General features: G+C 56.0%; 5 protein-coding genes across 5 annotated transcripts in view; 3 read left to right on the top strand and 2 right to left on the bottom strand.

Annotated features, from left to right (window-relative positions):
- Positions 1-5,757, top strand: part of VOLCADRAFT_88099 (uncharacterized protein) — a gene marked incomplete at both ends in the record, with an annotated part of 36,483 nt that extends 30,726 nt beyond the window's left edge. The window contains 3 exons of the mRNA XM_002947775.1: positions 1,528-1,574; positions 1,664-2,340; positions 2,473-5,757. Of these exons, the coding sequence (XP_002947821.1) occupies positions 1,528-1,574; positions 1,664-2,340; positions 2,473-5,757 (4,009 nt within the window). The remainder of the gene's footprint in view (positions 1-1,527; positions 1,575-1,663; positions 2,341-2,472) is intronic.
- A 6,297-nt stretch (positions 5,758-12,054) lies between these two features.
- VOLCADRAFT_103602 (uncharacterized protein) lies at positions 12,055-35,812 on the top strand (the record flags this gene model as incomplete). The annotated part of the gene is made up of 29 exons (XM_002947774.1): positions 12,055-12,534; positions 13,178-13,266; positions 13,392-13,423; positions 14,230-14,339; positions 14,889-15,282; positions 15,797-15,896; positions 16,560-16,681; positions 17,004-17,515; positions 17,758-17,910; positions 18,461-18,535; positions 18,924-18,980; positions 19,187-19,249; positions 19,855-19,872; positions 20,478-20,519; positions 20,936-21,025; positions 21,402-21,557; positions 23,257-23,311; positions 26,104-26,648; positions 26,947-27,026; positions 27,514-28,628; positions 28,750-28,862; positions 29,121-29,215; positions 29,557-29,695; positions 31,335-31,439; positions 31,729-31,833; positions 32,394-32,522; positions 32,932-33,125; positions 33,647-33,800; positions 34,037-35,812. The coding sequence occupies 29 exons, from the start codon at positions 12,055-12,057 to the stop codon at positions 34,121-34,123; spliced, it is 5,409 nt and encodes a 1,802-aa protein (XP_002947820.1). The 3' UTR covers positions 34,124-35,812.
- A 1,535-nt stretch (positions 35,813-37,347) lies between these two features.
- On the top strand, positions 37,348-43,895 carry VOLCADRAFT_57336 (uncharacterized protein; the record flags this gene model as incomplete). Its single annotated transcript, XM_002947773.1, has 12 exons — positions 37,348-37,470; positions 37,538-37,595; positions 37,677-37,858; positions 38,458-38,604; positions 39,429-39,501; positions 39,956-40,023; positions 40,295-40,405; positions 40,876-41,143; positions 41,821-41,928; positions 42,314-42,438; positions 42,892-43,007; positions 43,625-43,895. The coding sequence occupies 12 exons, from the start codon at positions 37,348-37,350 to the stop codon at positions 43,893-43,895; spliced, it is 1,650 nt and encodes a 549-aa protein (XP_002947819.1).
- Positions 43,896-49,249: 5,354 nt separating this feature from the next.
- VOLCADRAFT_79832 (uncharacterized protein) lies at positions 49,250-55,444 on the bottom strand (the record flags this gene model as incomplete). Its single annotated transcript, XM_002947651.1, has 13 exons — positions 49,250-49,591; positions 49,679-49,820; positions 49,970-50,139; positions 51,475-51,625; positions 52,118-52,276; positions 52,480-52,525; positions 52,778-52,922; positions 53,374-53,438; positions 53,742-53,843; positions 54,196-54,301; positions 54,807-54,868; positions 55,219-55,252; positions 55,364-55,444. The coding sequence occupies 13 exons, from the start codon at positions 55,442-55,444 to the stop codon at positions 49,250-49,252; spliced, it is 1,605 nt and encodes a 534-aa protein (XP_002947697.1).
- A 10,848-nt stretch (positions 55,445-66,292) lies between these two features.
- VOLCADRAFT_79831 (uncharacterized protein) overlaps positions 66,293-69,807 on the bottom strand; it is a 9,150-nt gene continuing 5,635 nt past the window's right edge. The window contains exons 12-16 of the mRNA XM_002947650.1: positions 69,062-69,231; positions 68,798-68,939; positions 67,747-68,016; positions 67,481-67,545; positions 66,293-67,360 (exon numbers count right to left, since the gene is read on the bottom strand). Of these exons, the coding sequence (XP_002947696.1) occupies positions 67,042-67,360; positions 67,481-67,545; positions 67,747-68,016; positions 68,798-68,939; positions 69,062-69,231 (966 nt within the window). The 3' untranslated portion in view covers positions 66,293-67,041. The remainder of the gene's footprint in view (positions 67,361-67,480; positions 67,546-67,746; positions 68,017-68,797; positions 68,940-69,061; positions 69,232-69,807) is intronic.

The following is a 69,807-nucleotide window of genomic DNA, read 5'->3' as shown; positions in this document are numbered from 1 at the left end:
GGGTATAACAGCTGCAGGTGAGGAGGGAGAAACTTCAGAAATGGCCCCAAGGAAATGCATTGGTGCTGCTGCTTTCGTGTGCTGAGTGCGGTGGTTCTAATGGGGTTGGGAATATCCCCAGAGGATGCTTCAGTCGAACATTGCGAGAGGGTGGCTGGGTATGGGTTGGCATGCTGACTATGGATAACACTGTGAAGTGATGTGTGTCTGTGTGTGTGTGTGTGTGTGTGTGTGTGTGTGTGCGCGTGTGTGATGCAGTGGGGATGGAAGCTCAGTGAAAGTAATGGGGAAAGAAAGCGCCCAAAACCGTCGTGCCTTCATGGAATCGATGGACGTGAGGCTCACTAACGTTTTGCGGCGATGAGATGGAAATAACTGGCCTTGAGCATATAGAGTCGAGAAAAAGCGCGGCTCTAAGAAGGTAGAGCTGAGGTTAAAGTGTTCAGTACGGTACGCGGTACACTTCTCGTGCTAGAATTATTCTTGCTGAGTCCAGGACAAGTTTCGGGCTTGTAACTCATATGAAATATCCTTAGGCTGGCACTGCATTGGAAGGGCTCTGCAGACTGGGTCGGTCAGGCAGGGGTTTCTGTTACACATTCGTTGGTCAACAAACATGCTACTTTTCACTATAAATCGGCAGGTTTAAAGATCTAGTTGGGAAGGCGTGCTAATCCAAAATGTAGGGACGGCGCCAGGTGAGGAAAAAGCCGAATTCGGACGTTTGAATAACCCTTATTATGGTAACATATGTGAGCGCATGATAATAAAAGCTATTACTTGCTGAGACAGCGAGACGCATACAACTCAGCCAGCACATAACATTTTCCTACACCTGTGGGTTACCCTGTCGAATGTGTATGCTGGCAGGACACCAATTATAATATTACCATGGAAACCCCTTAAAAGCTGAGGAGCTCATCATGCAATTTGCGGTCAGCCGTACGTATTTGTCACCAGTCCCTACTCTTTGGCGTCAAAGCACAACTGAGGCGTACAAACAGCTGTCATCGCTTTCATGGCTCCTTACGACCGGACAATATACTTGCGAAAGATATTTTGTACAGCTGAGTAGATAAGCTGCCTTGCACATAACATTATGAGCTGTTATCCATAAATAACGTTGTCAGTATGGGCAACTCGTGGACTTCTTGGCTGTGGCAAGTATTTTATCCCTGAAGCGGAAATCGTTACGTCAGGAAGGGCGCTTTTGCAATCAGTTAAAATTTTATTTCATTGGATGTCTCTAGGTAAGCACCCACGACTTGCGGGATTGCCGGGATGTTAGGTAAACTACTCGCCATCGCCGTTCTACTCACGACTTCGCTACCGCGGTGCAACAATGCTCCTGCCCTGTGCACCTCAGCAGCTTCACTAGGCAAAGGGTTCCGCATGCCTTAAGCTGCCGTATTGCTATGCCGCGTCGACTCGCTCTAGTAATGTCGCCTGCGATGTCGCCTTGCAGTGCCCGAGGCCGCGAGGGCCAGCGGACTCCTGCTGACAGATGTGACCGGGCGGCGCGCGTAGGCTCCTGTACCTGTGCACGACGGTGACAACCGACGACGACACCGCCGGTAGGCTCCTCCATCTATCTCCCTCTTCTCGCTCGTCGCCGCGACCTAGTTATCACAGACTGCCCAACCGGTCCCATCGCATCCAACAGGCCACATGTCCCTAACGGGTCGATCGGAGGGACCACAAACGGGCGAACCACCCCACAGCGGAACGTTGGACGCGCTCAGCAGCGAGGCCACCAGCGGCGGGGAGCCCTCCGAGGAAGGTTTAAAACGCGCCAATCTTAGCAGCAGCTGCGGCTGTAGCAACAGTCAAGTTTGCCAATGCTGTTGCTGTTGCAGCTGTGGCGGTGACGCAACCCATATGATCGACGGCGGCGCTGGTGGCGGTGAGGGATGCATCGGCAGCAGCGGCGGCGGCGCTGGTAGCCCATGCTGCACCTGCGGCCGCCGGCACCGCGCGCGGCGTAACGGCATCTTGTCCATCCGCCGCCGCCGTAACGGCTTTCTCTCCATTCGGCGTCGACGCAACGGCGTGCTGGCGGTGGAGGAGGACGGCGGGGACGGCTCCTGGGACGGCGCCGCAAAGCGGCCGGCGTCTGGTCTAGCATGCCGAACTCAAGGACCGTTTGACGTGCCCGACGGCACAAGGTGTTGCTACTGCGCTGGCTGCTGCCGCGGCGGCGTCTTGAGTGACGGCGGTGAGGCCGAGGACGGCGGCGCCGCAGCTGACGGTGGTTCGCCGTGTTCTGCGACCCGCGGGCTGCTGTTATCCGGCGGCGGCGGGGGAATCAGGACGGATCGCCTGGTTGGTGCCGTCCCGACGGTGGGTGGGAGGCAGCCGCTGGGTGATAGCGGAGGAGGCGGAAAAGGCGGCACCCGCAGCAGTAGCAGTAGCAGCCCCCCGGCGGGGCAGCCACCACCACAACCATCTCCTCCGCTTCCGCTGCCGTCGCAGCTGCCGTCGCCGCAACAGAAGCCAACCGCACGGGAGTCCAGGCAGAGCGATGAAGCGGCGGCCGCCAGGGTACCGCGCCGCGGCACCGTCCCGATTATGCTGCCTGGCCCCCCGCCGCCGTCACCGGCCCTACAACAACAACAACAACAACAACAACAACAACAACAACAACAACAACAACAAGACCAACATCAACAACGACAACAGCTGCAGACGGTTGGAAGCCATTCAAAACCGTACCCAAATCCAGATCTAAATTCAAACCCAAATCTGATTTTAGTTTCAAACCCGAACGCGTGCATTGTCCAGCAACGACTGGAGGAAGGACCCCCGGGGCGGAAGGGCGCTCTAGGCCCGACGTCGCCGCCACAGCAGCTACAGCAGCGGCAGCAGCAGCAAGAGGAGCATGAGTTGCTTCAGGAGGGTTTGAGCTCTTGTCCCGTCGCAGATGCTACAGCCGGGGAGGTGGGCGAGTACGGCGGCGCCGCCACAAGCGCCGTTGTCGAGATAGGGTCACGTGGCGACATTGGCGTGTACGACATCTACAGCTACCCGCGGTCCTGCCTAAGCTCACCTGTCGTACGGCCGCATCCCCCCGTTTTTGGATCGTCAGTTAGTGGAAGAGTGTTGGCGCAACCGCAGCTTGGAAAGAGCACATTTCCAGGCGCGGCGCAACAACTCAGCGTTCCCGGAAGCACGCAACCTGGCGGCGCTGTATCGACGCCATCCCTGTACCGGTACGACATGGGATCGCGATGCAGCTCCCAGGGCGGGAGCGATGCGGCCTTGGGAGTCGTCGTCACGATTGCTGGCGGCGGCGGCGGCGGCGGAGGAGGAGCGGAAACGGCGCCGCCACCGTCGCCGCCACCGCCACGGCCGCCGCAGCACCACAGTCACCTGGAGTCAGGACCGGTCGTACGACATGCTCCCGGCGCCGCCGCGACCGCTGTGATCTGCAACCCCCGCGGAAGCGGCGGCGGCAGCAGCAGTAGCAGCAGCAGCTGTAGCACGGCCACGGCCACCATGATGATCGGCACCCCGAACAGCAGTAGCAGCCACGTCGGTGGTGTGTTGGGGGCCCACCCTGCCGGCGGCAACCAAGTGGGGTCATCTGGAAAGCCCCATCGTCCCAGATCCCCGCAGTTAGCGACAGCAAGTGCAGGTACGGCGACAGCCGGTACAGCGGCGTCAACAGCTACAGCGGCGGCGCCAGTATTCAAGGCGATAAGCCCCGGTGCCGCGAACGGCGCTGGGTTACTGAGGTTGTGTACCAATCCAGAGCAGGCAGCACCCAATCGGGCGGCACCCGCGGCAGGAGCGCCCGCAGGCATCACCGCGGCTGCCTCATCGCCGTACATTTCGAGCCAATCGTCGTACACGCCCGGCTACCACCGTAAGCTCATGCCATCAGCCAGCCAGTGCGAGCACCTCAGACAGCCCGAGTCCATTACGGCATATCCCGCCGCTGCCGCCGCCGCGAGCAACGGCAGCGGCGGTGCTACGGTGGGGGCGTCGTCCGTCGCGACGCCCAGTATCGCGTCTACGACTGCTGGCGCCGGCGCCACCGCCGCCGCCGCCGCCGCCGCCGCCACTGCGACCGTATTGGTGGCCGCGCCGTGCAAAGTGTCGCATAGGCCGCTGCCGCGGCGCGCACGCAGCCTCGCAACGCTGGCGGCGCCGCCGCACGTGCACCCCGCACGGCAGCCGCTGCCGGGGCCTGCACACGTTGGGTTGGCGGCCCACGTGTCGCTGCTGCCGCTGCTGCACTCGCCCTGCCAGAGCACTACAGCGGACTGGGCGGGTGGAGCGATGCGTGCACGCGGACCTGGCAGCAGCCCCAAAGACAGGCCGCGTCGCAGCGTCAGCACATTGACCGCCGTCGGTTACCAAATATCCCTGGAGCCGCCGCCGCTGGGTGCTGCTGCTGCCGCCGCCGCTGCTGCTGCCAGCTCTGCCGGCCGTCCCCAGGGCGCTCTGCAACTCGTAGGCGTCTTCGGCGTGGCGGTGGGAGCCCCGCCAGGCGGGAGCGGGTGGATGGGGGCCAGCAGCAGCACCACCAGCGGCCCGCCGCCGCCGCCGCGGCCGCGCCGGCCTTCCTTGTGGTCCTCCGCCACGTCGTCGGCTGTGCCAGAAGTTGAGGTGGAGGACGGTGTGGGCGGCGGCGATGACGTGAATCATGATGCTAGTGTTGGGAAAGCGGATGTTGCGGAGGAGCTGGGGAGCCGCCTGCACCCGCAGTTGTACGGGTTCGCTGACCGTGGCGCTCGGAGCGCCGCCAGCCCCAGCAACCTCGGCGGTAATGGCGGTGGTGGTGGCGGTGGTGTTGGTGGTGATAGCGGCGGTAGTGAGATCCCGGTGCCTGATTGGAGCGGTACGGCTTGCGGCGGCGGGGGCGCCATTGAAGCGATGCACCTCTCCCCGGGTGCTGATCGGCAGCAGCAGCAACCGCGACAGCAGCCGTCGCCGTCGCCGCCGACGCAGCAACAGCTGCAGCAGCAGCAGTACCTTGCGGCTGTAACCGCTACAACCTTGGCCCCTCCACTGTCGTACAGGTCCAGCGGGGTCCCCCGGGCGCTCTCGGGTCCCGAACCGGTTAACGGGTACGGCATCCGAGGCCCCGCTTTTGGCAGCTTAATGGCGGCAGGCCCTGCCGCTGCCGCTGCCGCTGCTTCTTCTGTCGGCGGTGGTGCTGTCGGCGGCGGTATGCACAGCACGCTCCCGCTCGCGACGACGCCTTCGACGCCGCCGTCGTCACAGCAGCACCAGCACCAGCAGCACCCCCGGATGTCAGTAGCGGCGCCGTCGCCGCTGTCGCCGCGAGGCAACAGTACGGTCACGCAGGGCGCTAGGCTGAGCCGCTGGGTACAGCCGCTACGCCAGCTTATGCGATCCTCAGCTGGCAGCGGACAATCCGCCAAAGCGCCGTCGCCGCCGTCGTCGCCGTCAACGTCTGACATCTCACGGCAGCTAGACGGCAGGGCTGATAGTGGTAGCGCTGGCAGCGGCGGCGGCGTAGCGTCGTCGCCGCCGCCGCCGCCGCCACCGCCGCTATCACCTTCAGGGCCTGTTAACGAGCGCACGTTGAAGCACCGTCGGCCGTGGACCAGCGCAACGCCACCGCCGTTGGCATCAGCGTCGGCATCGGCGGCGGCAGCAGCGTCCGGCGGCGCAGCAGCGTCGCCGCGTCGGGAGCTGCAACAGCCGACTTCCATCAGCCTGCCCCCCATCTGGAACAGCAGTAGCAGTAGCAACCCGTCGTCACCACAAGTCACGGGGCCGCGATAGTAGCTCGGTAGCTTTGTACGGCAGGTGTGCACGGCGGGAGTCAACCTCTCTGAAGTTGGTTGGTTGTGGAGGGAGGGGAGGGAAAAAGCGTCTACGTGTGGTGACCTGGCTCGGTCCCTCTGGGCAGGCAGTGCGGATTCGAATGCGAGGGCGGTGCGAGAGAGAAATGCACGGCGGGAGAATGGAGCGGCTCTATTGAAAAAATTTGAAAAAAACCCTACGTATTAGAAGTACGGAAGCACGGGATGGTGTTTGGAGTTTTGTGGGTGTATGGCTGGGCGGTCCTGACGGCGGCGGTGGCGGCGGCGGCGGCGGGGGGGAGGGGGGGCCGGCGGCGGCGGCGGGGGGATTCGGGACTTGGACCTGGAAAGGGAGGGCGCCGCCGCGCTGGGAAGATCCTCTATGAGGTTGCTCATGAGGTCAGTCAGGATATCACGTGAGGATATCACGTCACATACACACATACAGACCTATTTGCGACACCGCATCGATGTTAGCGCGCAGTTTGCCTCGTGCATGCTTGCCTTCCTTGCGTCCTTCCTTCCTTCCTTCCTTCCACGGGTGGTGGCCGTCCTCGCGCCCGTCGTTGCGCGTTTGCCTGTTTCAGGTTTGTTGTTACGGTTGTGGTTGCAATTGCGGTTATGGTCGTTGTTAGTTGCCGCGCCAATGCCGTTACTGATGACCTTTGCTGGAGCCGCTTTTCGTTGCGTATGTGTGTGTTTGCGTGTGTGAGAGAGGACGTGGAGAGGACAATTTGGCGAAGTTCTTTTGGTGGTAATGGTGGTGGTCATGATAATGGCGGCGGTGGTGCTGCTGCTGAGTGTGTGTGTGTGTGTGGGGGGGAAGGTGGCTTCTAGGGGGTTTGACACGGGGTGTTCGTGCGGCGGGTGCCGTACCGGCGCTTGTGACGGCAGAGCCCCTGCAGCGGTGGGAGCAGGAGTAGCAGCCGCAGCTGGAGCGGCTCGGGGAGCCCCCTTCCCCCTCCCCGTCGTGTGTGGTTCGTCTTTCCCCCCTCCCCTTCCCCCCTCCCCCCTTCCCCCGGGTGAACGCGGCGGTCTATGCTGTGGCGACGCATGACATGGCTTACACATGCACTCGCTACGCAATGCCGGGCCAACCCCAGTTGCCGTTCCGCTCCATCGAACGGAGTCTGTCCTGTCCTGGTCTGGGCAGTACAGGGCAGTACAGGGCAGGGCTGCGGCCTCGGGCGTTAGGCGACGAGCAGATGATGGGCGGGCGGGCGGGCGGGCAGGGGTGGGCACTGAAGATTATCATTCTCAACAGTCGTTATTATTGTTGGTTAGCTTCAGATGCGATGTTGAAAACCCTGAGTTGAATAGAGGATCCTGACGTACGTGTCAATGTAGATGTAGACAGGACAGATGCAGCACACGGCCATTGGCGCATGTTTGGAACACAAAGACGTCGACGTCGACGACACCTGGAGCCCCCGTGCACGTGACCTGGTGAGGTGGCCCCCGACATGTATCTCCTCGCATGGAAAGAGCTGTCACGGTAGTGGGTAGCGAGCTTCACTTTCCATTCCTCGTGCGTGTGTATGTATGTATGTATGTGTGTATGTGTGTAAGGGAAGGGAGAGGTCTTCAGGTGTGGTGGGAGCTGCGCTCTGGGGTAGAGTCGTTCGTCTGCTGCTGGCCCCCGGCAATGTACGTCTGTATGTACGTCTGTATGTGTGTCTCCGCGTATATACACATATTTGAGAGCAAGCAGCGGCAAATGGCGGTGGCTTCGGCGGCGGCGGCGGCATCTGGACATGGTGGCAAATCATTTCCCGCCTGGAAGACAAAACAGCAATACACGAAGACCCGCTTTGGGGTTATGCACGCGTGAGGGGGAACGGAAGGGGGAAGCTCTCGATGGCGATGGTGGGTCATTTTGCTGATTTGATCGAAAGATATGCCTCTCGGGAGGACGGAGTCTAAAAGGGTGGTGAGGCCGGGGGGCGCACCACATGTTCTAATTCCACAATCACATTCCTTAATTGCATTGCTGACTAACCGTAAAGAGCCAGTGTGTATGTGTGTGCATATGTATGTGTACGTGCTTGCTCCGTGTACATTCTGTGTACCACAACCTGCACGAGAAGAAAAAATAGAGAAAACACCAACGACGCGGGAGGAAAAAGATCAAGCAGGGCTTGGAGCATGCGCACCAGCCCACCGAGAGCGGGGATGTCGGGATGCGCTCACTGTTTGTATGGTCTGTGTGTGTGTGTGTGCGTGTGTGTGTGGAGTATCTGACACTGGCCAGGGGCTGCTGCCCAGCCCCAACGGAAAGACCGCCTAAGCTCTCTCCCTAAGCGGACGGGAGAGGGGCGTGAGCGGCCTCTGCCCCCTCCTAAGCAGAGAGAGAGTGTGTGAGAGAGTGAGAGAGAGTGTGTGTGTGTGTGTGTGTGTGTGTCGTAACGGTGGTGATACTGGAGGCTGATAGACGCCTCGTGGCGGCATTTTTATCTCGCAGTGCGCAACTCGTCAACGCGTCCCTGGGGGTCCACACTTCAACACACACACATACACACATACACCGCATGAGCCGCTTCCTGTCCCCGGCTCGGATCTCATAAATTTCAAGGCACAAAAAAGGGGGAGGGGTTTAGCCGCACACGGTGTGTGTGTGTGTATCATCCGGGTGTTCGATTTTATTTCGACCAGATGGTGGTCTGGATGGATTGCCCGCCGTGCGACCCACCACATGGGTCACATCCGACGGACATACGACCCGTGGGTCATATCGACTGCCTGCGGGTTACGACACCACCACCGGTTTTCAGCGCCAATTGACTGGCCAGTAATATGCTTCTTGTGTGCAGGTCTCGGTGGCGAAGGCTGCCATTGCGCTTTTGCCTGTCTGCCTGCCCGCATGCCTGCCTGTCTGAGCTAACGTGCGACTCTTGTCTGTCTGTCTGTCGGTCGGTCGGTCGGTCGGTCAACCCGTCTGTATCTGTGTGCCATTGCACGCGCACTCGCGCTCTCGCCTGAAAAGGAGAAACGCGGCGATGTGGGTCAGAGGTCTCTCATCCCATCGCGCGTCGCACCACCTAGCTGCATGTCGCCACGGCGGGTAGGCGAGCCGAGCCGTGATCGCAAAACCGAGGAGCGGGGGGTCAATGCCAACTGGACAACTTGCCGCTACGCATCGCCCTGTGACGTCATTCAGCATTATCGCGGCTGCGTCTGCTGCTGCTATTGCCGCCTCTGCATTTGCTGTTGTGGTTGCTACTACTGCTGCAGTGGCTGCTGCTTCGTTTAGTAATTTTGTGCTCTGCTGACCTCTGCGAGACGCACCTCAGCGGGTTCTCACCACCTTGCATGAAGGGGGAACTGCATTCAGTGCTCCCGTCCCGCATGCATGTGCATGTGCACGTGTGTGCCTGTATGTATGTACGTGTATATGTGTGTGTGCGAGAGTTCCAGGAAGGGTGTTGCCCATGAACGACATTTTCCCCTTGTGAGAATTCGTGTATGTACATGTACATGTCAAACAAAGGGATGTTGTTTGCGTGTATGTTGGAAGGAAAGCGTTCGGAAGGAGCAAGGTGCCGGGGGCGTTGGTCGGTTGAGTCTCGTTCAGGAGATTTGGGGGAGGGAGCGAGGGCGAGGTTGCGAAAAGGACATGCACGGGAGCCTCGGTGAAATACAGACGAGTGCGTGAAGTGATCATTTTGAGTGTTACTGATGGTTCTCATGGGGGGTGGGGGAACCGAGCGCGGTGAGACGCATCATTTTGCGCGCGATCCTGCGTGGTGTGGGCTTTTTACGGAGCGCGGTGGTTGTTGAAAATAATGTTAACGTGTGCAACAGGGCTTTAAGTTACAAGTTACAAGTTACAAGTTACAAGTTCCGCACACAAGTGCGGGTGTGTCCGTAAAAGCCGGGAGGGCCATGGACGTGAAAATTTGGAACCATTTCTCGATTTGTGCGTGGTATTTAAGCAGGTGGGAGTATTAATGTTGTAAGGAGGAGGGGGGCTTGAAAGTTAGCGATGCCAATGCATCGTGAAAGAAAGGACAGGATAATATTTTTATGGATGTGCATGCAAGTGATGTTGGCCTGATGTGCAAGATGCGCATGAATTCCCTTAGCCTGTGTTGACGTGTGCCATTTTAGTTCATATGATGTGCGCCTTATGAGTAATGGTTTTGGCTTGTGGGGAATCTGTTGTCGTTCCGTCCGATTCCCTGGCGTATGCAACATAGCCATTGCAACAAGAAAATGGAAAATGCGACGGTGGAGAAAATCGCCACGTGGCTGCGGCCCGCGGGGGAAGGTAATTCTGCTGCTTGGCATATACTTCTGGTGTCGCCTAGTTTAATGCTGTGCTTCGCAGTTTGCCGCAATCACAGGTTCCCTTGGGTGTTGGTTGGTGGGTTGTCGTTGGGTTGCAGTTGATCGTGCAACCAATCCGGCCACTCTTGTAAAAAAATATATTCGGCACCGGCTTTGCGGAATGCACGGGCATATTCTTGGAACAGCGCATGCGGGAGCTGCCTCAGCCAGCCAGCGAATTGGCCAGGAGCTGCCATGAGGGTCGCAGATGCACCAGATCTGACCCAGGATAGAGTTGCATCCACAGGTGTGCGCATGTGCTTTGGATGAAATTGTCGGCAGAGCTAAGCCGATGGGTTTCTGGGTTTCATCGATCAGACACCCCCAACCCCCAGCAGGACACGTGGACTGGGCGACATGCAAATGGGGACGGTGATGGTCGACGGCAGCAGTGATGCAAAAGCCGCTGAAGCGCTGGATGCAGCTGTGGACGGCCATGGCGATGTTGAGGACAACGGCATGGGACAAGTTGCGGGTGGCCACAACCCCGTGAACAGCGTTGGGTGCTACTGAACTTCAGGAGTAGCTGATTGCATTTGCTTTCCGTTGGAGTGTCCATCCTGATCGTCAGCATCTATCTGGTTCGCATTTCAGCTATATATCTCCGAGCGAGAGCTCTTGGCATCCTGGCTCTGCTTGGTTGGTATCCTGGTCGGTTTGATTTCCCGCCCAGTAGTGTTACATACACGATGCCATGTGTTCTGGTGAGGTGCCGCGCTTCACATGTGTGCACACCGGGATAAACAAGGACGACGTGCATCGGAGCAAATGGGCATATGTAGGAAAAATTCGTTGTTTGTCATCATATGTTCCTAGGGCTGAATTTAACATAACGTTTGGAGGGGAGTGCAAGCGTACAGGAATTCAACCCATTTGTGCGCCATGGGTAGCCAGGTTCGCTACTTTGATCGGAGTCGATGAGGTTGCGCGATGCGCGAGGTGTCACCTTGCAAGCGCGACTGCAGCAATGGCCGTTGTATGTGGGCACTAGGTTTCCTCCAGCGGTACAACGGACTTTGCCTAATTCAATAGCAAACCTGCCGGGACACCCGGCTGAGACATGAAAGCGGACCAACCACGTTCTTCCCCAGCGCGCATCTCGCAATTCCAACACAACATCCTTTATATATTTTACACCAGTAACTTGCTAGGGTTGATGAACGAGAAGAAACTCGACCCCAACAAAGTCGCGTTTGTCATACCACCGGTCTCGCCAACCTTTAAGCCCTAAAGAGCTCAATAATTTCAACTTGTATTCTTGTTATTATGGGGACAAATATTATGGAAGGCCAATTGCCACCCAGCTTGGACGACGAAGGCATTTGCAACCTTTTCGGTTTCACGTTGCCAGGCTGGAATGCCGCACGTCGACGTCGCTATCGCACATGCAAAAACTAAGCAGATATTTGTCCCCATGATAGCAACAATACAAGTTGAAATTATTGAGCTCCTTGGGGCTTGAAGGAAGGCGAGACCGGTGACATGACAAACGCGACTTTGTTGGGGTCGAGTTTCTTCTCGTTCGTCAAACCTAGGACGTTACTGCTGTAAAAGACATAAAGTATTCTTTGTTAGAATCGTGCGATGCGCGCTAGGGACGAAGGCCGTTGTTCCGCTGAAGGGAGGCTTCATGACTCCGCGCGCCTGTGCTGTATGTCTGTATCTTCCTACCTATATCTTCCTGCATGTAACAGCTCGAAGTCATGCTTCTATGTCATCTCTGTATTTTGTAGTCCCGGACCGCTATACGGCGGTGGTAAAACATTGACGAGCAGCGGTGGTAAAACATTGACGAGCAGCAGACGGTGCTGGTGCAAATGACATTAATGAAGTACACGTATTAAAGACCTCATATTTATCAAGTTACTTTATCATCAAAATGTCCCTGGGTGACTGCTATCTGTGTTCGACTTGTTTTTCCTCGTTCATGTCATTAAGTATAACAAGTTGAATGACCCGACATATTCGTCGCATTGTTTATGATTTCATCAAGATTGTGCGCAGCAACGTCGTTCCGAATAGAGTGCCCCGTCCAGCTGCCGGATTCTACGCAGCATGGAAAGCGCTTCATATATGCCTAGCTCTGTTGCTTATACAATGGGGACACAATGGCTTCAGCGCCTGCAAAGGCAGCGCGATGGCCCATTTCGTATCCGGGGCAGGCTCTTCGAGGCTGGGACAACACTGGCACGGCCGGCTGCTTGTCAGCAGCTCTGGAGTGGCAAATGTGTCAGATGGCTCCCTCTTTGTGGCCGCCTTGCGGGATCCAGCTGTCAAACGAATCGTTCTCACATCTCCACTGGTCGATGTCCCGCCTGATACCTGGGAGGCGGTCGGCGGCAACCTGCCCATCCCCATTACCCGCAACTTGACGTTGGAAGGAGACGAGGCGGACTGGCCGCTCCTGCGCCTCCATTACGTGAGGGACGTGGTAAGCAGTGGCGGGCGAGCTGTGCATACTTACTTAGGTACACTATTGTGTTATTTCATACACAGACATACGATGGTGTGTTATTAGTGCAAGGGTGGTGCATGCATACTAGGTATCCCCGTGCTACCTACTTCCTCAAGGGTCACTAGTGGTTCGATGGTGGTAGGTAAATTGCCCCTAGTCGATGAACAGTGGTAATATGGGATGAAGTAGACCTGCGAGCTGAGACCAGGAATGGAGTCGAGCCGCCGTCGCTCAACTAGATTCCGTTGGATGTCGTTGGTGGGTGCGGAACCTGAACGATCCACTGAGAAGTTGACTAGGGTGACTGGATGAGGGTGCCCCGAAATACCGGGGAAGGCAGGGTTTCGCCGGGTAGCGGCCACGGGAGAGAATATGCCCCCCCAGTCCCACACACTATAAAGAGGACAATGTGCACCATACACACCATGTATCAAGTTGCCAGCAGGTATTTATGGCGCCCAAAAAGGATGTCAAGCCGGTGTCACCATCTATGGTTTGAACTTTCTGTGCAATATATGCACACGTATGCTGTTGCTAGCCTGAAGATGTCCCACATTGCTACCGCACTTACATGTACATCTCATCCGCCACTCTTGTGTTCCTTGTCATGTGTCATCAGGTTCGGCTCATGGACACGGTCATCTGGGTTATCCGCTTCCTATTCCTGGACGGCGCAAACGGAGATAACAACTATCGTGATCAGGGCAAGTTAGCTGGCGTTACTCGCTTGGTGGTGTACACATGCATGCATGCATGCAGCCTGTAAAGCCACAGTGGAATCGCAGCTATTACACTGCTGTTCATGTTGTTCGCTTCGGCTACCGTTCCTCCAGGACAGAGGTGCCGTACATGCCACACACTGGTAGTCAGTGCTGGCTGCTGCACCAGGCTTCACTCGCCTTTCCTCCAACTTGCTCCGCGTCTCATAACCGATGCACGAGGATGACTAACCTATCACATCAAGCATTTCGATAGCAGGTTGACAGGGGCTACCTGCTTGCGAGTCGATGAGGCTCACTACTGCCAGCGGGCGACGGCCCCATCAGTTTATAGCATGTACAGCCAGGCATGACAAACTGCTTGACCGATGTTGTGCAGGCTTTTCCTTCCTGGCTGCCACGTTGCCAAACCAAGCATCAGAAATGCAGTTCGGGCCAGCAGCCATGTCAATGAGTAAGTCCAACCAACCGTGCTTACCTTGATGCCCAACATCCAGTACAGCCACGCATGCATGCATCCACCTCCATGCGCTGATGATTTACACTTCTTTCATCACTGGTAATTGGGGAATGCATGCACGTGTTGACGTGGGCATGAGCTTACCATTTACACTGGTATGCCAGCACTCACTATGCATATGCATACTGGTAATGAGCAAGAGGCCAGAAAGTCTATTCCAGCAGCATGGTGCCTGGAGCATGCACTCATGCATCCATACACGCACGCGGACAATCCCGTTAGCTGTGTTCTGTCGCCATCAGCAGCATCAGCAGATATCATAAGTACAGTGGTCGCGGTAGTACGGTGTGGCCTTCTTCAGCAGGGCGCATGTAATGTAATGTAATGTAATGTTGTTACAGAGTGCGAGGCTTCGGGGCCAATAGGGGGTCCATATGCATGTGTGTGGTGACGGGTTTCACTCACTCCTGCTGCACCCGCGTGTGTCGCCAGGGTTCTGCTTCCCATCCAAATTGAAGCTGCAAACCGTAAAGACAGTCGAGAGGCCGGCGAAATACCCGAATGCCAAACAGCTGGTCCTGCGGGATATCCAGTATCCGGAGGTAGGTGGTAGGTTGACCACTACGCATGACTACCACATCGGCTGCATGCCCGCAACATCGCCTTGTGCTGCGATGAAGGCCTGCGTGGCAGCTTCCTTGACTACAGGTAACAAGTTGTTGTTACGGAGTAGGAGGCTTCTGGGCCCATGGAACACATTTGGAGTGTCATATCTAGGATTGAACTCCGTACAGCACCGTCCACCATTACCACACTGTACTGTACGCCATACGAACTGAGGCGGTTGCTTCTGCCTTCTAGAATCCTCATCATCATGTCACTCGAACATTCGTAGAGACAGAGGGTTCAGCGATCTCACCGCCAGTCCAGCGTGGTGCGAATCTCGGTCCATCAACTGTGACCTCAACTAGCCACATCTCCGCAGTCGTAGCCATAATCTCACGCTGCCGGCAATGTCGGGGGTCTCCCCTGGAGTCACATACCCTGGAGGAGTTTGCCTACGTATGCATTGATCATCTTGCTTGTTAAGCCTTGATCCCTGGCTGCAACAGGTTGGCTGCCGCAACGGGTCCTCCGTCCCGCCGCTACAGCGGTGTTGGCCAGATGGTGCCCTCGCAGTGGAGATGGTGGGCAACGGCAACCGCATTGACCCGTCCTCAGACAAGTCCGTCCCCACCAACACCATAATCCTTCTTCAAAATGTCACCTGCCTGTGTGAGCACCCCGTGAGCATCACATGCCTCAAAGAGCGCCAGGCCGAGCCCCTTGTCTGCTTCCAGGAAACCAAGCGCCAGTTTGAGAATGACACGACGTCTTTCTTAGACGATTACCGACCAGATCCGCAGCTTCGGGCCCTTGATGTTAAGGCCTCTTCACCGCAAGTGAAGCAGACGCAGCGACAGGACAGCGCACCGCCGGCGGCAAGCGGCGTGGATGGAAACCAGGCCCGCAGCCGTGCAGTGGTAGTAGGGGCTGCAGTAGCAGGTGTGGGTGGTTGATGCTGGACAGGGCGGGGTGGGCAAAAAAAGACAGCGGAGTGAAGGTACACGTGCATGTTCTGCACATGCCACATGCCAAAACGGCGGTTTGAAATGTTGTGCAGGGAGCATGTTTCTTGCTCCTATTTTTTAGGTTACATTTCTGATATACCTCCGGAAAAGCCATTTCTTGAGGACAAGGATTAAAGATCGAAAGGTTGCAGATCCGAATCCAAGACGGATCGCAAATTGTTTAGAGAGTGCAGCTTGTATAGCCCAGTAGCAGGGTTCGAGTCCGCCCCGGAACGGTTAATGTCCCTGTGCAACGATTGAATGTGCAGCCCGACAAGTGCGCTTCATGATCATGGCACCGCAGAGGGTGCCTGATGGCGGGTGGGCTGGTTGAGCCCCCACCGCATTCCGTCGGATACGTGCCTACCACCAGATGACATGCACACATACAGACATGAGCTCATGATCACGACCTGTTCATGCACGTAACAAACATGACGCGTATGCAGGCACCGTGGTTACCGTGTCCCTATTCGCGTTGATGGTGGTGGCTGCTGTGCGCGTGAAGCGGCAGAACATCTTCGGTCGCAGCTGCCTCGAGTCGGGAAGGTAAGGGAGATTGACTTGGTGTCACACACACACACACACACACACACAAACATACATACACACACGCACCCAGTCACTCTCATCACCCCCCAATTATTCTTCTCCACTACAGCGCCGCGTGTTTATACGGGTTCTTAATATCGCGCTTCTGTTCGACATCTCCTTGAAAGATTTAAGCAATGTTTACAGTTTTCCACTGAAAAAGGTTATAAGACGTCGTTCGATTACGGAGCTCACTTCGATAAAGTTGTTCGCGTGTGCCCCCAATCGCCGCTTCCCTTATCGCGTCTCAGATCAATAAAACACATGCACACGCACGCTTTTGTGAGAAGCTAGCAACACATAGCCCTATTTGCTTAGTAGCTACGAGTTTGTGATAGGGGATGACTTAAGGGGGAGCCCGCCCTAGATCATTAAATGGCGCCGTAGCAATCATCCCCTTTGTGTGGGGTGGTGTGTTTTGGGTCATGCCTTCCTAGCCGCTCACCCAGTCATAACAAACGCTGCTGGTCACCCACGTAAGCCGGCCGTCGTGCATCATGGCTGGTAGCTTGCAGGTTTCCTTCACGCGACGTCTGCTGCCGCTAGCTCTCAGCTTTTCCCCGTCCGGCCCCCATTGCTGCTGTATGTAACGTATGTGTGTATGTGCGTATCTGCCAACAGTTGCCCAGGCCCAGCCTCTCAGCTGAACATTACTGGTGCTGCATGTGAGAACGGGAGCGGTGGAAGCGGGGCCTCATCTGCGACCCCTCGTAACCAACTTCCGAAGTCAGGCGAGTCCGCCAGTCAGCTAGATGCGACCTGGCTGCTGTCTAGCTGCGCTGCGTGCTGCGGCGTCCTTGCCTGACAGAGTACAGTCTGCGGCGTCCCTGCCTGACAGAGTACATTGCTTAGGTCGTCAAATGATGGAGTACTTCAGTTCTCGGCAGTGATTACCCTACGATGTAACTACTCATAGATGCTGGCTGCTGCCCGTCCGGTCCATCCATCCGCCATCTATAGCCACACGGTTAATATTCCTAATCACTGCTGCACGCAACCGCTCACCCTGGCATGTCCTTCCCTGGTACGGCTGTTCCACTTATCCCCCTACCGCTGCATTACCAGAAGTTGCAGCGGAACCAGGGGAAGTGCAGCCTGGCGAGCAGCAGCAGGTGGTCGGCACCAAGCCGACCTTGGCGATGCCTCTGGACCAGGCTGCTGTGGTCATCACCCCAGACACGCGGCCACAACCCAACCTGGAGCTGCATGTGCGGTTAGTGGACCCCGCTGGTGAGGCTGAGGCTGGCGATGTAATCGGTAGTTATAACAATAACAGTTCCATTGGCGACGACAGCAGCAACAGTCCCACAGCAGGTGCCGTCACGGGTGTCGTAACCCTGCACTCGAAGGAGGCGGAGGTCAGCGGCAGTGGCAGCGGCAGTGCTGGTGGTGTTCCTCCCTGTAGTGGTAGCAGTGTGGTGGAGCTGACTTCGGTGGTACGCGGCAAGGGCACCTTTGGTCGAGTGGTGGAAGGTACTTACCGGGGGCAGCAAGTGGCTGTGAAGCTTCTGGCCAGTGACGGCCCGTGGGGGTGCCCCGTCGAGGCCTTGGCCTCCAGCTTTGCGCAGGAAGTGCAGGTAGGGTGCAAGGGGGTGGGCTGGGGGTAGGTGCGGCTGGGTTTGACTCCCCCCACGCCGCGCATAAAGCGCGCAGGCACGCGCTCGTCAACTACTGCTGTAACTGCATGTCACTCCCAGCAAGTCCGCTCTTGCAGGTAGAGCCAGGTGTGTCCTGCAGTGACGAAGTGGTGCATGCTAGTGGTGCGCTGCTACAGTTCCTGACGGTGACTTCGTAAATCGCCCTTGATCCGTACACTTAGGTGCTGAGCCGCTGTTATCACCCAAATATTGTGCGGCTGCTGGCGGCCTGTGTGGAGTCGCCGCGGCTGTGTTTGGTTCTGGAGCTTATGGAGACTTCTCTGGAGCACCTTATGTACGGAGACCCGACAGCCCCACCAATGCCACTGCCGAAGGCAAGCTAGTACGCCATGTATATGACGTGTACATATGTACGAGATAATGCACCAGAAATGGAGCTGATAGTCGACTTGGCGATATTGGGTGCTGCGTGCAGGGTGGTAGGTGGTGGTAGGTGAAGGGTCATAGCGTTCCTTCACGCGCTCACCCTCCTGCCTGCCTCCCTGTGCATCGTTCGGGTGTTCATACCATGCCATGCCGGCTGCCTCTGGGCGCTTTTGCGCTGCCTGAGGCCCACCCTTACTAAACATGGAAAGGATCATGAGAGATAATGGGAACAAGCGGAACATTGGCCAGGGGCCCTGGCCCAGGGCCTTGTCGTGCATCCGCCCCAACAAGCCTCAGCCTCAGCGACGACCTAACCATTATTCGGTATCTCCACCAAGGACACTGGAAGCTAAAACATTGCTTCTGCCACAACTAACCAACCAAGCAGCACCCTGCACACACGACCCGGGCGCCTAAGTGTGCCCGCATCCATCCGTGCCCCACCCGCTCCTGCTGCTGCTGCTGCTGTTGCTGTTGCTACTGCTGTTACCCCATCAGGTGCTTCATATCGCCATATCCATTGCCAACGCGCTGGCCTATCTGCACCCCACCATCAGTCACCGGGACCTCAAGGTACGGAGTCGTACAATTGCTTGTAACTTGTACTTGCAAGTACAATTGTCGGTGTCGTTCGTGTAGCGGCTAGCTATAGCCAGCTGTCTGCGAAGGACGGACATCTCGCGCATCTAGGTGTATGTGGCTTGGGAAATTAGGAGCTATTCAGCTCAGAGTTACTCGACCCGCTCGGGGGCCTTCACCTTCGCTGGACCCCTCCTTCCTTCCGCTACCTGATACCCCCTCCTCTCGCCCTTGCCCTCGTCCCACTGGCGCCTCTGATGTGCCGCTGGGGTATGGGCGGTGTCGAGTGCATCCTCTCTTGGGGCTGCACGTGGCTCATTTCTGCCCTCCCTTTTGCCCTCCCTTCCCTGTACCTTCTGCCTGGCCTTCTCGCACCTATCAGCCTGCCAACGTGCTGCTCAACAACCCCCACAGCGACCGGCCCACAGTCAAGCTTACGGTACGTGACTTGTTGCGAGTTGAGGAATTGAAGAAAAAGAAGCCACGTACAATGTGGCCACATTCCATTTGGCACCTGCAATCAATTCAGCGGAGGCAGGCCCACTGGGTCTTTATAGTTATGTGTGTAGAGGTATGTATGACCCCCAACTGGTCAGTTGCATGCCATATAAAGCTGCCGTACCGCAACTCTATCGATTCCTGCAGGACTTCGGGCTGTCTCGGCTTCGTGTGACGGTGGCTCCAACGGAGAATCCGAATGCGGGCACGGTGAGCGGGCGGGTGGCGGCAAAGTGAAAGAGGCGACAAGGACCGCAGGATTGAGGAAAGTTAGGCTGCCAGGACGGGGGCAGTGGAATCACACAATCCAAATACGACAAACCAGGGCCCTATGGTGGGACTAACTGTACTCGGCTCCACAGTAGCTCAGGAAACCTCGTAGTGAACCTCTATCTACTCGCCTGGGAAACTCTAGTAGCTAGTACACAGTACGGCTCTACAAATACGCGCGAAGCGCGACCACCAGCATCTCGAGAGGCCTTTTCAGTGGTGGCCAGCTATTACAGAAACCCTCTTCTACCGGTATGATCATGTACCGGTGTGTACGACACTTCAGATGGTCTGAAGTGTAACAACCAGCACCATAAATTTATGGCAGCATGCAGCATGGCATGGCCAGGTTTCGTAGGCTTCTTTAGGTTCTTTCGGTAGCCGCGGTGGTGGCGACGGCGACATCGTGCATAGTTTGTGCACGTAGGCGCTGGCCAGCCATTCCTTTCTACCAGGCTAAAACCGATTGATCTACTCATCCCCCTTATCAATAATCGCCGTACGTCCACGACACTCTACCTGGACCGGACTGCTCATCCCTTCAGCCCGCCTACATGGCACCGGTGAGTTCATTCACTGTGTTGGGGTTATCCATCATTGATGTCATCAGGGCTCTGTGGCTTAAGGGGCTGTGGCTGGGATTGGGCCGGGTGTTGTCATCAGCTGTCCATCAGCTGCCCATCAGCTGCTCTGCTAATGGCTTGCTGGTTACCCAGTTTACCAAGGTGATGATAGGAAAACTGGCTTGAGAGTGTCTTACACTGCAAGCCCGGTTTCCAGGCGCCTTCCGCGCCCGAGAACGTGCATATTTACGCTTATATATCTTTCGGTTTTCTCCGAAAATGCCTTCGGGAGGCTTCGGTGGGGCCCCCGAAGAAATGCTCTAAAAGGCCCAGAATCCGTTCGGAATGCTCCGGGGCGCACAAATTATATCCTTTCGGGCAAAACGGAAAAAAATCTCGCAAAAACGTTCAGGCTCGAATCGGGGTGAAGAACCCATTCACTGAAGACATGTTTTTCCATTCCGCCTACCTTCTGCACCTGCTTACCAGTTTACCCATGTCTGCCTATGTCTAAGTTTGTCTATCTGCCTGCTTCTTTCACATATACGGAACCCCTGGTGCCACCCAACACCCGCCCTTGCTGCTACACACATGCACGTACACAGGAGTGCTTCGACTTGCAAAATAGTCAGGTCACACATAAAGCGGTGAGGGAGGGACCCAGTGACCGCGTGAGGGAGAGAGGGGCAGGCGGATGAGGGGACCTACTTACTTACCGCGGGGCCGCTGGGGGGCCCGCTGGTGAAGCTACACCACCCTGTAACCACCCAACATCATACCGCGGGGCCGTTCTTGTGCTTCTTATCCTGCGCCCGGGTCCAGCAAGCAGGCAGGCTAGGCCGCACTGTGCCACAACCTACCTAGCCCCGAGGGGCCATCACTGACAATAAGGCAGGCAAGCAAGCAATGGCCGGCATCTCTGCATGTTGTATCAATTGTCAATGTATCCCACGTCTCTCGTCATGGCGCCGTAGGAATCTTGTTTATGTTTATGTGTGTTGTCGTGGTGGTACTGACGCCTCCAACAAATCGCCGCGCACCCTGCTGCGCCCTGCTGCACCAGGATATGTTCTCGCTGGGTGTGCTGCTGTGGGAGATGCTGGCCTGCAAGAGGCCCTGGCCTGGCCTGAACCCGCTGGCGGTCGGCGTGACGGTGGGTGCAGGCTGATGGTTCATTCAGTCTGATGGTGATGGTCTGATCACGAACAGTCTCATGGCTGCGGTGACATGCTGCGTGAACCGGCCGTTTAACTGCTGCTTTATTCCGCTAGCTCTCCAGCTGACCACCTGGCCTGCCAGAGGAGCCCTGCAAGTGTTTAAATACACGTATGGAGGTTCGAGGACCCCTCCATGCTAATAAGCAACAGTCCACGGACCAGTGTGCATCATGACACCCCCCGACCAGCAAAAAGACGGGCGGCAAGGTTGGAGATCCTCAAAAAAACCTTCTGTCCAGGGTTTCCATCCAGCCGGATGTATTCGGGAGGTGTCAGCCGCTACTCAGCGTGAATATGTGTCCGCATATACAGGTAGCGTTCAACGGCATGCGCCCTCCCCTGGATGAACTCCTGGCCTCCGAGCGCTGTTCACTCAAGCTGTGTCGTCTGCTGGTAGCGTGCTGGGAGACGGATCCGGACCGACGGCCGGCGGCTGCGGAGGCAACCAAGGAGCTGGCGTTGATCCTGGTCAGTAGTGAAAGGGGGCGGATGAGCGAGGCAAGCTCGACATGCATAGCTGGGGGCATAGCTGCAGGCAAAGGAGGGGCCGGTATTGTGTATGGTCATACAGTCGTTTCGCCAGCAGCCACGTTTCGTGCCTGTTTCGTGTGTAGCACCTGACACCGCCCACCGTAGGCTTAGGTAGCTGCGAGCGCCTGTAGAGGGAAACAACAAAATAGCAAAGGAGGTCACCGCGAGCAGGGGGGCGGGGTGTGTGTGCTGCACGAGCATGGGCAGGTAGGATGGAAGGCAAATCCTGGTCGGAAGTCGTTTTGGCTGTTTCGTGTTGTCAGCTGCGCATTCGTCTTATGCGAGCAACAGGCGCATAGTAGCTTTTCATGATGCCACGTGGATAATTTATATATTCAGGGCTGTCTGCAGCAAATGGTTTTGGCCTACCCAACTCTACCCACGAGGCCCCGCACCAGGCTTCTAGCTTGTCGACCATAGCGTGGTATGCGCGCTGTATTGTGCCGCCGCAGCACCCGGCTTGCTTGCCTTTCCATTCCACATACGTTCCCTAACACACATACGCGCGGTGGTGAACCCGCCTGCAGCAAGGTCAGCAAGGTCAGCAGCTCCAATTCAAACAGCAGCTGGTGCAGCCCGTACTGGATAGGACAGGACAGGAAGGCGGACGCGGCCGTTGTTTGCAGCTACCGACTGCTCCTCGGGCCGAGTTCACTGCCGCAGCCGCTGCTGATGCTCGGGATGGTGATGTTGCCCTTGCCTCGCTGGCACGCGGACCGCAGCAGTCCATTGTCTGGTTATAACTCCCGGATATCAGTGAGGAGGACCTTCGGGGTGATCCCTCATCTTCCAATTCATTATCATAAACAGGAGGAGGAGCAGCAGCAGCAGCAGCAGCAGCAGCAGCAGCAGCAACAGTGGCCTAAGCTAGCTATCTAGCTGCGGCAGACCAAGGGCGGCTGCAGGAGGATGGGATTCATTTCAATTGCGCGTGCAGCCACCAATTATGATGTGTGGGACAAGGGGCATATCTTTACCCGTGGCCGCTACCTGGCGAAACCCAGCCTTCCCCGGTATTTCTGGGCATCCTCATCTAGTCACCCTAGTCAACCTCTCAGTGGATCGCTAAGGTTCCGCACTCACTACCGGCATCCAACGGAATCTGCCGTATTAACGGCGGCTCAATTTCTGGTTAGCTAGCAAGTCAACTTTATCCCAGATTACCACCATCCGTCGACTAGGGCCACAATACCTTCCATCATCTAATGGCTTTTCGACCTTGTTAGGTCTCGATCCCGGGATCTCCCGGGGGCAATGATTCAGGTCCATGCCTTATATTTCTACCAAGTATGTGCGCAGGATCTTAACCGTTTTCTGTTGTTTATGTATCAGTTGGAAGCTTATTAGCTGGGTTCATATATCCTGGCTGGCTTGCTCGCAAGTACATGGTTGCATCTTTCTAGGCTTGGGCTCGTCCGAGCATCACGTACGTGTCTTATGGAATGCATTGCTCAAAAAGATGTGTGCAGGACTTAGCGCGTTGGCGGCCTGAGCGACCATGCTTAGTGAAGTACTGTGCACCTGAACGAAGTAAAACGTGTCACCGTATTATGAGGGCAGCATTTTAGCGTTCCATGTGGTTACCTTGAGTCATGCGCATGTGCACAACACATGGGCGTTTGTTTTGCGTACACAGGCTATTGTTGCTAGATGGCTCGACATACCCCCCATAGAAATTAAAGGACAAAAAGGTGAGGAGAAGCTATGCGCGAAATTGCTGGAGCCGAAAGCAGAGAGAATGCAATATTTTGTGCAAGAAGTTGTGATGTGTGTATGGATGCATGGAACGCTACGTTTATACGTATCGAATGGAGGCATATCCACTTTGGACGGTAAGGAAAACATAAGAATACCGTACGACTGTGTGTGCCGAAAAAGTAAACCTAAAGTATGTTTATGGCCAACTATTTTGCAGGTCAGCGGCCACCCTCCGTGACCGCGGCCTCTAGTTCGTTTTAATACCGCACTGCCAGGGAGGGCACCTGCGGTGTGTGTTTTGCCCTCAGGCCCCCTAGCGCTGGCAAGTGTAGCAGCTGACCGCTGAAAAGGTCTCTCGAGTTGCTGGTGGTCGCGCTCTGCGCGTATTTATAGCACCGTACTGTGTACCGGCTGCTACACAAGGGATTTCTGTGGGGGCAAAAGCCTGGAGCGGGTGCCGTACACGGAGGACGCTGGCATGAGTAAGTGTCGTGCTTGCCACTTTATTTACAAAACCTCCAAACGCATCATCATGACATTGCGTTTGCATCACCTTTTGTGGTTGGTCTCTCCTGGTTTGGAGCTAGTTTGGAGCTTACTAGCATACAAACAGGCCTTCCTTGCAATGTGCAATTAACCATGCAAATGATTTCCGGTTTCCAACCGGATCCTTACACAGGCACCTAATGTGGACGTGTGGCGTGAGCCTTAATGTCTTAGAGGCGTTTGTTAGCTGCTTGCGTGCTACTCAAGTATGGTGCGTGCGTGTATGCGTGCCAAGCGTCTGTAAAATATTGTATGTTCCATATACCCCTACACCCTGGGTTACACTTAAGGGGGGGTTACCCCGTTTTATGCCATAGGGTCAATAGGATTGCCAGTCTCACGGGAACAACTTTGGCTTGTCCAAGCCCCACAAACAGTGCAACAATGTGCCAGCCATGGAGCATGGGAGACGGTATATGGCTGCAACCATGAAAACCAAACCGGCACTGTTACCTGGCCCTTGCCTTACAGAAGGAGCCATTTGTCGAGTTGTTGTTGACTTTTGGGGCCGCCTTCGGGGTTTCGCAGCTCTGGGAATTCCACGGAAAGGTTGGGATTCTGTTGGGGCACATCACCCCTTTTTGCGAATTGTGTCGGGCAAATTTTATGCTCACGGGAGCGATCACCAATGGACGATTAGCTATCACCTATTTTTTGTATTCTCTAATTGGAGGACTTTTGAGACTCAGGCCTCATTCAAAAATGATGGTGAGTCCCGAGCCTTCCCTTTGGTCGCAGTTTTGGCTGTCTAATTGACTTGCTTTGTCTCATCTGTTGCAATCTAGTTTGTATATTAGTCTCTTGTGCAGTGCACGGCCAGCTGGCCCGCTGGCTCTACTCTTCGCGAGTCTGGAGGCCACTGTAACAACCACACACACACACCACAACCACACTGTACTACGCCATACGAGCTGTAAGTCCAAGGCAATTGATCCTGCCTTCTAGGATCCCTCCTTAGCCGTTCACCCGAACATCCGCAGGAACAGAGGGTTCAGCAATCGCTACCAATCCAGCGTTCGAATCTCGGTCTATCAACTGTTGCCTTTAAGCAGCCAGCTACTACAGTCTCGCGCCGCATGTAAATTTGTCGTTACGTGCAAAAATCTTACAAGGCCCATAGGTAATGCAGTTTATGAATAAGAGCCACGCTATAACGCATAATCAATTTGCTTCGGTGTATAGTGAGCGAGTAGCGTGCATCGCCATACCGGTACATCATTATCCGGGTTTCGATCAGTTCGACGGGCGCCACATGGCTGCGGCCCGCGGGGAGGGTAATCCTGCTCGGCCTACTTCGGTGCCGCCCAGTTTGATGCTGCGCTTAGAAGCTTCGCAGTTTGCTAGATTGCTGCCATCGCAGGTTCCTTGCAAGGAACCCAATTGGGTGATGGTTGGGTTGTCGTTGGGATGGAAGTGGACGTGCAACCAAGCCTAAATAAACATATTCGGCTTTCTGCATAATAATCAAATTCAAATTCTCAATCCATTGACTCTTTCCAGGTCTAACCCGGTTGCGGACGGAGTTGATAGCAACTTCGCGCAACGCAAAGCATCCTGCAGGATGAACCTTCTAGGAACAGCAGATAATGGGCGGGCGTCGAACCCCAACTTATTTAGCTAAAGCCGCGCAGACCATTCATGGTCTAGCGCGAAAAGGGCCAAAGGTGCTGACGTGACCTATGAGGTGGACGTTAGCGCACGCTAAACCATGTACACAATGCCTCCAGATGATCGATGCCTTTATACTCCCAACTGGTCTATTATGCGGCACTGTATCGTCGCGGCCGTAATCTTGAGCATCACGGTTGCGGTCCTCCACTCCGGTGTCATTAGCCATGGCCACGAGGACTACGCTTTCTCTGATGAAACATTCTTGCATGGTAGGCAGAGGTAGGCTTAGGTGAAGCGAACCCTTCGGGCCGGGCAACTGTCTGGTAAAGGCTAAGATGGGCTGCTGCCGTCTTGTTGCACCCCTACCTGCGCCTCTACCTGATACCCAATTTAGGCATCCCTGAACATCTCAACAATAACAACAACTCCTCCATTACAGTAGTCCGTTCGCATACAGTTGACCCTAAGTGACCGAAACCACTTCTGCAGCTCCAACTGCTGCCGTCGTTGCTAGCTTTGATTGCTCCTGCAGCGTATCTCGTCTCACACGTGGCCCGCTGCTCACAGTCATTTTGTTTTCCACTGCCCTCCCTTCCCACTGTCCCACCGCCTGTCACGACCGCCACAGGCCTTCCGATACCTAGCTTTCCCGTAGCGCTGCCCCTCGCTGAGCGCATCAACCTCCTGTTCCCTTCAAGCGCCCTTAGCAGCAGTACCAGCAGCAGCAGCAGATCTGACTCCAGGCCCCAGTCCGGTTCCCATTCCCCCCCTATTGATATCATTATCGCCACCACCAACACAACCAACACAACCACAAGCAGCCACGCTGCCCCTCCGCCACCCTCGCGCCTGGTAGTGCTGCCCGACATCCACGGAGATGGTCCTCAGGCTCTGAGGGCCCTACATCTAGCTGGCCTGATTTCCCGTACGACAGCCGCAACCGTCAATAACAGCTTTTCAGCAACCAATTCTTCCTCGTCGCGGTCCTGGTCTTCCTCGGAGACGGAGGCGGAGAAGTCCTCCTCCTGGCAGGGGCATTATTGGCAGGGGCAATGGCAGGAGCGGGACGGGTGGCAGTGGTCGGGTGGCGACACGGTGCTGGTGCAGCTTGGGGATATGGTGGACCGGGGGCCCGACAGCTTGGCGTTGCTGACGTGGCTGGAGAGCCTGAGGGTGAGTGCTTGCGATACAACTTTGGGGGGGGGGGGAGGGGAACGTGGCGGACATCACAGGGCACGGATAAACACATACCTGTCTGTATGCATGTATGTCCCTTGCCTGTCTCTTGTATGTATGTATGTATGTCTCTTGTCTGCCTGCCGATCTTGCAGCGCACCGCGGCAGTCCCCCTCCGCTCTTCCGCCGCCGGGGTTTGCAGCCCCTCCCCGTTCCCCCGGGGCCCCCACTCCCCCCGCCCGCCCCCTGCTGTCCGTCCCGCCCTGTATCGCACCCGCTGTTGTTGCTGCCTCAGGGTCAGGCGCGAGCAACGGGTGGTGATGTGGTGGCGCTCCTGGGCAACCACGAGCTCATGAACATACATCACGACTTCAGGTGTGTGTGTGTGTGTATGTGTACGTGTACGGCGCAATGCGGGACGACTGAATGAGCGTATGAGGTATCCTGGTATGGGGTCTGAGAGCGGAGAGCATCAGAGTGCCGTTGGATCGTCGAGATGTAAAAACTTTCCTTGGTTTGAGACGGTGACTGCGATGGGGGACGCAGCGCTGAGGTGCAGTTTGGTCGCGGAGGTCGTTGTGTGTATGTGTGTGTGTAGAAGGATAACTGTCGCGGTCGCTGTCGCTGTCGCTGTCGCTGTTGCAGCTGCGGCATATGTGCAGCTTTAGTTTAAAATACGCACATAGATGCATGCATACATACATACATACATACATACACACGTACTCAACAAGTAATGAGCATCACGACGTCATTCGAGCCACCTGCCACCTGGGGATAACTGACTAACTGCTAACTGCTAACGATTATCCAAGAGGAGCAAAACAAACTGGGAGCACAACCCGCCGTTTCAGCGCCGCAGGTACGTGGCTCCCGCGGAAATTGTGGCGCTGGCGGAGGCCGCGGAGGCTGGAAAACTGCCGTCGCCATGGACGGCGAGTCGTACGACAATGGCATCTACACGGTACGGCGCAGCCCTCAACGGAGGCGGCGGCGGCAGAGGAGATCCGGGGCTGGCCTCGTATGTGCATGGCAGCTCGCGTGTCGTACAGCGCATGGATGACGTCGCTGCCGACGAGCGAGCGATACCCGAATTGAAGCCTGGGAAGGGGGGAACCCTGGAGGGGCCGGAGGCGGCGGCGGCGGCGGCGGCGGCGGCGGCGGCGGCGGACGAGAGCGTGGGCGAAAAGGCGGAAGAGTCGCCTCAAGATGCTGCGCTGCCAGCGCTACGGCGACGTGCTGCGGACCGAGAGCTTTTACACGACAACCACCTAACCGTTTCCAACTGTCGCGCCGCCGCCGCCGCCACCACTGGCAATCGCTTGGTACCCTGTGAGTTAGAAGGAGTGGAAGTTGCCGTCAACAGTGAAGACACGCCAGCAATGGGGTCGTTGCACAACCGGAGACTTGTACAACAGCACCACCACCGCGACCCCATCCAGCAGCAGCACCAGCAGCTCCTGGCGGGGCTTGACGTTTGGAGGGAAGCGTTGGCGGCCGACGCGCCGTTGGGTTCGTTGGTACGACAACGACCATTGGCTGCGCTCATCGACGCCGGCGGTTGCCGTGTACTTGCCGTACATGCGGGTGCCTTTCCGTGGATGCTGCACGCCGTCGAGCTGCTGTTGCTGGGCGACGGGGGTTCCGGCGGTGGCGGCGGCGGCGGCGGCGGCGGCAGCGGTACGGCAGGGGGTCAGGGGGCCTCCTGGGTCTTGGAGCCTGAGCAGTACGTCGCCGCATGGAATGCCGCGACAGCCGGGGCGCTGAGGTTCTGCGAGGGCCGCAGCTGCCGGCGGCGCCGTAGCGGCGGCGGCGTAGGCGGCAGCGGCTCCAGTGGTGACGGCAACGGCGATGTGTACGAGCGCTCTCGTCTGGCATTGGCAGGTTGGAACGCCGTCATGTCAGGAGTCGTAGTGGGGCGCCGTACACCGCCTCCGCACCCGCTGAGGCTTGGGCTGGGGACAGCAGGTTGTTCCGGTCAGGGTCTGCTTGTCTGTGTATGTATGTATGTATGTATGTCGTGAGACAATGATGATGACGATGATCCCGGTACGGCCACGTTTCTGTCCCCCCCCGCTACCGGTGTGTGTGTGTGTAGACCTACTTCTGGGGGGTGAAGGAGCCGTTTGGAGTCGTCATCTCGCACACGGCCCTCGGCATCAGGTTAGCGGTGGTGGTGGTGGTGGTGGTGGTGGTAGTGGTGGCAGAAGGGTGAGCGGGTTTGTGGGGACCGACCTGCGACGAGGCTGTTGGGTAGCAGTGTAGCGGTAGTAGAACCAGCAGCAGGAGCAGCAGTAGTAGCAACAGCGCTAGGAGCAGCAGCAGTAGCATCACCAGCAGCAGTAGAACCAGTAGTAGCAGGTGGTGTACATCTCCCCCTGCCGCCGCCACCGTCATTGCTGCGGCCCTCGCTCCTCTCTTCTCCCCGGGCCCCCCGCCCTCAACTGCCTTCAACCCCCGGCACCGCAGGTGTGCCTGGAGGTGGCTGCGGTGGTTAGTCGGTTGCGAGTTGAGCGGTTGCTGGTTGGGCACACGATTCAGAGAGGTGGTCGAGTCAGCAGCAGGTGGGTGCTTTCTTCAGGAGCTGGGGTGAGGTGAGGTGTGAGGTGAGGGCGGTGGAAAGGAGGAGAGCAGCACCCTGGAGCTTGAGTTTTGGACTTGGGTTTGACCGTGGGGTCGGGGTTGGTAAGTTGGAAGCAATGGTTTGGGGGGCCCGCACTCCTCTCAGTCTCATTGTCAGCCCGACCAATCTTAATGCCCTCACCCTACGTCAATGGTCTCCAACGGTCACCAACGGTCACCAAGCCTCGGTAACTCCCCGACCCCCAACTACCCCCATTGACGCCCCTCAGCCCCTAACCCCACCCCACCCCACCCCTTGCCCACCTCATGTTGTGTTGACCAGATGTGGGGGGCAATTACTGCTGGCGGATGTGGGGATCAGCCGGGCTATTGCCGGGGAGATGGCTGTATTACAGTGCTCGTCCGGGAAGTTGGATGTGGTGTACGGCAACGGTCGCGTGGAGCGCCTCTTTGCTGAGGCGGTGGCGGGATAGGCGGATGGAGGAGGAGGCGGAGGAGGAGGGATAGGGGAATTTTGAGGAAGGAAGTTTGCAAACCCGCGCAAGAATTGTTGAGCAAGCGCAAACAAAAACGTCAGGGGGGATTTGGAAAGGATGTGGTGCTCGTCCAACGAGAGCATGTATGTATGATGTGTTGGTGTATGATGTAGCTTCACCAGCGGCCCCCTTTCCCAAGGCAGTTCCCTGCTCTCCCCTGCGAGAGGGGCACCCTAATCCATTCACCCCATCCGATTTTCAGAATGTTTTCGTTGGGTTCAGCAACTCACCAACAGCATCCAACCAAATCTAGCGGATCAACGGCGCCTCAACTTAGTTCCTGGTCAGCTCGCAAGAGAGCATGTATGTATGTATGTATTATGTATGACGTTGATTACACGGTGGGCTGGAAACGCCAGTTTTTAGGGCCGAAACACAGCGGGGGGGGGCAGACGCACACGGCTGGTTAGTCTCGTGCATTCCGGCCCCGGGTCAAATGGAGTGAGGAACGACGGCCGGCACTAAGCAGCACTCAACACCGGGAGATGGCTCTGCAACTGAACGGGCTCCATGCCCGCTGGTCACCAAAGAAGAACCACAACTGCGCCATGTCCGCGAGGTGACCCCCGGGTCTTGTGCCCAGCTGTCAAGCATGCATACGTAGGACGCATTATTGATGTGAAAGCTGAAGCTGTCTAGAGCTGACGGGCGTGATGCCATTGGCAGGATTCGGTGAACGGGTAAATCCGACATACCGTTTTCGGTTGGTAAGGCCACAACCTGGATCAAATGGTGTGGGGGGTGGTCTTTCTGTACGGGAATTAATTGGAATTCTGTCAGAACCTACAGTTTGCAACTCCGTATCATCGTCTGTTAGGCCATCAAGAGCAGGTGCCAAATTGAAGGGTAGCCTTGCGAACATAACGAATTTGGCAATAAAAGAAACAATAACGTAACTGCAATATTCATAAAGTCGCTGTCTTTTGGTTCATTTGGCTTATCAGGTTGAGCTTGCACATACAGAACCTGGAAATGAGGCTGTGCGGCCTTCCTGGCGTGCAAGGAAAAGGATTCGCTGCGCGGTTGTCCAATCAACATGGTATGATAATTGACTTGGAGGTCTTTGTTGGATCATTCCCATTAAATGATGTTCTTGCTCGGCGGCAGGCTCCAGATGGACCTGCTTGCGCACGTCCAACCGGCGGATTGTGCGGATGGTGTCCGAGAAACAGGCGGAGGAGGTGTGCTCAATTGGGTCGCTTGATGCAATGGCACGGCTCCTCGCAGAGCCGCGTTTTGCATGGTCCCTGAGTTGCCCACATTCTCGTACGCGCGCAACAAGTCGCTGGGGTTACTCTCTAACCTGCTACGTATACACTTGCCGTTTTTATTGAGTATTCCTTCTGGCCGTAAACCACTAGGTTTGACTCGGGGTTGCATGGACTAGCGGTAACCCGCCAGCCTCCCCAGTCCCCACACAGCAGCTAGCACGGGATATCACAAAGATCAGGCAGCATGTCATCAACCATTTCGTCTCCAACCTTAAGAAGCTACCTCTGCTCTTTATGCCAGTGATAACAAACCGCATCCGTACTGCCGCGACCTCCGCAACCTGGCCCTGCAGGCCGCTGTAGAGAGCATCGAGTCCGGCCTCGCCCAAATTACCAAACAGATTCTCGCAACAGATCCGGAGGCCCGAGAGAGCCTGAGGCGGTACGAGGAGGCCGTGGTGAGTGTCTAAGTGCTAACGGGGGGCGGCGCAGTAGTAATGGGCAGTACGAGGTGCCAGCGGGTGACTGAGTGGTAATGGTAGTGGTTGGAATATGCTCTTCACGGTGGCTGAATGGGTGGTACTTTTGCTGCTACTGCTGCTGCTGCTGCTGTTACCCCCCTAGCTATCTCACTGTCCTGTTTCCTTCCTACCTACTCGCCGAAATCGCATTTATCCCCCCGGCGCACCTTCCTGCTCCGGAACCACCCCCCGGCCCCCTTCCCTCCCTTCCTCCCTCCCCGTCCAGATTCGTCTAGAGAAGGCCAAGGCCGCCAGCGAGGAGCTGGACCGCATGTTTGCGGAGGCCAGCCGGGGCGCTGCAGCCACTGACCGGCAGACGGAGGAGGAGCAGGTAGGGCAGGGGGGCCATGGGGGGCCAAGGGGGCAGGGGAGGGGTGAGGGAAAAGGGTAGACACGCGAGGGAGTGGGGGCCACACCGGGTGGGGTTCGGGGAGGGCCCTCAAAGGGCGGGAGGGACCCGATGAAGAACCCTCGCAACGGAACGTAACTTACAGCAGCAACAGCAGTAGCAGCAGTAGTGGCAACAGCAGTAGCAGCGGTAGTAGCAGCAGCACCAGAAGCAGCAGCAGGAGCAACAGCAGCAGAAGCAACAGCAGCAGGAGCAACAGCGGCGTCCACCGGACGCTCATTCGCCACCCCAATGCACTGCGGCGGTTTGCTCTGTCATCACTGTCGTCGCTGGGAGGGCGTTTGGTAAATATTGTACCCCGTAGGGTGTCTCTGCTGACATCCGCCGATCGGTCCTTTTCCGAAGTCGTGTGATACAATAATTGAACGATGCTGTTATACTCCCGCCCCCTCGCCCCCGCGCGCCCCGCTGCCTTTGTTTCCGTTTTGCGTCTTCTCCGTGTCCTTGTTCTGCTGGGTGGTGGTGGTGGTGGTGGTGTGTAGCGTCAGCGGGCAAACGAGCGGATGGCGGATGCGGAGGTGGAGGCGGCGGAGAGGTTGTTCAGGGCCGCGGAGCTAGAGTACGCGGCGGCTCGCAAGGCACAGCAAGAGTGGTCGGCGGCGGCGACAGAGGTAAAAGACTCCAGCTGCCACCCCCTCTCTCCTCCCTTTCCCTTCCTCTCTCACTCCTTCCCTCCCAAACACACAGGTGCACAGAAACCCTTACTCCTCACGACGATATATATATACACACATACACACACACACACGCAGACACACACACGCGCACTCGGCCCCATATCCCTCCTCTGTTTCATGTAAGCCCGCTACCACACCGGCCACCACACCGGCTCCGAAAGTGAAAGCGGCTCACCGGGGCCGGCTACTGCCGTCGCCGCCGCAACATCATTACCAGTATTATCCTTTCTCCGCCGCCGCCGCCGCCGCTGCCTCCACGTTACATCATTCCGCCAGCGTAAGGCCCCTTCCCGCAGCGACCCCCCCCCCTTGACTCACACCTCCCTTGTTTTCTCTTCCTCAGGGCCCGGAGCGCGTGGAGTCCATTAAGGCGGCGATTGTGGCTGCGGCGGCGGGGCTGGCGGCGGAGCTGCCCCTGGTGGCGCTCAGCGGCGGCGGCGGCGCCGACGGTGCCACAACCGCCGGTGGGCCGCTGTCCTCCGCGTTGAGCCTGCTATCGGCTGCGGCGGCTTGCTTCCTGTTCGGGGTCACCTACCGGTGAGAGCTGTGAAGAGAGAGGGGAGAAATGGTTGAAGAAATAGTTGAGAAGAGGAGAGGATGAAGAGGTGGCACATCTGCATGTATGTATGTATGTATGTATGAGGATGGGAAAGTGGCATGAGCGCGGTGGGATATGGATGCGCCTCTCGCGCAAAGCCCTATGCATGTCTTTGTGTTTCAGGACTACTTTGCAGAGTCCGTAGCAAAATCCAGGGTGAGATACTAAGGTATTCGTACCTGTACGGGAACCTGAGGAGGTCAAACCCCCGCAGCAATGCCCTCACTGGCACTTATCGTCACACACACGTCCTCTTAAGCCCGCTCTCAACCTGGTCGAAGTCCTCTTTCAGGGCCTGCCTTGGCCCTGACCTTATGAGCTATGGGCCTTGTTTGACGTGGTACGGCACGGTACGGCAGGTACGCGGTCCGCAGCGACTCATCCAACCGGCAGCTGCGGCTGGGTGTCGTGGCGGCGTTTGGACTGGTGCGCGCGTCGGCGCGCGGCGGATGTCCTGCAGACGACTGCTGCCGCTGCGGCAGCGGGTGCCGGCGGCCGCAGCGGGGGAAGGCGACGCCGTCGGGGGCCCCCTGTCCCTCTCCGTGATAGGTCCCGCGGCTTTGTACGCGCTGGAGAGCTTGCTGCTGTTTGGCTTTGCGTCCGCGGCTGTTGAGGTGGGTGCGGGAGAGGCAGTTATTGGGGGGGGGGGTTGTGAGCGCCCGTCTGCCGGGGCCCGGGGGGAGAACTGCGTGGGGAGGTGGTAGCTGTGGGCGAGGGGCTTGGTGCTTTTGGGGGCCGGGGCAAGAAAGCGCTCGGAAAGCGCGAATTAGAGAGAAACAAAAGAGAGTGAGAAAGAGGGATTTGACTGCTACTGCTGCTGGCTGCTGTTGCATACTCCTGACGTCTGCAGGCGGCATTCGGCGCCGGGCTCCTGAAGCGCTTCGCTGAGGAGGGGAGGCCGTCTTCGTCGTCCACCGCGTCCTCCCCCCCTCCGTAGACGGCATGCCGGCGCCCGCCTCCTCCTCCTCGACCTCCCCGTGATCCATATCCCTAGTTCTCCTCCTGGTATTCTGTAGTTAGCTGCCCTGCCTTGCCCTGCGCGTGTATGGAGGCTAGGGAAGGTGGAGGGCGAGGAGGAGAGAGGAAGAGGAGGTGAGTAAGAGGAGGAAAAGCGGGCGAAGGAGGAGGAGGGTAAGGAGGAGAATCGTTTTCTGCAGCGTATGGACGTGGTCTGCTGTCTGGCTATTAGTAGTGAATAAAAGCAGGGGAAAGGAGGGAAGGGGGGAAGAAGGGAAGAAAGGAGAGGAGGAGAGAAAGAAGACCAAGCAGGTTGTTATTGTAGCAGTGCCAGTAGTAGTAGATGGAGAAGGTGGGGGAGGAGGAGGAGGAAGAAAAGAAGGGGAGGGGGGAGAGAAGCTCTGCGGGGGTCGGGGAAATCACCAAACCCTCCCGGATAGGATAGGGGGGAAGCGGAAGAGAAGTTGGGAGAAATTTGTGATACAGTTGTGGGTCGTATTTGTGGAAAGATCTTTTAATTCTCGGATGGGACATATCGCGGTTCCTAGCCGTCGGATGGGACATATCGCACCGACATCGCACATATGGGGCTCTGCAGAGGATCTGGGAGTCGGGTCGGATCGTATCGGAGCATTATGCCGTGGATGGTTTCATACTTGTCTGTCTACCTGTCTGTCTGTATGTCTGTATGTGTGTACGATTACTTGCATGCCCTTCCTGGCACTGGTCAAGGGGGCCTGGGGCTGGCGAGGGGTATTTTTACTGTCGTAACGGAAAGCAACATACTCCCAAGTCCGGGAGGAGAGAGGGGAAGCGCGAAGAGGAGGAGGAGGAGGGGGGGCCGCCCTTGCTCCCCTTTCCACTTCCCTAACCTGAAGACCGTCTGTTTCCACGTTCACTGGGGCACCGGGCGGGATGGGAAAACCCTAAAACCCACCTCAACTGACTGACCGCGAAGCCATGTGAAGGACGTCTGTTGTGTTCGTTGAGTTCCTGAGGCCCCGTCCGCCTCATGATCCAGGGATGGGGAAGGGACTCGCTAAGTAGAGGGTTTAGGCGGTAGCACGTCAGGCACCCGTGCATGGAAGGACACATGCATATGCGCATTTGGGCTTCGGCGTATGAGGTACCGCTTTGTGCACCGCGCGGTTTGTTGATTTGGGTTTGGGGGAAGGCTGAGTAGCGGGGTTGTTGATTGGAGGGAAGGATTGGGATATAGGCTTGGGGGGTCGGGTGGGGGCCCTGCAGCCCTCTGCGGCTAGGTCGTAGTTGTCTCTGCTCTCTGCTTCTAATCTTTTAAGTTGTCCTCAAAGGTGGTGCCCCTTGGAGGGAGACGCAAAGGAAGGGATGTGCGGTGCAAAACACCCCTTTCCCCGGGACTGGTGTTTTCCTAAAAAATTTAGAAAAATCTTTAGAAAAATCTTACAAATGTCGGCAAAATTATTAGGTTCCTAAGCTTCCGATTATGCATCATCACAAGGGACTTCGGTAGTTGTTTATTGGCATGTCGGCACTGGTTTCCTTGGCTTGGGGCTCCGGCAGTCGGTATTGCTACTATGGTGTTTGCTGCCTGCCGCATATGATTCTCCCCCAGGGCTGAGGGTTGAAGGCGCAGAAGACGCCGTTCTTTTGCCGGTTAGATGCTTGCATGTTTAACAAAGTCCAAGTGTTATGCCTTTTCATTGTCAAGTGGCCGTGCTAATGCCAATTCAAGCATTGACGTTGTTTGGTGTGTCGACGTATCTTCTGGCAACTGAGCACCAACCCTGAGCCGCCATCTCACCAGACACGGCTTTAGACTCAACTCCGGGAGCACATTCTTCTTTCCTTTTTTTAAGAAGGTACGATGCCAACTAAAACATCACGAACATTGAAACAGCACTGGCCATGAATCGGTGGTGAGAGCCAGGCGAGCAGATGGGTGCAAAACGCGACCGTAACGAGCGCAAAGCTCATCGATTGGCTGCGGAGTACGGCAACAACCCGGTTCGACAAAACTGGACATGATATGTAAAGACAACAAGGGTTCTTGGAACGTTGAAAGCCGTAAGGTCCTGCGTTTTTCAAATGGGAAGGGTCGGTAAGGATGCGTGGGCAGGAAAGGAAGGCTGGAAGGACAACGCATATGCCGCCTGTACTCTATCCTGCCCTTCAGGCGGTTCAGAGGTTGTGCGGCGAGGGCCCAGACTCATTTGAGGTGCGCGATCCGCATGTGGCAGTAGCCCTGGGGAAGCTGGGTAGGCTTGGCGCATCGGTGGATTAAATGGTTGGGTACGTAACATGCTTATTATGTCTATTCATGATAAGGAATGGACGAGGCAGCAGGTTCATTTCTTGTGGGTGCCAACGACTTGTTGAGTTCGTGCGAGCAACAACCTGAGAGCCTTAAGAGGCCTTGCTGATGTTGAGAACCTTGGTGTAACTCCGGAGCAACTAGAGGGAATTTGGAAGAGCGTGCCAAGGATTGCCTCGTTTGCCGCTTCGCACTATTTCGGAAATATATAACGTGCCGAAAATTCACCAGTATAATAGTCTATCAGGGGTTAGTTATCCCCATGTGTCCTTCCATACCATATCTTTTCTACATTGCTATGCTGACGTACGAAAGAATTGAATCATGGACCACTCCATGGAACATGAAATAATCTAGTACGAGGACATTAAGAACCCCATTCCATGATAATATAGTACCTTGCAACTTTTAATCCTCGTCATTTCAGCATGGGTTCTTCTACGGTGTCGACCTGTACGGCGTCCTGCAGAAGCCGAGCAGTCGACGTCTGCACACAGCAGGTTGAACCGGTTGGGAAGGTCGTGGGGACCTAGATAGATATCAGGAGGCCATTTTGTATTCATCGCGGAGCTGGCAAATATCGGCATCAGCCGCCTTCACCGCTTGAGCCGTAGAGCACAGGTCTCACCAGGCCTGCAAGCATATTGGGCTGTCCTAGCTTCCGTTGCTCATTGATTCCGCGTCACTTGATGGTGACTGGCCCGCTCAACTGCGCTTTACCTGCTCGTGGTTCACGCCTTGCTTGGCCTGTTCGATATGAGCGACGTCTTAGACCTTTACCGCCAGTGAAGGGAACAATCCCACGAGATGCACCTTCAGTATATGAGGTTGATACTTTGAACGGACGGAACGGAACCTCAATTCTGACCCTTGACGGGAATGGAAGCTCTACGTATGGCAGCACGGCGCAAATGTCTTCGGGCTTGTCGAAGCAAGACTTCGGCAAGTTCGTGCAATTCTTTCGTCAGGCTTCGCCCTACGTGGAAGGACATCGCGGCAAGACTTTTGTGATCGTCATCCCCGGCAACGTGAGGGTTCGTAGCTTTACTAGCTGCAGCCTGCCGATGGTGCTTTGACTGCTTGGTTTTATGGACTCTTCAGGTCTCCGCTAATCGGCCGTTGCTGCAAAGCATTATGGCAGACATCGCCTTGCTCCATGGTAGGGTTTTCAGCCCTGGGGCTACCCAGGGTTAAACGTCTTTTGAAGCGACTAGTGAGGGAGTTTCCTTGCATACCGTAGGCCTCGGGGTTCATGTTATACTTGTCGTCGGGGCTCAGCAGCAAATCGATGACATGCTCAAGGAGCGTAACATGACGCCCAAGTACGTTGGTGGATATCGGCTCACGGACCGCGAGGCGATGCGCATAGCCATTGAAGCGGCGGGTCAAATTCGGACGACGTGTGAGCAGTTTCTCAGCAAGGTAAAGCTACAGAGGGATGCGGGGATGTGGGACGGCCATGGAAAGCGGCGGCCGGGGCAGACCACTTTCCTTCAAATGGGAAGCGGCCTAAGCGCACGCGGAGGCAGTCCGCTTCATATTTAAATGGGAAGGCGCGGCGCCCAGGATGCTCCGAACAGCCCAGCTGCTTTCAAAGATAGGTCAGCGTGTCGCCCTCGTCAAGTACGACAGCAGACCTGCCATCTATGACGCCCTCAACCTCCATGCAACGTGGCTGCACGCAAGCGCCCAGCCGCACAGGGAACATCGCCGTGTATGTGTATATGTGTGTGGTCTCGCCAAACATTTCACCACGGCCCCCTCACGCCCACCCTTCCCGTCTTTCCCCCACGCGCGCGTATTCGCATGATGTGGACCCCCGGCCCCGCCAACTCCCCCACCTCGCACTCCCGGATGTGGGGGCCTTATCACGCGCCACCCGTCCCTTCACTTCCCACGCTCTTCCCCTCCCGCCGCTTCTTCCTCCCTATCCCAACAACCCGAATTTCTACATATTCACAAATTCATAACGCATGCACTTCCTCTCCATATTTATTACCATCCGCACCTGCCCACCGCAGGGCCCCGCTATTCCCATGTTCCGGCGCCACACGAAGGGCGACGGGGAGGTGCACTTCGAGCCGGCACTGCGAGTCATCTCCGGGAACTACATCACCGCCAAGCGACGCGGGGTGCTCGACGGAGTGGACTTTGGGCTGACGGGCGAGGTGGGTCGTTGGTAAAGGGGAGGGGAAATGGGAGGGAGGAAGGGAGGGAGGGAGGGAGAGAGGGAAGGGCGAAGCGGAAGCCCAGTTTTGAGAGCAAGGAGAGGTATGTCACTATCATCACCATCATCATCATTATCAGATTTATAACCATAATCGGCATTATCAGCACCCAGAGCTACATATCGAGACCTTTTGTGCAGAGGCGTATTAGAAGAATGGGAGGGAATAGGTGACGGAATAGGTAGGGAGATATAAAGAGGTGGATTTAGGCTGCAGGACCGGGTACGCACTGGCTGAAGCGCAAACAGGGGGAGCGGTATCTTCGTCAACCGCGTAACCGCTATCACGTGCGTATGTGGGTTGGGTGGCGAGGGAAAGGGCCGTTTAAGCCTGGCACCTAGCCCTGGTTGATGAAGATACCCGCCAACGGACCCGCGGACCGACGGTATCTCCGGCCACCAGCAGCTCGCTTGGTAGCAGCTTCAATTGCGGCCCTGCTCCAGCAGCTCCCAGCGGCGGCAGTCGTATAGGAGGCTGCGTGGCCCCGCGGCTGGAGCTGATAAAAGGGGTTTTCTTGAGTAGTTGCCTTACTGCTTAGGGGTCGTACAGACGGAGGGGTACCTGCAGGCAGGAAAGTTGTGCTTGCTTCCGTGGGAGGTGGGGGGCGAGCCTGGTCACCGAAATTGAAAGACGGGCTTCACGGCGCAGCTGATCATTATCATGCAGTGTCGGACACCCCTCTCTACGTACCTTTGCTTTGTATGCAGGCAGTTGTTTTCATTGACCTTGCATGTTGATGATTTCCCTCCCTGCCTTCATGCCAGGTCCGGTTCGTACTCAAGGACGATATTCGTCGGCAGCTGGACTCCGGCAATATCGTGCTGCTGTCCAATATCGGTAAGTAACCGTTTACTGGGGAGCAAACAGCAGGCTTGTGACTGGGGCTGTGTGGGTTTATGTCTGTATGGGTGTATGGGAGGGGAGGGCCGGTGCTGACTGGTACCCGGCGGGGGCATAGCCGGGTAGCAAGGAGGAGGAAGACCTGAGAATGCAGGCGGTGCTGACCCGTAAGGTCTTTAGCGCTGCCGCTGTCATCTCCGCTGCCGCTGTTGTTGCCAGTGCTGCTGTTGCCAGTGCTGCTGCCGCTACCGCTGCCGTTGCAGCTGCAGTACGCGGGGTATGGTGTGCTGCCCAAACGCAGCTGCACCCCCCCCCCCACGCCTTATTCTTGCCACCCTTTCCGGGTCCGCACTCTACCTTGACCTCCTCAACCCTCAACCCTTTAGCGGCTTCTTTCCTCTCACTCCGCCTGCCCCTTCGTCCGCCCGCCCGCCGCCTCCCCGCCTCTCAGGCTTCACGGCGGCTGGGGAGGTGCTGAACTGCAACACCTACGACGTGGGCCTGCACGCGGCTGCGGAGGTGGGGACGAGTCAGGGCCAGCTGCTGCTATGTGTGCTATACGGCTTCCCCTTCTTCTTCTTCTTCTTCTTCTTCTTCTTCTTCTCAAGCATGGTGTCTTAACGTGCTTATCCTCGAAACAGTCACAGTTGAGCGGTTTACAGAAAGATTATATCTTATGTTGTTTCTGTGTATTTGTATACATGTGAAATGACCTTGTTTTGACGTTTTCTGTGTTTGTTTTTGCCTGTTCGTCCCTTGTGGATTTGTACGTCCGTCCGCGCACCCACAGCTGGGTGCCGACAAGTTGTTTTTCCTGCACCTGGACGAGGTGGCGGCTCTCAATTTGCCGCAATGGCTGCCGTTGTCGGAGGCGCAAAACATGCTCATGGAAAAGCTGCAGGTGTGTCTCTGTACGTGGAGGATGGGGGTGGGAGAGGAGAGAGGGGGTTCAAAGGAAATAAGCGATCATGTTTAAATGCCGCATGCAAAGCACAAGCGCCATTTATTTTAATGATGAAAATAATGAAAACCCTTGCGCCTGGGGGTGGGGAAGAGGGTTGCTGCTGTGGGACGCGGCAACGAGCTCCACCCCGGCCCGTCCCATCCCGTCCTGGACGCGGCAAAAGCGTCCACCCTGGTGCATCCCCTGGTTGGTGTTGCCCGGCTAGTTACATACCTGGTGCGGCTAAGGTGGCTATCCTCTTGTGTGTGTTTGTATAAATATGTGTGTATATTATATACGCTCTATGTCTGATGACTCCCGCCCGCCCGGTGTTGCGCCTCCCTTACCCTCCTGCTCCAACCTGCCCCTGATATCCCCGTACCCTCCGTCCTGCATTGTCTGCATACCAGAACTCGATCAGTGCCCAGCAAATGGTGGCGCTCAAGGCCAGCATGGACACAACCATCCTGCCAGCCACGGGGCCGAACGCCGGGCCGCCCGAGCCGGCGTCGGCGTACGGCGCCGCGACGTCGCTATCGGCCTCCCAGCTGCGTGCCTACCAGGCCATGAAGCGGGAGGAGCTGGTGGTGGATTTGGATATCTGGTCGGCGCAGGGCTTCCCGACTGCGGTGTCCACCTGCGTGGTGGCGTGCTGCAAGGGTGAGAGAGGGTGGAGTGCTGGGAGGTGTATAGCGTGTGTGTGTGTGTGTGTGTGTGCGTGTGTGTGTGTGTGTGTTTTACGCCTCCTGGAGTCGCGTTTTGCTATCCAAAAGGTGTAACCTGGGGTCTCGTATGTACGATGGGGGCCCTCAAGTTAAGGGCCACAAGTGGGAGGTGGTGGTGTTGTGATGGTGTTTTTTCCGGTTGATAGCCACCTCCCTCGGACACACGCATCCCACGTATTCGCACTGTTAGCACACCACAGGCATCTCCCTGCCTTCATTCACACATCCCTTTCCCATCCACGCACACATACTCTCAATACTGTAATGTAATGTCGGTAACTTATGTTTGTGGCTGAGATCGCTGGCGAGTTATGGGCAGTTGGGGCCAGCTGCATCGTCGGTTTGCATCACTACGGCAGTAGGTGGTGCTTTGGGCTATCTACAGCGTTATTAGGTGCGCTGGATGTCTCAGCAGTTGGCGCTTTCATTTTTGCAGGTAATGCCCCCCTTCCCCGCCGCCACACTTACCAGCAGCTTCAATCGTTCGTGGTTCGTCTTTCCCCACACCCACCACACGGGAAGACTGCACAGACCTCCACGCACTGCGTTTTTTCTCGACGAAGGCGATGTTCCCGCATCATGCACAGCCTCACCCCGCACTCTCTCCTCCTCTTCCCCTCCCACGTCCCCCCACCCCACCCCACACAGGTGTCAAACGCGCCCACTTGCTTGATGCACGCATTGACGGTGGGTTGCTGCTGGAGCTGTACTCGCGGGACGGAGTGGGCACCATGATCTCCGCGGACTTCTATGAAGGTAGAAGGAAGGGGGGCGGATAGCGGTTCTGGGGGAGGGAGGGCCCAGCGGGAGGAGAGGCCGTGAATGATCAGCATGCTATCTACCTGTGTCTGCATGTTTGCATATCTGTCTGTCTCTGTCTGTCTGCCTATCTTGTTCGTGAGGTCATGGGTTGAGGCTGTTTTGCCGTCCAGTCCGTCCAGAATCCAGCCCTCCATGTACGCCCCATCCTTCCTCCTCATTTTTGAGAACGAGTCAGCGCGGTTGATTCCTTGCATTCTGTATATGCATTTCTTACATCTTGCGTTCATACTGCAGTTACGACGCCCTCTCCCTCCCTCCCTGGCGCCCTTCCTGGCGCCCTCTCCCTCCCTCCCTCCCTCGCTGGCCCCTCTCACTCCAGGCATCCGTAAGGCCCTCCCCAACGACCTGGACGGACTGGCTGCCCTGCTGGAACCGCTGGAGAAGGCGGGTAACCTGGTGAAGAGAACCCGGGAGGAGCTGGGCGACCTGATACCCAATTTTACGGTGGGTGTGCGGAGAGGGGGAGGGCCGGGGGAGGGTGGGGACCCGAGTCCGTGCTGGGGGCTGGTCGCTATGGCACGTATGTTATGTGCGTGTGTGTGTGTGTGTGTGTGTGTGTGTTCCGCAAGTGCTCGGACATGCGTAAATCCCATGCACCTTCAAACCTGCTCCACACTGCTATCACTGCCATGTGCTCGCTTCGGTAGTTGGTCTTCAGCACGCATCTACATGATCTCTGCTGACCTCATCTTAGCCATCCCTCTTCCCTCTTCCCCCTTGAGCTGTGCAGCCCCTCTTCCCCCCTGACTGGTACCGCCTTGCTACCTTGCAGTGTTTAACTCATGCACCCGACCCCGCCCTTTCCCCCCACCCCCACCCCCACCCCCAACACACATCGTCTGTTGGACGGATCTCCCCTGCGCCCCTTTACCTTCACCTTACAACACTGACGCGAAGGTTATTGAGCGCGACAACCGCATCCTGGGCGCTGCACTGTTGCTGGACCTGGGTCAGACACCTGACGGGGTGACGGTGGCGGAGGTGGGCGCCTTCTGCGTGGACCCCGTGTACAGGTGCGTGCGTGCGTGTGTGTGTGGCGCGTTCAGCGATACGTGTGTGGGTGTGGGTGTGTGTGGGTGTACATGTTTAACGTCTTGGGTTGAAATGCGGCCAAAGTCAGCCAGACCTGGAAAAGAGAGACCTGGGCACGGCAAGCAAGGTCCAGGGAAGGTCCTAGCATGCAGCACGGCGAGGTATACAGTTTTTTTTATGAGTGTTTATTTTCTTAACGACGTGCGGTTTGTGCATTTGGCGCTTTTACGATTGCCTGTGGCGTGCTGGAACTCCAAACGCGGTGTGAGACCGGCAACCGCATTAAAGGCTATCTCAAGAGGGTCGCCATGGGCCCCTTCCCGGGCGATGGTTTGGGGAACGTTTGCTACATCAGCCCCATACCCAACCATACAGCACCAAGCACCAAGCACCAAGCCCCGCTCCAACGAGGGAAATTTTCCGGCAGGAACAGCTGATTCAGTGTTCGGCTGCTCTTCCCCACCTCCTGCACTCACTCCTCATGCCGCCGCCCCTCCCACATTCTAGGAAGGGAAGTAAGATAAGGCACTGCGAAGGGAAGCCCTGAAACCTCCGCTCTCTTGGCCCCCCCCCCCCGGCACTTGTTCTCCCCCCGCAGGGGCAGTGGCCGCGGTGACTCCCTGCTTGATTACGTGGAGCAAGACGCCCGCGGTCGGGGCATCCAACGTTTGGTACTGCTTACCACCCGCACCGCCGACTGGTTCGAGCAGCGCGACTTCCGGTGGCAGGGCGCCGCATTCGCCTCGGAGCTGCTGCCGCTGGCGCGCCGTGCTCGAATCAACCCGGCACGCAACAGCCAACTGTACGTCAAGAACTTGGAGGCGCCGGCGGACGACCTGACGGCGCCCGGCAAGAGGATTGGATTTTGAAAAAAAGGGGAGGGGGTCGCGTGGGCTATATCCCCTTCTCGTTGTTGCTGCTGTCTCTCCATGTCTGTATGTCTGTCTGTCTGCCTGCCTGCCCGTGTTTGTATTTCCATACATACTGCTATCATGCCCCTGGGCAGTGCCCGTACTTGTGCGATTTTCCAGCCTTGGTTCTTTTCAGAGGGCTGCTAGGTCCGGTACGGTTTTGGGGTTTGTATATTAAAGGGTTGTTGGCTTCGGCGCTGCTTTTCCTCTGAACCTTCTCCCCCCCACACACACCTTCTCCTCCGCCTCTTACTGCTGCTGCCGTTGCTGCTCGTTCATGCTCTTTCAAGGGTGGGTGAGGGAGGGAGGAGGCGGAGGTGGGCCCGGGGGGTGTAGTCGGAGGAGGCGGCGGTGGGGCCGGGGCGGAGATTTTCATGCAGGCAGCGTGCATAAGGCATGAGGAGGTCACCAGGAGGTTAATGGAGGGGAAGAGAGAGAGAACGTGTGTGTTTTATGGTAGAGAGGGTGTGTGTCTCTCGGTGTGTAGATGTGTGGAGAAGTGGGCCCACGCCGGGGTGAGGCGCGGGCCGGGGATGAGATGGGGCCCCTGCCATGTACGGTCCCGCACAGGTTGATGTACGGCAACAAAACTAATTGTGACAACTTACGACACGCTTTTATCCTCGTTGTATGCGGTTGTTGCTAGCAGTGCTCCTCCACCTCCTGCTGCTGCTGTTTGCAAATAGGGCACTGACCGGGATGCGTCCATCACGTGCACCCTCCTCCCTAGCTTGCCTTTGCCTGTTGTCGCGGACTGTTTGGCCGCCTGAGGTGCCGTACTGCTGCCTCATACTTCCTCCGTCAGTGGTCCGCGGCTTTCCTTTGGAAGTCCAGGGATCGGGGAAGCGGGGATACACATAATCCCTATCAGTTTGGAAAAGGCTCTGCATGGGTTTTCTGAAGGGGTAGGGAGAGAGAAAGCGGCAAAGCAGGAAAGGGGGAATCTTGCGGGTGGTGGTGGTGGTGGTGGTGAGGTTTTGTCTCGTCTGTGCTTCCATTTGCGTCTTGGTGATCTGGGTCTTGTCAAGACTGATTGGTGGGATAATTTTGTTTGTTTCTCATTCTGTAATCTCGACTTTGTATTTGCATTCTTGCGAAAAGGGAAGCATCTCTTGAGGAAAAGCAAAAGAGCATTCGTGACTGGCGTGTGTGCCCCTGTGTTTGCGTTCTGGGTCTGTTCCGTGTTGGTGTGCCCACGTGTGTGCTGGTGGGTGGGAGGGAAGGTCCTGAAACTGATGTGTGTGTGGGGGGGGGGGCTGTGTGTATGTCTATGGGGTGTACGCGTTGCGTATTGTGCGGGGCCTGGTCGCCGGACGGTAGAGGATATTTTGGCTTTCATTACGCGCTGGTCGAGGTTGGCCTCGGGCACCACCTCTACCACCGCGGCGGGATTTCGTTTGCTTCTTCGTGAGCGGAGAAGAAAGGAATGGATGACGTTGTTATGGAATTGAATTTCCCTCGCTCTGGCCACATATCATGCTCCCACACAATATTTTCCCAGCACTCGTAAACAGAGCCTCTAGATGGTCAGCCAGGTTGAAACCGCTGGCACTCTTTTCTGAGTTCTGGTTTTTCATCAGCTTGGCGGCTGATGTCGGTTGTGGGGCCCAGCGGAGGGCAGGCCCCTGCACCGATCTGCGGCTCTACCTAACTTTCCATTTTCGTTGTGTACCGGGGCAAGGGTGAAAGGGTTAAGGGGCGCTTCGTGCGTGTAGGGATTTAGGTAGGGATTTAACACAGCTGCTGTTAGGCTGCTTGTTGTTTTCGGGTTTGGCCACCGCGTCCGCCGCCGCCACAGCAGCGCTTACGGAGTGAGGTTGTATTCACGGCGAAGGGGGGGGTTAAGGTTTCGTGGGCGGGCGGCGCTCGGAGGAACAGGCGTGGGAGAACATTTATGTCGTAAATGCGGTTCAGGGGAGGTTCAGAGGGGGGTTCCGGGCAGAAGTTGTGCCCGTTTGTTGATGCTGGCTGGTTGCAAACGTTGAACGAGTGCTTAGTCGGTTTGGACTGTGTGGAAGCGTCACAGCCTGTATTATGGGATGAGATCCGAGAGCGGTATTTTATGGGCGGCGGCAAAAGCTGCACCACGAGGAAGTTTGGAGCGCCGGCCGTTTGCGACCTCAGAGCTCATCTCGTGCCATCTTGTCCAGAAAGCTGAGAGTTAGCCCAGTCTTGAAGCGACCTGAAATGTTACTTCCAATACATTTATATATATATTGTAATTCTTGCCTGCCCTTGTGTTTTCCTCTTCCCATACTGAAAGGGTTCAATGTTCGGCTGTCCAGCGTCTGGTGATCGCCCGCACTTTCTCGCCTGCTTCATTCATGATATTCCATGTGGTAAAATGTTTGCATGTTCAGTAGTTAACGCACGGGCTACACAAAAGCGATGAAATATGACTCGTAAACCCGCCATACAAGCATGTTCATGCCGCGTTTCTCGCGCACGTTTCGACCGTCGCGGGCCTCGGTAGCAGGTTTACAGGTCACATCACAAATCAATCATTTCGTTTTGGGCTTAAAGAGAGGCCTCTCAGAGGACAAGACCTGGAATCTTATGAAGACGACGTCAATCACGGAACAGGTTACATGAGCTATTGTGCCAAAACTTCAACGGAACGCAACCCTCTTTGCTCTTTTGTCCGCCGCGTTCCGTCTGTTCTCGTCTCTCCTGGGGCAGCTCTTGTGTGTTCACTGGGTGCTGTTGGGGAACTTGGTGTTTTGCATCGTGGAGGTCTGTTTTAGTCCGTTTGGCTTTCTTGAGGCGAAGGTTCGCATCCGGTTTTTTCAGGTGGTTATCTTCCTGGTAAGGCTTTGCTTCGCCAATTTCATAAGCCCATCCTGGGCTTTTATCACCTGTTTCAGGCAACCCGCACATCCACCGGCTCAGGATATCCTGAGTCGGGTGCTTTTAACGTGTTTCGTTGCAGTAACAGAGGGAATAAGCTCGGTGATGCTAATGCGCCCTGGCCTGACTAGCTGGACACTCAGTGCAAGCTTTAGGACCCACCGCATACAAGATGCAACTTCAACTTATGGAAGATGTTCCTTGATTCGATTTGTTGCTCAGTCCTGCCGTGTTGCGTTACAGTAGGTAAGCCGCCAGCCATCAGCTCGGCTTGTCAGCAAACAACCTGGCGGCAAAACCCCCTCCCGACACCAACCCATTGTGAAAGTTGCCCTAGTGGCCGATAGTGATGTAAGTTGCCTAAGTTGCACCGCTTAAGAGCCTCAGGATCTAAAGGGCTCCGACAAGTGCCGAAGAGCCACATGGAACGATCCACCCAAAGCAAAGCGAACAAAACCAGGAACCATTGCGTTGGGACAATCCGGGGATTGCCTTAGGTGAGCGGGTGGGTGTCCCAGCAGCAGGGCACACCTCTTCGGTAATAGTCAAAACAACGGCAGTTAAAAAACCAATGGGCCTGCGAGACCAAGTAAAAGGTTGGCGTCCCTTGCCGTACTGTGGTCCGGCACATGCATTCATGCATGCATGCACCCTACTTCCACACCCCACGTCAGCTCCTCCGCGATAACTCGCCTATCTCTACACTCATACTTCGCGTCGAGGCGTCGAAGCATGCTTTGTGTGCCTCGCGACTTGCAGCACTCTCGAACCAAACTCAAGGCCACTAACCTTAAACGCAAACGATAACTAAAAAAACATATGCGTGCATCTCTCATCAGCTACCACGGCATGCAAAGTACACGAACTTCATTTGATGCTGCGCTGCAGTAATGTAATCTCTCAATCATTACATACACTCTGTTCTGCCTGAATAAGAGATAATTTCATGAACATGATTTAATTCGAGCGCCGCAACTCCCATCCACACAAATAAATACAAACGGTCAGCATGACAGCTGCAGTTGCACTTGTCGAATATAGCCTTCTAGTTCACATGCATACATACGAAATTTGCTGGTCGCATGTGATATTGTGCGCATTAGGTGCACATGCGCCAAGCCTTTTTTTTAAACCACCTCCCAACGCCGTACACATGCAGCAAGCCTACTTTTGACCACGAAGTGCCATTACATACGACTACATAGTAATAAGTAAAGATTCAAATAAAGGAAGCGGATGGAGCAATACGTACTCCGTACTCTCACGATTACCGTTGAAACTCCCTGGTCCGTTACAGCTAACCCCAGACCGTCAAATACGACCGCCATCACGACCATCGAAGTTGAGTCAAAGTGGACGCACCAAGAAGCGCCTAAAATAGCTCACAGCACAAGTGCAAGGGTGTAAACGCAAAACCGAGAAATGTTCACTCATGCAAAGATGTGCTTGATCAAAAGTTTGCCTTGCATTTCTTTACTTCCGGATGCCGAATTACGAGGTTGTCATAAGCGTCGCGCTGTACGGCGGCGCCATGATCAAACTGCTTGCCAGCGTTTGGTTGATAGCAGTGTAAGCACGCTTTTGGGGATTGAAACCTGCGAACCATACATGCACGGAAAATTGCACAGGCCAGGCGTTGGCCAGGCGGAACACAACCCGAAAAAAGAGGTTTGTCATGGCGGGGAAATTGTGGTTTCGTAATGTCATCATCACAACACATTCAGAATATGCAAGAAATGGAATCCCATGAAACCCAAAAAGATACGATCCCGTCAGTTGCCCTGGAACCGCCGCGTTGTTTTCCCACTTCACTTGCGCCTACCCTTTCCTCGTGCCGTACCTGTGACGAGCATGGAGTAATTGCGGTACGTGCTGTACGCCGAGTTGACCGCGTTGACCAGCGTGTCTGGGTCAATGTAGCCAATCGCTTTATTGTTGAACATAGAGGAGAGAGACCGCATGCGAGAGCTGATGGTTCGATTCAGGAAGGCGTCAAAGGGCTTGTCGCTGAAGTTGCCCCGGAGCCAGAAATTCGTCTGGTTGATGTCACGGTACATGGTTTCCGCCAATGAGCGCAGACGTACCTCGTACACCCTTATGTCCTGTACATGTACGACAACAATATACAATACATCAGATCACCGCGCAGATTCAAAACTCTATACCACACCACACAGATCCAAAACTATGCACCGTGGCAGCGCATCTAAAAGCCTTAGCCGGGCATTTGGTTAATACTTTTGCTAGCATTGCTGCCCGTGGTGTGTCGCATTTCGACCGTTACGGACACATCTCTCTTCACCGCCAAAGCGGTGCGTAGCAACACCAGGATTCGGGCTAAATCCGCGTCAACCAGTACATGTACGGCACATGCATCGGCATGGCAACACCGCGGGCGCAGTAGGAACGACAGCATTGGCAGCAGCAGGACCACTAGCTTCAAGATCGCATGCTCGCAGATAGATTCAGGGAGTATCACGGGTGCCCCCCGCCCCCACCGTAGTGGGGCTACTCGGAGCCGCTTCGAAACCACTTGCCTTGCCCATGTTGACGGATGGCGCGTAGGCCCCTACGGCGAAGAAGGCGGCCGACAGAAAGCCCGCAACAATGAGAGTGAAGACCCAAGCCAAAATTTGTTTGCCGAAGAGCTTGTAGTTGACGCCTGTGCGAATAGATTCAACAAGGCCGACACCAATCTCCGCCCCCGTGATACATTGAGTCGTGGAGATAGGCAGGCCGTACACTGATGCCAACGACACAGTGAAGGACGTCGCCAGCTCCGCACAGTAGCCACGAGACGGCGTCATCTGCATACATTTACGAATAGCAACAATCATTTAATCGTCGTACGGTGTGCATTTTTGTACTGCATGGATGCTCACGCACATACATACCTTCGCCAGACCAACACCCAGCGTCGACATAATGTTGTATCCGTACGTCGCCAACCCCACCACGATGCCGCTGCCGCCCAGCGCCAGCACCCAGTACGGCGTATCACCGTTGGACGACACAGCCCACTTGCGGTACACGTACCTGGGAGTAACGTATGGTAAATTAGGCAATTAATTCCATCGTCCCGCACTGGAAAGAATTCCAGAAAGGTTGTACGTTGTTGTTTCCTAGTCAGCTACTTAGGTTGACGTCCGTATTATTTTCATTTCGATCTAGATCCTGGAACTCACCAGATTCCGGAGAACGGTCCCACGGCGTTGGCCACATCGTTAGCGCCGTGGGCGAAGGACACCGCGCAGGCCGAGAAGACCTGCAGATACTTGTACACCTGCTCCGTCTCGGGGTTGAAGATCTCCGCAGCGGCGTGCATGTCGTGCACCTCCTGGTCGGTCTCCACTTTCTACAGTACGACACATGGTACAGTAGCGGTACGTAATGGATTCGCCAGCAGCGGAACTGAAGGCATGCGATAACGTGCGAGCGCGCAACTGAACGCAATGTCTCTGGCACGCGCAACGGCTCAGGGGGGTGCTGAGTCACGTAATCAGTTGCAACACGCTGTGTATAATCACGCTGCATCACACAGCACCGCTGTCCAAGCCCCGCGCGTATCTGCGATTGAATCCTTGCTCGTGGAATTCTTTTACCAGGATAAGCTCCGTAGCACACGCGTTCAAGCCATAAACTAACTGATGAATGGCCGCATCGATAATCCCAGGAGCAGCGGAGTGACGCTGACGAACAGCGATGTTGCGCATGAGCCACCAGCATTGCGGATGCGTATCCTTTACTTGAACTAACCAGCATGGTGCGGGGTGGGCAGGATTACCACGCCCCCGGAGGCCCCCGGCGAATGTGACACACACACGAATACACACACGAATACCGTGCCTCCGTCGCTGGATTGCGGAGCTCGCGTCGATAAATTTAACTGTAATATGTCCTTCATCGCCATTTCCCTCATTGAGGTTCAGCTCATTTTCACACCACACCACACCACACCACACCACACCAGAACACCACACCAGAACATCACACCAGAACACCACACCAGAACACCACACCAGAACACCACACCAGAACACCACACCACACCAGAACACCACACCACCACACCACACCACCACCACCACCACCACACCACACCACACACCACCACCACCACCACACCCACAAAAGAGCACACGCATCCCAAGGCCCGTCGGTGAACTGATTGCTGCGAACCTAGTTTGTGGCCGCCCCCGTCGCATGCGCTCGAGAGGTAGTTAGCGCGACTTTCTTGAACACCTTTTCCCCGCTACGCCGCAACGGAGAATCGGGTGAGACTGAGCTTTCTAGTAGGGCTTCGTGCCTTAGTAGGGAGGGGTAGGGTCGTACAAGGATTCCGGGTTTCAGGGTAGTGAACCCTCATCTCAAGAGCCGGATGCAGTCTTGTTTCGTGTTTCAGGCGCAGTGCGCAAACTCGCGTGACGGAGCCTTGACTCGTGAGAGCGTGAGAGCGTCCGCGCGTGCGGCGCTTCCCAATCCCGGGGGAGGAGAGCGGAGCTAGCGGACCTGCGGCTCTCGGCTGCTTAAGAGGAAGCCCTCACGGCCCCTCAGGGAGAGAGCTTAGGCGGTCTTTCCGTTGGGGCTGGGCAGCAGTCCCTGGCCAGTGTCAGGCCCGGTCAGATACTTGTAACCTCTGCACAAATCCACACACAAGAGCACACATGCACACCGGTGCCGTAGGCCTCACCTTATGAATGTCTTTGTTAAGGCCGTGTGTGGCCGCCTTTTTAATCTTGTTAAGGAACTTCATGTACTTAGATGTGGGTTCCGGCTCCTCCAGCTCTTCCACCTGCATCTTGTCTGCGTTGGCCTCCGCGTCTGCCGCCTTCTGTGCAGCCCTGCGGTGCGATTGGTGGTGTACAATCCGAAAGTAAGGAAGACGCGGAAGCAGCAGCAGCGACAGCGGCGGGTTTTGCAGTCTCAATCGCTATTCTCCTCTCCTTTCCACCACCAGGTGGATGCCAACATAGAAGTTGCCCAGCTGCCAGCTCGGCACGGCAGGCAGACCGATTGTAAGTAAATGACTTAAGCCAGGGTTACGCAAACAAATCAACATGGAACACGCAGCGTGTCGCGACACTGTCGCGAACTGCTGTAACCGTTTCTTGTTCATCACCTCCAGCAGTCCCCCGTACCGATGCACAATTTCACGTTGTCCGACTAATCCGTCCTCAACCCCGACAGCCACCGATCAACCGTAAGAGCTTCAGCCAAGTCTCCTAGGCCCCTTTATGCCGAGAAGGTTGCATACTCGAGAATGCTGTCCTGCACGCCATACGCCCCGCGCTCATAAGACCTCGGGCTCGGTGCCTTCTTGACCCGCTCCCTACCTCTCCATGTCGCGTCGCACTGCCCAGCGTAGCAGCGGAATACCTGGCACACACGCCAGGAGGACGCAGCCACCGGACACTGCACCCGATACCCAGGCGGCCTTGTTGGAGTTCCACTTCACGACGGCCTTGGCGCCCTTAGAGATCACGAAGAACAAGCTGTTGGTCGAAAGGACGGGACGCAGGCGATGAGGGTTACATGAATTACGTCTTCCACATGCTTATGAGTGTTGTTTGCGACCCCATCACCCTCACGACCCGAACCCCCCTTTCTTTAGACCTTCTCCAAGATCCCGATCACAAACACACAAAGCTTATGATGAGAACACCTAACAAGGCATCAGACGGGCAACGCGGCTTACTTGATGAAGACGGTAATGCCAACAAGGACGGGGTACATGTAGATGGCTGCATGGAGGCACGGCACAAACAGGCAGGGCAGGTGGTGCGGCACTGATGGGGGCACACGGGGGCGTCGGTAGTGCGGCGCGATTATGGATATATAGATGGGCCCTCGTGCCGGGTGCAGCTTTCGGTTCCCTCGACTGAATTGCTCGCCCTTAGCCAACCCGCGAGTCTTCTTTCAGCACTTACATCACTGCACCGCAGTGACACATGTTAAGTAGCAGCAGCAGCACTCGACACGCACGACGGTCTCACCCAGAGTTGTGCTGTTTTGACGACGCAGGATGATTAATCGATTGATGAAGAACAGGAAGGCTGCGGATATACCCGCGCACAAGGGCGATACGAACCAGGAGCAGACGACCGGTACGAGGCCCTTGGAGTAGGGGAACGCATTCACCTGTATGCAGATTAGGCAGCAGAATTAAAAAAAGCAGCGAGGGAAGCAGCAGAAGCTACGGCAGCCGAATTGAACAGCAACAGCAACCAACATTTCGGAATTATCAACAAGCGCCATAGTTCCGAGCGCTGAGGGACTTCTTGTTCTTATCCCGGCAGCTTATCAGAAATGCGTCTGAATGACTATATCTGTGGCTATCCACTACAAAGGAATCAGGAGTTCAGCAGCATCATGGAGAAGATGCTGGGATCAGTAGCTGTGGCTGCGAAAGTATGTGATGGTGCTGGCGGCAGTTGCGGTAGTTGCCTAGGAGATATCGTTCAGTTGGGAAGGGAAGTTGAGGTTCATGCACCGAGCTGGATGGCCATGTGGATGGGGCTGGGCGCCGGCTGCTTATCCGCCCAAGCCTCACGCCTCCCTAAACCCCTGGCTCTGCCGGACGACTGCGCACCTTGTCGTTCCAGACAACGGCGCTCTTGCCTTTCCAGACCAGGGCGAATCCGAGCACGGCACCAACTGCAGCATAGGTAGCACCGGTCCCTTGTAACTGTCGTCCATGTCATGAACTAAATCTAGAGCACAGTAGCATACTTTGGCATGGTGTACCGGGTGGCCAGGTACACCTACAGGCTAATAAGGCAGTAGACAAACCACCTCAGAAGCCACACAGGACACGGCTGAGCATGTGGTCAAACCGAATTCTGTACGCATGCGCGTACTTATACACGCCCACACGCACGGTGGTACACCTTTTGGAGCCTATACCCTATCCCACATAATTCATGTTTCTCGTACTACACCGTACAGAATTGAACTTACTGACGCTATGTGTTGTACTGACTGCGAGGCAGAAGTACGTCGCCGTAAAGACCCAGGTGGACGCAGCCACCAGCGCGCATAGCATACCGAAAGCGAACAGCTCTGTGCGCAACCCCAGGGGAAAAGGAGAGGAGGGGGGGAGCGAAATCGTGTCCAGACCACGCACCAGAAGTGCTGATAAACCTCCAATCATGCAGGTGCAAGGGGGCGTGGCAAAGATAGCAACTCACAGACCCCAACAAGGTGATGGACGGATTTGGGGAGGAACATACAACTGCCTTCCACGCGCTTCACCATGCAGCCCAAAACTGGAACCAGCTGGAGGCATAAAGTCAAAAAAAGTGTTGACGCTGATCTTGTGTTCACATAACAGATGTCTGCTGCAACTAATACACTAAAGTTCCCAAGTCTTCAGACCTTTTGCTAGCCGTGTGCGTGTCTCGAGGCCGCGTACCGGGATCATCTCGGAAAGCTTCCGGTCGAGCAATGTTTCCGGCGATGGTTTTGGTCACCTCGCCACCCAGGCCGATGGAGCCCGCAAATTCGAACACGGCAGCGATCTGCGGAACGGAAGGAGATAATGGTTGCGATTGGTTTTATGCCATCGGGCCGAAGATCGGCTCTAGAGAGGCGTTCAGTGATCCGAAACTGCAGGCTGGTTGCGCGTTGGGCGAAACGAGCGATTGCAAATGGTGCCGATTGCGTGGTGGTTACAGGAGCACACCTTGAAGGAGAACCTTGCCAATGTCAGTCGGTTCATTGCGGCTAAGTTGCGGCTAGTGCACATAAACTCAAGGCGTCCTAGGAAGGTCATTAAGGTCATGACAATGCGGGTGAATGATAACCATAGAACGCTGCTGGACAAAGATAGGCGGAATGAACGAGTGTCTTAATATAGACTCAGGCTTCACTTGGTAGGTGGCGTGTAGGCGATGGTGTTAGCGGCAGCGGCAAAAGAAGAGCCTGGCTAGCAGCAATTGGTACCGCTACGCCGGCCTGTCGTTAGGAGGGCAGCATGCGGTGCGTTGGGGCAACAACGGCATACTGTTGACGTGTAGCACTTACCAAGCACGCCTGCTTTAAGGTAATTGTCTTGGCGCCCACGGACGTTCCAAAACTGTTAGCCACTGCGATTGGGGGAAGGGAATGCGCAACACGCAAAAGAAATGACACGTCAGTAACTAGCCACGCTACATCCCTCACAGCAGCACTGCTAGGGGCTACATGCTCCACGCACGGTCAAGGTTTACACGATTGCGGCGACTATAACAGAGGCTAGATTGGACGACGGATAGCGTGTATAACGTTGGAGATGGTGCAAGTGCAGGACGTGGTGTGAAGTCTTCATGTAAAGACTTTCAAGGTAAAGGTCGTTCTCTAGATCAACGTTTCCGCATCGTCGGGCCTTTGTACTTATTTTTCAACGCTTCGACGTCACCCAAGCCCTCACCGGCTTATATCGGTGATATTATCTTACCGTCGTTGGCTCCAATACCAGCAGCCATTACGAACTGCAAGAACAACGCGCAGCATCGGGTGCGTAGGTCAGCAGGGAAAGTTAGTAAGTGAGCAGCACACATGTACACTATAGTCGATCGCTTAAGCCATACACCTAAACTTACAGACATGATTGCGCCACATATCACCAACCACATGTAATCCGTCCAGTAGTCGGGATACCTGCGACAGAAGAAAGCCGTCATTTTGCAAGCGCGATGCTAAAATGCACACGCGCCACTTGTGCTACCATAGATCCTAACAGTAAGACCAATCACAGAACATTGAAGTGAACACGGGCGTTAAGGCATGAAGTTAATGTTCCAACTTTACAAGGAAGGATACCGAGGATAGGATACCTAATCTATCAGCCGCCGAGCCTTACATTTTTATGCAGGCTCAGAATGACTTGTATCGTAGATTAATCACTTTGGAAAGGCCCTCCTGAAGCGGGTTCAGATAAAACTTTGTTCGATGAACGGTTACACAGATCAGTCAGCGCAAAAGAGGTGGTGGCAAAGTAGTCTAATATTGTAATCCATTCCTCCATATAACCCATCATTTTGGAACAATGTCGTAGCATTCCCCTACCGTGGTAGGCATCCAGGGAATCTTGTAGCCTACAACAATGCAAATAAGAAGCGCGATATTACACCTGTGCCACAACTTACTACAGAATGGACATTTTGATCTTGATTTTAAGTTCTTATGATAAACATCGAAATGGCTACAGGATGAAACGATCGCCGCATCCAAGTTGGGACCGAACGTGTCTGACCGACAAGTGCACAACCTGCAATTGACGACACAGAAAATGGAGATGCCGGGATTGAATATAGTTTCCAATCCTCAACTTTGAAGGCCGGACGGCTAGAGCGTTAGTGCTAGTGCACAAAGACGTTCGTCACGAGTTGGAAGTAGTAGGAACTCCAGCACGTTTACTTCACGATAACATACCCCAAGGCCGGGTAGCGCCGATTTCATTACGTGGCGTGGTCACCGCATATACTCAATATGTACCTTCTGACATCTCAACCTCCGATAGAACAGTGGAAGGCGTTTGTGCAATCCTTTGGCGATGTCGCGAGAGGGCGGGTCAAGATTGATGCCCATTTGCTTTGGGCTGGGGACTGTGTGTGTGTGTGTGTGTGTGTGTGTGTGTGTGTGTGTGTGTGTGTGTGTGTGTCTTACAGTGGCTTCTTACTCATGAAGAGTAGAGCCTGCGGGCCAGCTGGCAGTGCATTACTGCACCTGAGACGTTCAGGGCAAACAAGACTCCCACCCAGACCAGACAACGCAAGTGTCGCCTAGACTGCATAAAGCGAACCCAAAGGGAAGGTTTAGAAACCCACAACCACTGGGGGAGTTGCCATTAGACACCCCAATTGGCGAAAGGCCCCAGACCTTCGCAAGACGGCACACCAACAAAAACTGGAAGGAACTTGCACGCTATTACTGGATGAGTCGGGCGATAGACGGGGCGCGCACCGCGATATCGGCCCCCTCCTCGGGGATAAGGAGGCGTCGTGCTGACGTTTAGCCCAGTTGGAGGGCCCCCACACGCTGCGGGTTAGAGCTGCCCTCCCCGTCGGGCGATAGACGGGGCGCGCACCGCGATATCGGCCCCCTCCTCGGGGATAAGCAGGCGTCGTGCTGACGTTTAGCCCAGTTGGAGGGCCCCCACACGCTGCGGGTTAGAGCTGCCCTCCCCGTCGGGCGATAGACGGGGCGCGCACCGCGATATCGGCCCCCTCCTCGGGGATAAGGAGGCGTCGTGTTGACGTTTAGCCCAGTTGGAGGGCCCCCACACGCTGCGGGTTAGAGCTGCCCTCCCCGTCGGGCGATAGACGGGGCGCGCACCGCGATACCGGCCCCCTCCTCGGGGATAAGGAGGTGGCAGCTGATTGTTCCGGGGGTGCATGGTTCGGTCCCCCCCCCCCGTCCCGTTCGATGAGTGTAGGTGCGGGCCCCGCGCCTCCGCAGCAACTTGAGATGGTCTCCGACGCAGTGGCTGCAGAGGCCGCTGCAGCAGTGGTAGCACAGGCGTCAGCCTTAGTGGCGGCGGCCATGATCCCCGAACCGCTCCATCCGGCCCCGGGGCGCCCTTGGTTCGGACAGGCGGGCAGCAAGCTCGTCACCGAGGCGTGGCTGCGGTATGGAGTGGATACGCCAGCGTCCCGCAACGCGGCCGTCTGGACATTCCACACGGAGCCTAACCCGTCCCACCACCTCCGTAACTATCCCTCTATCCTCCCGCACCTCGCCGACATGAGCCAGCACTTCGATGACCTCCTGGCTTCCGGCGTCACCGAGCAATATGACCCCAGCGTGCATGGCTCCGAAACCGACTTCGCGGCCGTCGTCAACCCCCTACACGTCGTCCTCAAGCCAGATGGCTCCATCCGTCCCATAACCGACCCCTCCCGGTCTGGGGTCAATGAGTGCATGACCAAGCTCCCCTGTCCGCTCCCCGATCTCGCCTCGCTTCTCGAACAGCTGCCAGCCAACGGCTTTCTGGGGAAGCGCGACCTGGCGAGCGGGTTCCACCACGTCAAGCTGGCACCAGAGGCGCGCCGATTCATGGCCTTTCGGCACCCCTCCACCGGCGCGCTGCAACGATGGGTCTCCCTTCCCTTCGGCGCCAGTCAAAGCCCAGCGATCTTCGTGGAGCTTACCACCGCCGCCGCCAGCATTTTCCAGCAGGAGTGCGACCGCCGGGGCCTGCAGGTGCGCATCTTCGTCTACGTAGATGACTTCATGATCATGGGTCACTCGCACGCGGACGTCCAGGGCGCCTTTCAGGTCCTCGACGACATCGGCACTGAGTTGGGCCTTGAGTGGAAGGCCAGCAAGGACCGGGGGCGCGACGCCCCCTTGCAGCAGCTGGAGTTCCTGGGCATGCTCTTCGACACCATTCGCATGGAGATGCGTATGGCTCCCGACAAGCGGCAGCGATATGCCAGTGAAGTCACCGCCATCCTAGAGGCGGCCGCCACAGCGCCCGTCCGCCGAGGAGACCTTCAGACACTCGCCGGCCGCCTCACGTTTGTGGCGCGAGCGTGCAGATGGGGCTACACATTCCTGCAGGGCATCTACGACGCCCTCGGAACCTTGCAATACCCCCCGCCGTCATCAGTCGCCCTTCCCGAGGGGGCTCTTGACGACCTGCGCTTCTGGCAGGACGTCCTCCGCCCGGACTCCTCCGTCTGGGACGGCGTCAAGCGCTGTGTTATGGCCAATCTGGACTTGGTGAGGGGGGAATTCTTGGGGGAAGAGGGCGCCACCATCTTCACAGATGCGAGTGGCGCGGGCTTCGGGGCGGCCTGGGACCAGGCCGAGGTGCAAGGCCACTGGTCCGAAGGGGAGCGACGACTACACATCGGCTGGCTGGAGCTCTCAGCGGTCCTGCGGGCGCTGCAGTCCTGGGCGCCACGGTTGGCGGGGCGCCGGGTGCTGGTCCGGTGCGACAACACCCAGGCGGTAGCGGCCATCAACCATGGTTCCACACGCATCCCAGACGGACGGGCCATCAGCCGACAGCTGGCGTTGCTGGCGGTGCGGCACCAGTTCGAAGTGCGGGCGGAGCATATCGCTGGGGAGCTTAACGTCAGGGCGGACCGGCTCAGCCGCAATCTGGAGTTGGCCCGCAGCCAGAATCTGCGCCTCAAACCTCGCACGTTCCGCTCCCTGGTCGGGTTTGGGCCGTATGCTCCCTCGGTGGACTGTTGCTGCGACGTGCTAGGTATCAACGCACAGCCGGGCTGCTCCACCTTCTTCAGCCCGGATAAGTCGGTGCTGGGTCAGGCGGCAACCCTCGCTGGCAAAGTCCTGTGGGCCTTCCCACCCAAGGATTTGGTCGGGGAGGTGCTGCTCGAGATCGTGGCGGCTGCGAGGCTCGACCGGAGCACACGGGCGACTGTCGTCGTGCCAAACTGGCCGGAGCGCTCGTGGTTTCGGCGCTTCGTCGTGGGCACCGGGCAAGGGGCAACCCCGTTTGTGGTATTGGCTGTCCTGCCCAAGGGCCGACGGCACTGCCTTTTCCCGTGGGGGGCCGAGGCCGCGCCCAGCGAGTACGACTTGATTGTGCTCAGGCTCAATTAGATCGCCCCACATTTCCCCTTGGCCAGTGCCGGCAGGCGGTCTCCAGGAGGAGGGAAGCTGCTCTGTCTGCGGGCGTTGCTGCGGAGCTGGGGATCTGCGCTGTGAGGCCTGCCCCTGCTCGGCTCATCGTCGATGCCTTGGAATCTCCCCAGGCGCCTACCCCGGTGGTTGGTACCGCTGCACCACTTGCTTGCTTGCGGCGGCGGGTATCGGGTCAGTGGCCCAGGGGAGTGTTACGGAGGAACTAGCACAGCTGGCCGTGGCGTTGCACGGCAGCGCGGTCGCAGACAGCTCTTCGGTCACGTACGAGTCGGGGCGGCGGCGCTTTGTACGCTTCTGTGCGGAGATCGCAGGGGTACCGGAGGCGGTCGCCCTGCCCCGCCAGCGTGGGGCTGACCTCAATCGGGATCTGGTGTGTCTGTTCATAGCGCATGCAGTTGGCCGGTACGCGACCTCCACCGTCACCGGCACGCTGAGCGCCCTGGCGGACTGGCAGCGGTTCATGGGAGTCTCGCCAGAGGCATATATCAGCCGCGACACGCTGGTCAAGCGAACCCTGGGCCAAGCGTTGCGGAGGACTGCTGCGGGGCCGGAGTCGGCACCGTCCATGGCAAAGGCGCCCCTGCCCCTGGGGGTGCTGAGACTGCTCGTGGCGTGGCTACGGTGCAGGGCAAATGCGGAGCCGCGGAGGGCGACGGAGTTCACACAGGACGCCTGCTGGTTGGTTCTGGGGTTTTTCGGGATGCTCCGGAGGAGTGAGTTGGCGGCCCTGACAGTGGGCTGCGTTGAGGAGTTGCCGGGAGGGGGTGTGGGGCTGCAGATCGTACGTAGCAAGACGGACCAGAAGGGAGAGGGGGCGTTGGTGTGCCTGGCAGCACTCACCCAGAGCGGCATCCCCATTGCTCGCATAGTACAGCGGCACCTGGAGTGCATGCGGACGGCCGAGGGTCACTCCCCCCTCTTCGTACGGGGAATCACTGGGCCGGGCAAGCCGGGGACGGCGTGGCGGCGCGGGGATTTCACTAGTAGGCTGCAGGTGTTGCTGGGTGAGTTGCAGGGGTACGAGCCGGAGTTGAGGCTAGATCTAGCTAGGATATCGGCCCACAGCTTGCGCAAGGGGGGTGCCACCGCGGCTGCCAATGCTGGGGTGGGTCTGGAGGAGATTAAAGCGCACGGGCGGTGGAGGTCTGATGCGGTGCTGGTCTACATCCGCCGGTCCGTCGCTGTGAGGCGGACAGTGGTGAAGCGAATGTGACGCGACTGGGTGAGGGGGATGTTTCGCTGGGTTAGGCGTGGGGCCAAAGTAACCCAAGCGAGGCCGTCGGCTGCCTGCTGGTTACCAATGCGGAAGAGCACGGTAGCCCGGAAGGGCCGCACGAAGTAGCATGCGGGCTCTGGCAGGCAGGCTGGGCGTCTCTTCTCCCCAACCATATGTCCACGTCCCCGGTGCCTGGTTCATATTAGTTGTACTGTAACGAATGCGTTTTGGGTTTCTCGTCCCGGTTCTTGGTCTGGCTAGCTGCGCAGCCCGGATTCAAAATCTTATTTTAGGCGTAGCCGAAAATGTGGTTTGAAGAGGGGCGTTAGAGCGGCGTTGTACGGTGCGGTTAGTTGGTTGTTATTTTGAACTGCTGTTTGCTCGGCGGTGTTTCGTCTTGTCTAATTATCTTCCGGGTGATCTCGGACTCGGCTGCTGGTTGATACGAGCTCTCTTTACCAGAACAGCTGCTAGCTGCCGTTGTTATTGTCCATTGATCAGCGGTGTGGATTTGGCGGTCTTTCTCCAACTGGGACGAGTGCCAACGGGTGCTGCCAAAAGAAGCGAGCAGTGTTTGAGATTTCCCGTTATCGTGACTATGCTGCTCTGTTCACTGATGGATCCCAGGTCATGCATGCACTAAAGGGGGTGATCACGGACCTATCGAATGGGGTCTGCAACAGCACGGAGTCGGTGGAGCGCATTAGTACCCTCCTGCGGAAGGTTCTGATTCGAGTATTTGCGGGTCGCAGGCCTGAGGGTATGCAAGCAGGGGGTGGTGCATTATGGTGGAACGAGGAATGCCAAAGCGTCCGGCAACACATGCTTGCCTGCAGGGTGCGGCTTGGCCCTGGCAGGGTCGAGAATAAGTCAGGTCCCTTGTGGGAAGCGTTCTGCAAGGCACGTAACGCAATGAACCGTGCCAAACGTCGTGCCCGAGCAGCATATGATGCAGAGAGAATGCGTGAGTTCGTGGTTAGGTGCAGGCACGATCAGCGCGCACTATGGCGGGCCTTGGGAGGGCAACTCAAGGAGCGTTGCGTGATTGACGACTTGCATGTATTTCGGGATCATTTTGCCACCTTGTTAAATGCAGGGGTTGGGGAGACGGGTGTTGAAGGTGCACATCGACTCCTTAACTATATCTCCTTTTTTGGGGCCCCTTTGGGAGAGGGTGCTTGGCAAGCTTATCGGACTGTCATGGACAGGAGAGCACGGGCAGCTAGCATCCTGGACGAGCCTTTCACCTTGGAGGAGGTAGCACGTGCTGTCGGTAGGTTACCAAACGGAAAGGCTCACGGGCTTGAGGCCATAGCATCGGAATGCTACCGTTATGCACGCCTCCCACGGGTGGATGAGCAGGGCAGGCAGGGAACGGAGGTGAACTGTATCGTCCCAGTGCTGCACGTTTTGTTAGAGCACATCAGGGCAACTGGTGATTTTCCACAGCAGTTTACCAAAACGGTGGTATCCCCTATCTTGAAGAAGGGTGACCCGTTGGTGGCAGGAAATTATCGGGGCATTGCAGTTGGAGGAGCACTTGCGAAATGCTATGCGTCAGTGATCCTTAACCGCCTGGTACGTGCTGGGGAAATACTGGACCTGCGGCACCCATGCCAAGCGGGTTTCAGGCGGGGTTTTGGCACTGCTCACCACCTCTTTGTCAAGCAACACCTGGTCAGGCGGCATCGGATCGCAGGACAACCGCCGTTGATAATAGTACAGATTGACTTTGAGAAGGCCTTCGATAGGGTGCCTCGCGAGCACATGTGGCTTCGGTTGCAGGAGAGGGGGATTAGCGGCCCCATGCTAGGTGCTCTGAGAAAAGCGTACGAGAAGGTGTCCATGGTGATGAAGGTAAATGAGAAAGTGGGGGGAGAGTTTGAGTCTAAGCAAGGAGTGAAGCAAGGGTGTCCTTTATCTACGGAGTTGTTTGGACTCTTCATCGAGACACTAGCCGATCTGATTGATACTCATGACCTTGTAGAAGCTGGTGCACGTAAGTGTGACGCACCCCTTGTGGACAGCAAGCGCGTCCCCATATTGTTGTATGCAGACGATGTTAGTCTGCTAGCGACGTCAGTAGAGCGAATGCCTGAGTTGCTACATCTTGTGGACTTGTTTTGTGAAGCTTTTGGGATGCGACCAAATGTCTCAAAGTGTGAAAGGCTTGTTTTTGCATGTGACGGCACCCAGCAGTCGGAACTTAGCGGGAGATGTCAACAGTTACGGCTATCAGGCCAGGTAGTACCTGCCAAAGATAGCGCTCGCTATCTGGGCTTGGTATATGGGCCAGAACGGCCTTTTAGTGCGTGCCGTCAGCAGTTGTGTGATACAGGTCGGTCCGCTATGTTTTCCTTAAGCGCAAAGCTGGACAAAATGAAGCTGTTTGCCCCCGATGTGCGAATGCGGTGTTTTGCAACCCAAGTCCGAGCAATTCTGTTGTATGGCTGCCAGGCGTGGGGCCCTTTTGCGCTGGCAGAGGTCGTGGACAGGGCGGGAAGGCGGCGGGATAAAGCCAACCTTGCGGAGGGCATGTTCGAAGCCTGTTTGAAGGATAGTGCAGTCCAGCTGCAGATTTTATTCATGAGGCAGGTAGTGGGGACGGCACGGCCATCCCACAGGCTGTTGTACGCGGAGCTGGCTGAACTCCCCTTACAATATTACATGGTGAAGCAGATTCTCCGTTTCTGGAACCGTCTTCAAAAGCAATGGGATCCATTGCTCACGCAGTTTTACGGCAGGAGATAACCGATGCCCTGACCAACCCGAAATGGGAGGGTTGGGGAATCTCAATGTTACGACTGTTTTCCTCTTGGGAGTGCAACATTTGGAGCGGAATACGCAAAGAAGTCGTGGGGTAAAGGAGCGTGTTGACTGGTTGTTGAGTAGACCTCTACCAGAAGGAGCGATAATAACGGCACTAAGAGAGCGTNTGATGAGCGGCTGGGACCATACGCGTCTGACTGTCTTGCCAGAGGAGTACCCATCAGATGGGAAGCAACCGGGAGTGCAAATGGCGAAGTATAAGCACTGGATGGGGCTGCCCTTTTCGGGAGCCGCAGCCGTCATGTGGCCAACACATGCTAAGGTTTTCATTCCTCGTTTAGCACATCGTAAGCTAATGCAGTTTCGTTTATGTTGCTGGGCTTTGGAGGCGAACAGAGCACGAAGGGGCAAGTACCATGTCCCCAGGGGGCAGCGGTTTTGCCACTGTTGTGGTCCTAATAGCCGAATTGAGGATGAAAAACACGTGTTATTGGAATGCCCAGCCTATAATGATATTCGTGCTGAAGAGGGATTCGATCATCAACAGAGTATGTTGGAGGCCATGCAATGGGAACCCGCACGCCTGGCGAGGATGTTGGAACGTATGTGGGCTCACCGAAACTCAATTACCCCCTTTGGACGCTAGTCTGGGCTGATGTGCGGTGTTTTTCCTTTTCTCCGTGGCTTTTAGGCGTTGTAGTATTGCCCTTGGGCCTTCGGCTCGTATGGGTAGTCTTACAGGTATGGGGTCACGCACCCCCAACCATGTAACACACACACACATTACTGGATGAAGCCTGTGCCCCCAAAGTCCCCAAAATAAAAGAACTAAAATTAAGAAGCTAAACAGGTGGTAGCTAATCGTCCATCGGTGGCCGCTCCCTTTGAACATAACAATTTACCTGACACTATTCGCAAGAAGGGTTGATATGACCCAACCGAACCCCATCCTTTCCATGTAACTCCCAGAGCTGCGCAATCGTAGTAGCTGGTACATAGTACGGCACACGTATCAAGTGCAAATACACGCTAAGCGCTTGATCAGGATCTCGAAAGGCCTTTTTTCAGCGGCCAGCTACTACAAAAACCCAGAAGGCGGGCCCAAAAGTTAACAACAGACTTCTAGGAGGCCATCCGCCAGCCGGGGGTTTTGGCCTGCTGCCGCGCCGACAGCACATCCACGCACGCCACGCAGTCTGGGCCGTGCGATTCATTGCACAAGCATCGCCCGCGGCAGGTTGTGAAGGTAAGGGTGCGGGAGGGGAAGTCACTGGGGGAGCAGGCGGGGACGAGGAGGTGGCAGCGGCAACCAACTGTGAGGCCCGGGGCCTACACCCCTGGGTACGCTCGCGGTCCGCCAGCCTGGAGCTCACCCACCCTGCACTCCAGCCTTGGGCTCTGACAACCGCCCGGGCCACGGGACCATGGCTCGGCAGCAGCGACCTTCCCGCAGACATCAGCCGGATCGAGGGGGCACTGGGTCACTTGCCGCCTTCGGAGGACATTGGCAGAACCCCACTGGAACCCGGTGATTGGTGCTGGGCGGCGGCGCTTTGGAGCAACCCACTGCTGCCCAATACGACCAATGCTGCAAACACCGAGGCCCCCAGCCGTCGACCAGGCCTGGATGCATACCACGCGCCACTGACACCATGCAGGAAACTGTGGACGGTGGGGGACCTGGTACGAGTGTGGGAAGCGGCAAACAATAGCCAAGCCACCACCCTCCAGGGAGCAGTTTGGCATTCGTGGGCCCGTGAGCACCTCGACCCAGCCACAGACCCCGCCCAGCTGCAGGACAAGGATGCCGCCCTTGCAGCTCTTGGGGCCCTGCACAGCGACATCAGCCCGGCCTGGCTGGCGGCAGCACACGCGGTGGAGATCAGGCTGCGGCATGACACACGGCTCACTGGGGTTCCTAGGAATTTGTTATCTGGCCATCGGGCGGTTTTGAGTTTTGGTTTCGAATTAGCCGAGATTTCGAGATCATGTTCAAGCGTAATGGGTGTGATGGGCGATGCGTTTTTTGAGGGCGATAGTCCAGCCAGTTTTAACACGACCGCCTTTGGTCTTTGTCATGCACTCTTTCTTGCATGCCCTTTACCCGACGTACAATCCCGTGTGTCGATTTACGTCCCAGGCGGGGGTGCATTGGCTTAGGAAAGCCGTTCTACCTCGTTGGTATGCCTTCCCCCTAGCCGATAGGGTGGCTTTTAGCTTGTCCGGTCCTTTTTTCGGTTTCTTTTATTTTGGGGACTTTTGGGACACATGCCTCATCCAGTAATAGCGTGCAAGTTCCTTTCAGTTTTTGTTGGTGTGCCTTCTTGTGAAGGTTTTGGGCCTTTCGCCCATTGGGGAGCCCGTTGGCAACTCCCCCAGTGGTTGTGGGTTTCTGAACCTTCCCTTTGGGTTCGCTTACTGCTGTCTAGGTGACACAAGCGTTGCCTGGCCTGGGTTAAAGCCCTAAGACCCTAAGCCTGGAGCCCACTGTAACAACCACACATACAACCTACGACTCCAATTGAGTACGGCAGTATCTGCCTGTGTGCTTGTATCCTAGTCCCACAGACATTATGCACACTGCAGAAGTGGTTTGTCGATTAGCCCTTGTCGCGGTATAATTAAAATTCTGCGACTTGACATCAGACGTTGGATCCCTCGCTCGAAGCGCGGCAGTTTGGCTTAGTCGACTGTTGCCCAATTCTCCATCCGAAGCTCTCGCTTCGTAACAGTTTTTTAAGCAAAAGTTAATAGATGCACAGCTATTAGTATTTTGGTTAAGCAAAAGGTATGAGAGCTGTCGCATTATGTCCGCTTGACGAGGCGAAGCTACTGCGAAGCAAGGGTCAATGCTGAAGGCGGCGGCAGGGAGGGTCCGTGTAACAACTCATCCTGGGCTTCATCTTGGGTCAGTTACCACCGCCCTGCGTGACCACCAATATTACATTAAGTCTACCATGGCTGGGATATACATTGCCTGTCAGTGGGCGGTAGTTCGTCTGGCTCCTGTCAAATGGTACGGTTGGTTTGCCGTACCAGCGGGCAACTGCACATCGTAATCTAACAACTAGCAGTTGCTTTCACTATTGCCGACCGAAGCTTCCGCATAGCCCTGTGCACACTCGAGGCTTGCTCAGCAGGAACAATAGAGTGAGGCAGCAACAGACAAAGAGAGCTCAAGCCCACATCCACAAAGAGAGCTCAGGCAAGGCAATCACCCAAAACCATTACCGATAACAACGAGGCCTGATAACTTAAACCCTACCGACGGTCCCAGACGCCCCAATTAAACCTACAGCGAAAACACCCTTGCCAGCATATGAAGCGCATGGTCATCAATGAACGGGACCACTCTCGGCCACACGACGACACATTCCAGAAACAAAAATAAAGCAAATATAGCAAATAAAGCAACCCGCACCGCAGCCCTTGCTGATGTCCAGAAGCCTAGCTTGATAAGTCATATCTATCCTGAAACCCAAACGGTACGAGAGATGCAATCTTAAATAAGCAGCCTTCTCACGCGATTTCAAGCAAACCTCTGTACCAGGCTCCCACGTCCAGCAGCACTAATAGTAGTGACAGAGATTTGTCTTAAAACAACCCGCCGGGGTGTAATAAATGCATCGTCTATGCATTATTATTATTACCACATATACATCTCCATGTTCACATCTAACCACTAGTTTGGTTAGTTAAACGAGAGAACAAGGACGCGTTGTACGGCGACACTTGGATAACCGTGTTTGCAAACCCGCTCCCACCGTTCACCAGCACATATGACTTGGTGTTGTTGTTGAAGCCCGTGACAGTCACGGAGTAATTCATGTACGTGCTCACGGCCTTGTTGAGCTGACCCAAAAGCGTGTCAGGGTCGATGTAGCCGATATTTTTTACGGTGAACATACTTTTGAGGGTAGCAAAGCTTCCGTTGATAGTTCGATTCAACGATGCGTCGTATAAGCCGTACGTAACGTTGAGCGCATTGTTTGTCCTGCGAATAGCAATAATAATAATCGTGTCCTAGTTTGTAAAAAAAACATCGATATATAGGCTATTAGTATGACACCAGATTCGTAACTAAAACCTCGCACCAATCCCAACCAAAACGTACTTATTAAGGCTTTTGTATAGATCTTGAGAAATTGACCGAATTTGATTTTCGTACTTGGCAATATCCTGCGAAACGTCATATACAACAATTGATGAAACACACATTAATTTTTCTCACGGAAAAGCGTCACAATATAGCAAGCATCTGCAAGAAGGGGTATATTATTCCGTAGTCCTTCCTTGTGCTGACCAGCACTCTCCCACATCAAAAAGGAGGGAAAAGGAAATCCCGTCCTACAATTTACATTTCTTAACGGCATCGCTCACCTTTGCCATCGTGAGTGACGGTGCGAACACGCCGAACGAAAAAAGAGCTGCTGACAGGAAGCCAGCCACAATGAGGGTGAAAATCCAGGCCAAAATCTGCTTTCCGAAAAGTTTCAAGTTGATGCCACTACGTATACTGTCAGTTAAGCCGACACCAATCTCTGCACCCGTAATGCACTGCGTCGTCGAAACTGGCAAACCATAAACGGAGGCCAGTGCGACGGTGAAGGATGTCGCAATCTCCGCCGAGTAGCCACGCGACGGCGTCATCTGCATACATGTAGGATGAGAACATGCATCAGCTATGGGAAAAGGACATGTACAGAAAATTGTAATCTGATCATGTACAGAAATCTTTTCTGTAGTGCACGTAAAACGTTTTGACACACGCGCAGCAGCAGGCGGCACGTGCACGACTCTACCCCAGTAGGGCTTATAATGGTAGATGTCAAACGAAAGCGAGCACTGGTGGGAGGTTCGGGTAGCGGGAGCGACCGCGAGATGGCCGCCGACGTTTTTAGCTCTATCTAGCTCGTATCCAATAGACCTGGTATGGCATGATCACATATGCCTCTGCTGAAAATACAAATTATGAATAATTAGAGCACATCGAAATTACATCTGCTTCGCTAACAGCAGCAGGTCGGGTTGGTCCGCGGCACATACAATAACTATATAATTATAATCTTTTGGTATATTAGTCTCTACTGCAGTGCACGGCCAGCTGGCCCGATGGCTCTACTCTTCGGGAGTCTGGAGCCCACTGTAACAACCACACAATAACTAACCTTTCCCTCTCTTGTGGCGATACATTTAATATTTTATCACATTGAAGTGATAACATAAAATTATTGTTAAAAATTACACAGTGTATGCGTGCACTGAAAAAGATAGACCGAAAGTCGTTCGTTAAGATAAAACTTGTTCAAGCGCCAATCCAAGCAAGGACTATGTATACATCTTGCACGTTGTGCTAAATATCCGTAGGTAAGTACTTAAATATGCATATTATTATCTATCGTTTCACTATCGAGCACACGCACATACATACCTTCGCCAGACCAACACCCAGCGTCGCCATAATGTTGTATCCGTACGTCGCCAACCCCACCACGATGCCCGCTCCACCCATGGCAAGAACCCAAATGGGGCACTCGGCGCTGGAGGCGATTGCCCAATTGCGGTACACATACCTGGAAAATCAACAGGGTGCAGTGACCCAACTTTTATTTTCATTCCACTCGTACGTGGCATTAGCAGGTAGACGGTTAGCGCTGGGTAAAGTTGAATACATTGTTCTGATCCTGGAACTCACCAGATTCCAGAGAACGGTCCCACGGCGTTGGCCACATCGTTTGCACCGTGGGCGAAGGACACCGCGCAGGCCGAGAAGACCTGCAGATACTTGTACACCTGCTCAGTCTCGGGGTTGAAGATCTCCGCAGCGGCGTGCATGTCGTGCACCGCCTGGTCGGTCTCCACTTTCTACAGGTACGACACATGGTACAATAGCGGTACGTAATGGATCCGCCAGCAGCGGAACTGAAGGCATGCTTTGAATCAATGTACGGCAACATGTGGCGAAGGCCCCTGTGTGGAGACCCCCTGCCGCTGGTGGCGTTTTTCTTTTCGTTCTAGGGGTGTGAGAGCGTGCAAATAGACTGGCCACTCGAATTGGTGGGAGACAGATTGGTTACGGATCCCGGGAGTGTGGCGCCCCTCGCGCGGCTCTCGCTTAGAATGGTCTGCAGTCTTTTGCACCGCTGGGTTGCCTAGCCAGGTGCTGGGAGAGCGCCCCTGCTGGCGTAGCGTACGTGAGGGAGTGTGGCGCGCACGGAGGAGCGGACGGGCGTAGAGCCGCTCGCGCCCGCCCCTGCGCTGTGCTTCGGCCAGGTGCTAGTCATTTCCCAGGGATCATTTTGCCACCTTGTTAAATGCAGGGGTTGGGGAGACTGGTGTTGAAGGTGCACATCGACTCCTTAACTATATCTCCTTTTTTGGGGCCCCTTTGGGAGAGGGTGCTTGGCAAGCTTGTCGGACTGTCATGGACAGGAGAGCACG

This window comes from Volvox carteri, assembly GCF_000143455.1.
Source record: "Volvox carteri f. nagariensis unplaced genomic scaffold VOLCAscaffold_7, whole genome shotgun sequence".
Lineage (NCBI taxonomy): Eukaryota > Viridiplantae > Chlorophyta > Chlorophyceae > Chlamydomonadales > Volvocaceae > Volvox > Volvox carteri.
The sequence above is the reverse complement of the archived record's forward strand: the minus strand, read 5'-3'. Positions and strand labels throughout refer to the sequence as shown.